Genomic DNA, 71071 nt, shown 5'->3' on the forward strand with positions numbered 1-71071 from the left:
TAACTCAAAAAAATCACAAACATTTGGAACAGACACTCTCTACCCCAGCCAGGCAAGGAGATGAGCAACAAAACAGTATTCTTAAAAATATTTTTTTATCTATCTATGTGTGTGTGCATGTGCCATGGTATGTGTATGGAGGTCAGAGGTCAACAAAGGGTCAGTTCCTTCCCTCTACCACACAACTGCCAGGGACAGAGCTCAGGGCATGAGGCTTGGCAACAAGGGCTTTTGCCCACTGAGATGCCACCCACCCAGAAGTGGATTTTAAAGGCATCCTGATTGAAGCGTTAAGGAAGTCAGCCCCTCTGCCAAAGATGCCCAAGCCTCACCCTTTCCCACGGACTACTGAGATGTTCTTGATGAAATTACTCAGAGATAAGCTGTGGAAATGGGTACAGTGAAAGTTCAGGGTCATTTCTTCTGATTTCTGGTTCACTTTCAAAGTCATGAGCAACCCAGAGGTGGTAAACCAGGCTTGGACAGAAACTCTCTGCACAGCTTCCTGAAACCTGGATGGAAAGGAAATAGTGACGAACGTTACCCCAGACTAGTTTACAAAATCAAATCCTGTCCTGTTTTTTCTTAACTACCTCAGTGTGTGTGTGTGTGTGTGTGTGTGTGTGTGTGTGTGTGTCTGTCTGTCTGTCTGTCTGTCTGTCTGTCTGTCTGTCTTTTACAGACATTTTAAAACCTTCTCATCCAAACTATACTTTTCAAAAGAAAAAGATAGTGAGAAAAAGAGAAAACACCATTAAGAAAATCTAGACAGCAATTAATTTTGCCCCCTGCCTGCTGTGTAACTTTTCAAGCCTCCTCGGTAGACGGGAGTAAGAATAACGGTGATTGATGAGAGCAGAGAAGAGGCCCTCGGAACAGGCCTGCATGCTAATTGTCCTAATTCCCTCAGTACCCCCTCACTTAGAACAGAACAGCAAGGCCAACAGAGGGGATTACACGAGTACGTCTACCATCTACACTGAGCCAGCACCACAGGTCGACATCAGCGGGTTGTAGCTGTTCACAGCTTGGCCAGTTCCCAGGAGTGTCTCCAGTTACCTGTACCAAAGGTCAGAGCACGGAGCAAGGCCAGAGACCGATCTAACCACACTACTTAAGAATAAGTATTTCTACTTGTATTTCCAAAGTGTGGTCAGTGAAGTACCTTCTTCAAACCCTTCCTGGGTCCTTATTATCATAAAATGGGTTTTGAACCCCATCCTAGATTTATTGAGTCACATTACTGAAAATGGCACTAAGAATGTGCACTTGACAAGCTTCTCAGACTATACCTGCTCTCAACAAGGCTGAAAATCACTGAGGTAGGCAACAATTATCACCACTTATGGGAATTCTACCAAGGTAAGTCAAAACAGTCTAGTTGTTCAAAGATTGAATTGAGAAGAAATTTTTCCCCCACACTTCTTCCCAAGTTGGTAAAATAAGTCAAATTTCTTATTTTATTCTGTTATAGAAATCATTTTTTAAAAATGAAAGAAAGAGGGACAGAAAGTAAGAAAGAAAGAAAGAAAGAAAGAAAGAAAGAAAGAAAGAAAGAAAGAAGCCGGGCATGTTGGTATGCACGCCTGTAATCCCAGCACTTGGGAGGCAGAAGCAAGAGAATCTCTGTGAGTTTAAGGCCAGCCTGTCTACAAAGCAAATGTAGGTCAGCCAAAGCTACACAGAAGAATCCTGTCACAAAAAACCAGAGAGAGAGAGAGAGAGAAGGAGGGAGGGAGGGAGGGAGGGAGCAGAGAGAGAAATAGAGGTAAATCACCGACTTTGAGGCCATCCTAGTCTACAGAGCAAGTTCCAGGATAGCCAGAAAAAACAAAAAAAAAAAAAAAAACTTGTCTCTAAAAGAAAAGAAAAGAATGTGTCCTCCAGGACTGGAAAGTCAGCAGATGGCATAAGTCAGGTTTCCAACTATGACAGACAGACAACCCCAATAAACAGTGGCTTCAGATAATAATCACGTGTTTTTGTTTGTGAGAAAGGCAGGCAGAATGAGAGGTTTGTTGTTTGGTTGGGTTTGACCAGCTTATGTGGAGTAAAATGCCCTCGGCTAGCACCTTCACATGTCTAACCTCCCTCAGCCCCTGAGCCTGGCTTCCTTACATAGCAGAGCCCTCTAGAAGATAGAACATATGCATACCACGCACAGATGCATGCATTCATGCATGTACACGCATGTGCATGCTCATATGCATGTACACATGCACACAAATGCACACACATGCACATAGACACACAAACACATACACACCCAATCACACACAAATATACACACACACACAAAAATATCATTTATATGGGGAGATGGTTATTAGAACGATTTTCAGGGTGTGGTCCAGCCAGTCCAGCAATGGCTAGCTATGAACGGAAAGTCCAAGAATCCAGTAGTTTTTCGTGGGCTGGACGTCTCCACTGGCCTTCAGAGTACCCTAGAATCTTGGATAAGTAGTCTCCAATGGCGGTGAAGGAACAGACTTGCCAGCTGCAGTGAAGGCAAGCAGGCAAAGGGAGTAGCTTTCTTCTTCTACATGCTTTATTCCAGCCGCTAGCAGAAAGTGCGATCCACATCAGGCTGTGAGGATGTACTTTGACTCATACTGTATTTGGTCGAGTCAGATAATGCACCCTACATGACTGTGTTCTGCTCTATTACCTGTTCATGTGCACAGCTCAGTGCCTCAATGTCTTCCTAGATAATCTGAAGGTTGGGTGGGGGGACAAAAAGTCACAAACGTCCCCCCACTCTTGATTTTCTCCCCTTTTCACAGCATCTGTGTGTGTGTGTGTGTGTGTGTGTGTGTGTGTGTGTGTGTGTCTTGTTATCTCTGATGGATGTATTTTGCATTTACCCAATAGTATTTAAATTTATCTGATCACATTTTAAATTGGGCTAATTTATTTGATTTACCGAATCTGACTTAATTAAATATCATCTCCACCTGATGTTATTTAACTACAATTAATGCTCTTTTAAACCTATCACCGTCCAAAAGTTAATCAGAATCAATACAACCAGTTTGGGGCAATGCTTCTTAAAAGAGTGTTATCCCTAGGTCAACAAACGACTCCCTTAGGGACTTAGTAGTGTTGGAAAGTCCCAAAAACCCAACCCAACCTACAGAGCAAGAAGACAGAGAAGCCCAACTGGCTGTGTTTTCTTTAAAAGTGTGTGTGTATGTGTGTGTGTGTGTGTGTGTGTGTGTGTGTGTGTGTGTGTGCGCGCGCGCGCAGGTGCCCTCATGTCATGGTGCACATGTGGAGGACAGCAGACAACTTCCAGGGGTCAGGTCTCTTCTTCTACCATGCGCATCTCAGGGATTGAACTAAGATCGTCAGGCTTGGCAGCAGGCACCTTTACCCACTGAGCCATCTTGCCAGTTCTTGGCTGTGTTTTCAAAAGCTGTCTAGATGATGCCCTCAGTGCAAGTCAACATGCAAGAAACACAGAAAAAAAACCAGAGGGAATTGCTTCTAGTCAAATAACCTGCTAACTCCCAAGAGGTGAGGTTTTGGGTTTGTTTGTTTGTTTGTTTGTTTGTCATGAAAATGGACTCTCCTGGAGTTATGGTTTGCAAAGAGAGCCGATGAGCATCCTGGCTGGGACCAAAATTCCACCACTGGCCACGGTGCAGGGTATGCATGGAACTCAGGGGACAGGGATGAGTCACAGTGTGACACTGTCAGCACCCAGTTATTTTTAGAGTTGCAATTTTGCTTCCTACGTGGAAAAAAAAAGTCCAAAAGGTCTAGAATACACTCAGAAGAGTGCAGTATACAGAGGTCTGCAAATCTGAGTTTTCCCCTCACAGTGGGAGTTGCAGAAACAATAGGAGCAAACACTGGGAGATATAGCTCAGTGGCTGAGAGCTTGAACAGGATGCACTAAGTCCTGATTCCAACCCCTGCTGTGCACACATACCCTGCAGCCACTGAACTGAGGGTGCATAAGCAATATTTGGCCAGCAAGATGGCTCAGTGGGTAAAGCATTGCTTTGCAAGCCAGAGACCTGAATTCAAACCCTAGACCCCATGCAAAAGTAAAAGGAAGGCACTGACTCCACACAGTGACATACATACTTATGCGCATGTGCACGCACATGAAAAACACACATTGCTATCATCATCATCAACATCATCATCATCACCATCATCACAGTAAATACTTTTAATTTTTTAATTAACATTTTTGTGGGGTGAGTATTTTGCATGTATATGCATATGTGTACTACATACATGCCTGGTGCCTGAGGAAGGCAGAGAGGGCTTGGATCTTCTAGAACTGGAGTTCCAGGTGGTTATGAGCCACTACGCATGGACTAGGAATCAAGCCCAGGTCTTCTGGAAGAAGAGCCAGTTTTCTTAGCTGCTAAGCCATCTCTCCAGCCTCAATAAATGGGTGTTTGTCTGTTTGTTTGTCTGTCTGTTTGTTTGTTTTAATGAACAGAGTGATGGACTATACCATGGCTCACATCATGGGGAGCATCTATCCCACCTAGATGTGTTCAAGCATTCCAACATGGGCTAGGTGGCTCCCAAGCTTCACCTGACCTGCCTAAGCCAGTTTCTGTGGTCACAGAAACAAGTGTAATATGACTATCATATTAACCTTTGCAATGCCTGTGTGCTAAGGTGCCAGGTCGGTTTTTAATGCATCACTACCTTAACTTTTTTTTTTCTAATCATTTGATACAGGATCTCAGTGTGTAGTCCTGGCTGGCCTCCAACTTGAGGTCCTCCAGGATGCTACAGGTACCACAAAACCTGGCACTGAAAAAACTGCTTGGACTATCCTTGATAAAGCGTGGCAAAGCTGTGGCTTCTGAACAGTACATACGAAGGCCAGATTGAAGGTGCCATTCCTTCTATACAGATGGTTGTGGCTAGGCTCTTTTCCATTTAGTTTTATTGTTGGGTCTGAGTCTGATGTGTACGTGGGTCAGCATCCCACAATCATGCACGTGGAGGTCTGAGGACAGTTTGTTTGCTCCATCCATCCCATCATGGGCACTGGGAATCTAAGCTCCGATTATCAGATCTGCACAGGAAGCACTTATGGCCACTGACCTATCTCACAGAGCCTGCTTTAACTTAGAAGCTCTGTAATTGAAAGATTTCCAGCCATTTCTCAGAGAATCAAATTGGTTGTGAGAGTCCACTGTATTGGATATGTAGAGGAGGTTTTGGTGGGAAAAAAGAGTAAGCAATCCAGGCTTCCTTATAAGTTGTTGGTCAGTGTGGCCCCCAAAACAATGCCATCTCCATCCCTCTGTGCAATGTGTCCGATGTGTTGGTCTTTGGCGACAGTCTTAACTCAAGATCTGGGAGGTGATGAGGGACAATGGCAAGAGCCTCTTTGATGGTACCAGTCGCTAAAGAACAATCGTCTTGATATATCCAAGCCACGGTGTCCAGGCGATTTCAGGAGGAGTTGATTTTACAGTGAGCCCCTTTCCCAGCCCCACCTCACTCAAAATCTGAGACTCAAGACTTTGCAAACACATTTCTAGGAGACCAAGTATCTCTTATTACTGCGGCTCCAGGAGAGCCAGTGTTCATCGCAGTAGGTAGAAGGCTAGCCCAGCCTGCTCAAGATCCCAGGGTCAATCCCCAGCACCACAAAATAAATACAGAAAGCAAAGCCAATGAGAGCCACTGAAAAGGTTAGGAACACTGGCACTGGGGAAACTGAGAGTGATGTGTGTGTACCTGAAGTATGTATCTGTGTCTATCTATACGTGTATGCATGAGTGCATGTGTGTACATGTGTGTATGTGTATATGTGTGTATGTGTTTGTGTGTCTGCATGTGTATGTCTATAGTGTGTCTCTGTGCATGTCTGATATATATGTGTGTATGTCATTGTATATGTGTATCTGTATGTGTGGTATATGTTTGAGTGAGATACATGTGTCTATGTGTATTGTAATATGTATCTGTGTCTATCTATATGTGTATGGGTGTGTGAATGTGTGTTTGCGCATGTCTTTGTGTGTGTGTGTGTATGTGTGTGTGTGTGTGTGTGTGTGTGTGTGTGTGTGTGTGTGTGTGAATTATTTCCCAAATTCTCTGCCCTCTTTTCTCACCACTCAGATTCAAAGTGACTTCACTGGGCTGCCAACTGCTACCTTATCAACTGCAAACTCAAGGAGTATGCCGTCAGGCAGAGTGGGCCAACCTTCATCTGTGTCACTGGCCGTGCTTTTTTAAGTACCCATTCCTAAGCGCATGGAGAGCTCCTGGCCCACTCTGGTGCCTTCAGGCTCAGCCGAGTGCCCAGCTCCATGAAGGGAAAGCTGCATTCATGCATGGTGGCTCCAGGCAAATTCTCCTCGCTCCAGCCTTAAACAAGGACACCCAGAGTTCCACAAAACACCGAAGCTTTCTCCACCGAAGAAAGCTTTAGGCTACCTGACCTTCAGCCAAGGCTCTCAAACTAAGGAAGGCCTTTGGATGCAACACACACTGCTACAACTTGATCTGTGCATCTGTGTGATTATGTGGGGCCCGTGAGAAGGCCAGAGGACAATGTCACAGGTCAGTCCTCAAGTGTTCCTCACCTTGGTTTTTTTTGGGGGGGGGGGGTTGTTGTTGTTTTGTTTTGTTTTGTTGGTTTTTGTTGCTGCTGTTGCTGCTGCTACTGTTGTTGTAATTGTTTTGAAACATGGTCTTATTATATAGCCCTGACTGGACTGAAACTTGCTATGTAGGCCAGGCTGGTCTCCAACTCATAGAGATCGGCTTGGCCTGCCTCTGCTTCATGTGTGTTGGGACTGAAGGCATGCAGCACCATGCCTGCCCTCTCCCTAGGGACTGGAAAAGCCATGTGGAACAACAGGAGGCAAGGGCTGTTCCTTGGGTCCTCTGTGTCCTCGTCAGCCTTGTGGCGTGACCATCTTCCTCTTCTCACTATGAAAACTGAGATAACACCTTCATTATGGTGGAAAGAGTGAAATCAGCACACACGCTGCCAGAAAAAGTAAGGAGAAATATAAAGATATCCCATCATAGAATCTTTTTTAAATACTTCACTGTTTTATGGGTTGAGTGACACCACGGATATTTTTCAGTTGGTTTTTGTTTTGTTTTGTCTTAAGATGTTTCCTGGTGAAACGAGAAAAACCAAAGGGCTTAGGGAGTCAGACAAACTTAGTTTAACTCCTTGCGGGCCCATTTACTGTCTAGGTCTAGAAGATTCTCTTTGTCTCTTACTACATCCCATCAGCTGTGAAGTAGACGGCATGAGAGCAGAGCACAGCGTCATGACATCACGATGACTGACTGCACGGCGCTTATAAGGAGGCTAGGACTCGGCCTGGCCCACTGCGCATGCTCAGTAAATGTAAACAGCCAAAGAGGAGAGTGGTGTCTCCCCACTGGCATGTGAGCCTTCATCTCCGTCCTCCAAAGGGGAGGAATGCCACTTGTCTCCGTTAGGTACTCCACTGATGACTGAGACACAGATCTTGACAGAAGCCACTGAAGGATGTCTTTGACTCGGAATTTGAAGGGATACAGCCCATCTTGGCAAAGAAGGCTCGATGGCAGGAGCAAAGCAGGTGGCCAAGCCAGAAAGCAGGCAGAGCAGGATGCTGGCACTCACCAGGCCTTCAAAACTAAAGATACACCCGGAGCTGCGGCGCCTAGATCCAGCCTTGCTGATGATAAAGATGAAGCAGAATGTGCCCCCCACAGAATTGCAGTGCTACAGGTAAAGTCACTGGGACTCCGCTGGTTAATAAGTTAGAATTATTGATCTCCAAATGGCAAGGACCGGTGATCTAATCAAGCCCTCCTCCACTCCCTCAATGAAGGGTTCTGATGTACTTAGCAGGACTGTGTGGCTTGAGGCCCCTGGTTCTGGTCACACATCACTCCTCAAAGGCCTCTGTCTGAGTCTTCAGATAGAATCTATTCCTATCTGCTTCATGCTGCATAAAAACAGCTAACTTAGCCTTAGGGCGACAGGATTTCTGCCTCTTGACACTTTCTATCTTTTATATGTTTTTTTTCCCCTCCCTTTTAAACTTGCTGTGGTTACTTTATTACACTCTATATAAGGCCAAAAAAAAAAAAAAGAGTTGTTAATTGGAATGCCTAGGATCTCTCCATGCCTAGAATTAAAATAATACACTTGGGTCCAGAGAAGAAATGGGTATTGATTCCACATTAACTGTCAGGGATGTTCCCTCTCCCACAGCCAGAAATCAGCAGAGGGAGCCTCCTGGCTTACCTAAGCAACTCTCGCTGCCTTCCAAAGCACTATGCTAAATCCCTGAAGTGGGGTCATCCCAATGTCACACTCAAGGAAACTAGGAAGGACACGGTCATCTCCCTGACCTCCCACCTCCCCAATCAGTTTAATCCGTTCATTGATTTTCACTCATTCCTCAGCATCTGCAGCCCTGTGTGTTACTCTGATAGACAATCCTCAGATGCAAGGCCAAAGAAGCCAAAGTTTGCCCCAAGTTCCTGAATGCAAATATCTGTTCATTAAAAAGACACAAGGTCCCAGCATGGAGGATGCTTGCTGAGCAAGCCTAGAGATCTGAGTTCAATCCCCAGAACCTACACAAACGTAGAAGGAGAGAACCAACTCCACAAAGTTGTCCTCTAACCTCCTCATGTACTTTGTGAAATACGTGCGCTCTCTCTCTCTCTCTCTCTCTCTCTCTCTCTCTCTCACACACACACACACACACACACACACCACATTTAATACATTTTTAAATACCAGATAAAATTTAAAAATTTAAAGACATAAGGCCTAAAGCCAGAAGAAAGAAGAGAGGACGGGAGGTGGGCTGGGGAGGAAGGGAGGAAGAAATCAGCTCTGCCTTGCTCGGCAGCCAGGTCTCTAGCAGAAAAGGAGAAGCCCTGCCAGCTCTGGGCCCCTCTGTAGGACTCCAGCCCAGCAAACGTTTGCCTGCTCTAATAGGGCATCTCTCACAGAGAGAAAGGAAGTAACAATAACTAGCACCATCCCAGGTGGGGTTTTTTAAGTCTCTTTACAATAGACTATTTATAGATCCAATAGGTACCTCTGTGGCCGCCTACCAGCTCGGTTTGGCATACTCCAGGGCTAGGCCCACAACCACGCTGTGTGGTTGAGCCTTGATGTCCCCCGGGGGCTCTTAGGACTCTTAGCACGCAGCTGGGTGTCTTGGTGGACACTCCTCTGCCCAAGTCACTCCTTCCTGTTCACTCTCAGTCACACTACAGCCAAGGTAAGGTCTTCAAAGCCTGGTGCAAAGCAGTGTCAAAAGTCAGAGTCCTTTTGTAAAACTTTACAAACTTGAGTATTATACATATCTACATATGTGTGTATGCATTCGTGTGTGTGTGTGTGTGTGTGTGTGTGTATTATGTATGTGCTATTTTTATCTTTCTTCTCCAGTCAACACTTCAAGTGTTACCTCAAAGAATCAATTCAAAAAAGCTTGGAAGTTCCTGTCTAGATACCCCAGAATTCTATGATATCAAGGCTTTTAACATACCTCACGGAACAAGCTGTGTGTGTGTGTGTGTGTGTGTGTGTGTGTGTGTGTGTGTGTGTCCTGCGTATGTGTGCACGCATATGTGTGCACATGTGTGTATGTGTGAGTGTGTGCATGTATGCGTGCATGTGTGTGCATGCACGTGTGTATGTGTGTGTGTGTGTGTGTGTGTGTGTGTGTTTCAACAAGGTCTCACTGTGTACTTCAGGCTAGCCTTCATGAGTTCTCCTATGTCAGGCTCTCGGGTACTGGGGTTCTATCATGGCGGCCAAGATGACCTTTAGATCCCAATTGTGTCCTCAAGATGATTCCATCACTGCCTGAACTCCTTGAATTTCACCTGTGGGTCTAAATCAGGCATGAACAAGGCTCACAAACGAAGGCCCCTGCTCAAGAGACGGCTTTGAGGAGTGCGCATGACAGAGTCTGCCCACGGCTGGTGAGGGAAATATCAGCTTGACTTTAGAACCTAACAGATGTGGATGAGACCCCTGGCTCTGCCCGTCCCACTTTTGTGACTTTGGTGACCTAACCCCTCTGTATTGGGGTTCGCTAAAGGAACAGGACCGACAGAGTGAGTGTTATGGAAGGACACTGACCAGCAGAGCTTCATTGACAGGGGCTGGGTCATCAACATGTCCACCTGCAAGGAGAGGGCTAAGACTCCAGGAGCTTCTCAGTGCGCACAACAGCCCCACTCTGGCACCAAAGGCCCGAGAGGTCCGGAGCCTCTGATCTTCAGTTCACATGGCAACCCAAAGACACTGGAATGTGAGGTCAATGAAAGATGGTGCCAGCAAAAATAGCAGGAGAGACAGACATGCTCACCACCAATATACCAGCAGGACAGATAGACATGATAACCATAGAAAATACCAGCAGCAGAGACAACATGCTCACCCCCAGACACAAAGGCAGCTGCTTTGAATTTGGGTAACTATTGGAAAGTTACACCCACTCTGGGGGCAGGTCTTCCCAATTAACCCCTCTCAAATAAGCCCTCACAGGCCTGCCCAGAAGTGTATCTATTGAGTTATTCTAGATCCACGCATGCTAACAAGATCACACACTTTTTTTTAAGATTTATTTATTTATTATATATACAGTACTTTGCCTGCATGTACACCTGCACAACAGAAGAGGGCATCAGATCACATTACAGATGGTTGTGAGCCACATGTGGTTGCTGGGAATTGAACTCAGGACCTTTGGAAGAGCAGTCAGTGCTCTTAACCTCTGAGCCATCTCTCTGGCCCCAAGATCACACACTCTTAGCATCTATTCCCTTTCTTATAAAACGGGAGAATCCATCTATGTCATGGGAGTCATCATGAAGATTGGCGAGGAAGGCTACAAAGTGTCAATCAGTACCCGGGTGTGTGAAAGCTCAGAGAATGGTACCAACTCTTGTGTGAATGGCCACTGATAAGAGCTGGGCTTTGCACGTTTCTATGGCAAAGCCCAACCTACACAAGCAGCATCCCCCTTCCAAGGCCCGCTCTCCTCGGCAGGAGTCAGCAAGAGGAAGCTTCCCTGGCCTTGGTCCTGAGTGCCCTACTACCGAGCTTTCCGTGTTCCTGGCCAGGCCATCATGCTACAGTGAGGCACTGCCTGGGATTCCAGGATGCAGCCTTGTCAAAGAGGAAGGCGCTGCTCCAAAAAAGAGAATAGGCACCAGCTTTTCCTTGTATAGGGTTTCTTGCAAATGTGTGCACATACTCGTGTGTGTGTGTGTGTGTGTGTGTGTGTGTGTGTGTGTGTGTGTGTGTGTACCAGGTTATCTTTCTCAATTACTCTCCATGTTTTTGTTTTTGTTTTTGTTTTTGTTTGGGACAGGGTCTCTCACACTGAACCAGAGCTAATTTAGCTAGCCGGGAAACAAGCACCCAGGATCTTCTTGGCCCTGTCTCTGCCTCCCCAGCTCTGAGATTACAGGCAAGCACACTTGACCTGGAGAATCCAAACTCAGATCCTCGGGCATGCTGAGAAAGCACTTTTCTAACCCTGCCATGTCCCCAACCTCTGGGCTCTCTCTTTACTGTGTTTCACACAACCCAGCCCTACCCAGAATATTAACCAAATTTCCCAGTTGGGTGAATAAAAGGAAGAACACATCAGAGACATGGCGGAAGAAACAGAGCCACTGGCTAATGATATAGGCCTTTGCCTGACTCCGCTATGCCAAGGCGTGCCTGGGGCTCTTCAGTTACCATATGCAAGTACCCCACCAGCCTCTTAGAGACCCCACTATGGCTGTCTCTCCCTGTGGGGCGAGAGGTAAGCATTATTGATGAAGGCTTCACACTGACTCGATTTTCCCTTCCGCATTTTCTTGAGAGCAACAACCTAAAAAAAAAAAAGTGGAGTAATGGTCAGAAATTAGAGGCATTTTTCTGTGCCTGCACTACAGTTTTTTCAGAGAACAAGGCTGTCTCGCTTTCAGACGGATCAAATAGAATTTGAAAATCACCCTGCTTTATGTGGCAAGAGCTTCAAGAATATCAAACATTTCTTGCCATTTGCAAGCAAATGGGTCAGAAGTTTGCTTTTTTTTCCTCTCTCTCCATGATTATCTCTTCCAGAAAAGAGCAGTTTCAAACCACAGAAAATGGACCACGTTACCAAGAAAAATAACCTGCTTTAGGAGGGCAGGCGAGAGCAGGCCTGAGATAGCCGGGAACAGAGGGGGCATGAATTTCTTCCCACACATGGAGGCTCCGAGCACAGGAGAGATACACGTCAAGCAGAAAGCTCTTCCCAGCGCGCAAATATTGGAAAAATAGACCAAGACATCAGCGCATTCTAAACACAGCTGTGTTTGCCCACGCCTCCTGCCTGCTAGGCCATGTTTGATTGAGCCTGGCAACTCAGGGGGGAGGTGAAAGGCCTCTGATTACCCAACCTGTGACTTGCTTCCTCCTGTCATTATTCTGGATGTTGCATATAGTGAACTGACCTCTTATTAAATGTTGCAGCCAACAAACCAGGTTTTAATCATCTTTTGAGTTTCCCTGCTAAATGTGTTTTCAGATGGCTGTAATTTGTATCCATTCCAAGGACCAAGATGCTCGGCCACCTGCTCCGAGGATGGCAGAAACGCTCCGCTAGGGGTGTCGCTGCCCTTCCCAACCCCAGCATAAAACATATGAGCCATAAACCGTCTCCAGGAGGATGTGTTCGTTAGTTCTGGAAAACAGGATGTAGAGTTGCCAAGCAGTTCAGAGGATGATCCTGAGCCTTCAGAGTAACCTGAGATTAGGGACCAGAGAAGTTGTCAGGGAAAAGGAAAGCCCCGGGGTCATCATCAGGATAATGAGCAGGTACCCTGGCTGCACCGGTTATCTTCGCCTGCATCGGGAGACTAGAGGAGAGACTAGAGAGCACTTATGGTACAGTGTCAGCCCATCCCTAGTTAGGGCCCTGAGGGTAAAAGCGGCTGAGCAAGAAGCATCCAATACATAACAACAGAAGCCATTATCTCTGCCTGGCTGGGCTGCGGAGCGCAGGGCCCAGGATTGCCCGGTGTTTGCAGTTTCCATAGCAGCACCGTTTTGTTCTAGCTGGCAAAGTACGCAGAGAGGAGTCCTGAGCCTGTATCTCTCAGCAGGTTTTGCCCTTTTTGAGTCGTGGACTGGGGGTGAAGATGGACGCTCTCCAAGAGATGACGGGAAACTAACAGCTCCTTCGATCAAGCTCAGTGCCTGGCTGAGCACTGCCATCCATCCAAGGCCACCACTCTGAGCCTCTCTACCTCATTTCCCAGAATTCCAGGTGTCCTTAACCTAGGAGAAAACCCAGCACTGGCAGAGAGGCCCCGCTGTGTCCAGTTCTACCTGGGATTTTTTTTTTTCTTTTTCTTTTTAAGCCTTTCCCCTCTCCCGGCTGCCCCGGGAGGCTCCCCTGGGCCCTGGTTGCTGCTGCACATGTGCGAGCAATGGCTGGCAAGTGAACCAACCTCTTGCACTGGTGACCAGAGGGGAGGTCCCCACGAGAACAGAGGACTGCTCAGATCGGATGTTTGCTGGACACTTGACTACATTTGTTTGTTTGTTTGTTTGTTGAGACAAGGTTTCTATGCCCTGACTGTCCTGGAACTCACTCCATAGACCAACTTGACCTGGAACTCAGAGACCTGCCCACCTCTGCCTCCCAAGTGCTGGGATTAAAGTCGTGTGCCACCAGTGCCTGGCTACATACAACTGCGGTTTACTACTAAGAGAAGAAAAGACTTGGTCTCGGCCTTATAGTACAGAATCAGTCTAATTGCCTTACATTTTAGTTCTGGTCCAGATTGGATAGAAATTAAACTAGTTATCTTAGAAGAAAAAGGAGATTTATCTCCGGCATTAAGGATGCCTAGAATTTTCTTTTTCTTTCTTTCTTTCTTTCTTTTTTGTTTGTTTGGTTGGTTGGTTGGTTGGTTTTGGTTTTTGGTTTTTCGAGGCAGGGTTTCTCCGAGTAGCTTTGGCTGTCCTAGACTCACTTTGCAGACCAGCTTGGCCTTGAACTCATAGCAATCTGCCTGCCTCTGCCTCCCTAAGTGCTGGAATTAAAGGCGTGCGCCACCACGCCCGCACCACCACCCAGTTAACACACGTAGATTTTGTGCTGGGAACCTATAGCCAATTCTGTACATTCCTACTGAGCCCAAGCCCTCAGTCCTCCTCTAAGGATCCCCAGCTAGCCAGGCGAGGTGGCACACACTTATAATCCCAGCACTCAGGAGGCAGAGACAGGCCGATCTCTGTGAGTTCGAGGCCAGCCTGGGCTACAAAATGAATCCAGGACAACCAGGGTTACACAGAGAAACCCTGTCTGGCGGGGTGGGGAAGAGCCCTAGCAATGGCTGTCACTTTATGCTGATGAGTAAGTGAGAATTAGAGGGGCCGCTAAGCTTCAAGCGTGTGAAACGCCATCACGCCAGATTAAGGAAGAGATGTCACCCAGAGCCAAACTCAAGCCACAAACTCAAACCTGAGTAACTGCCTTTTTACGTGATCAACATAGATACAGAGGACTCAGTGCAAACTGGCTGCCTCCCTCCGCCCTGTTCTGTTGTAGTCCTGCTTCCGAACATGGGTGAAGCCAGATATAGTCACAGAACTAAAAGCCATTCCGTGTGTGTGTGTGTGTGTGTGTGTGTGTGTGTGTGTGTGTGTATTTAGGCTGATGGCCTTAAATGCTTTTTATTCAGGGGACACAGAGAAAATGAATATATATATATACATAGGTATGTGTATATATCAGCTAGGTTTAAATGTCAACATTTAAAGGGATTGGAAGACAGAGCCGATATGGAAGGAGTTGCAAAAATCCACTTATTGAACCCAGCAAGGTAAACACAGGACAGATGTCTGAAGAATTGATTTTAGCTTTGATCAAAAGTCAGAGTTCATTGATCTTTGTTTTTCCAAACCCCGAGCAGTTGCCAGGCACACTGTGGGTACTCATAATTACATGTTGAATTAATGATGTGGCCCAAGCTCAGCATCAGAGTAAAGCGTCTGACTCCCTCCTGCTGCGTCCTGGTGGGGAGCCCAGCCTGTAAGCACCCTGATGCCGTGGGTTCGCTGTCCTGTCCCTGCAGTGGTGGATGCTAGAAAACAAGGCAGGTCATGCCCTGAGGGGGAAAGAAGCAACTGTTTCTACCTTTTGTTCTGAGCCGAGGTGAGAACTTACTCTTCCTAATTATGAGCTGAAAACAGGACAGTTTCTGTCTGTGCAGTCCCTCAGGAAACAAACCTGTCGCCATCCACACCGGTCCATGTTCACACGCAGCCCTGGGTCTGAGTTGGCACAAAGCACATTTGAGATTGATTCAGTAGAAGAAAATAAAGTACAACAGAAAGCCTCTATCCCCTGCTTGACAGTTTAATATTAAGCATCATGCAAGAACATAATAATTCCCAGGCACTACGCTAAGCATGTTATTAACATCTAATTTATTCTCTATACTTATAAAATGTACGAAGCTCAGAGAGGCAAAGTAACTAACCCAGGACCACACAGCTAGCAGGAGCTGGAGCCAAATCCAAAATGAGGTTTGGCTGACTGAATTCCAGCCGAGCTCTTTCCAGTCGCATTAAGCTGTTCCCTGCAGCCTAAGGCGAGAGACACTGCTCACTGTATAAATGATAAATGAGTCCACAGAAGTGTAGCAACTGCCACTTCCAGACAGGCAGGAGGGGAAATAGTGTTGGGAGCCCTAGCGATCTCTTTGGATGCTTTTTGGGTAGGCAAAACATTTACAGGTTTTAAAAATAAAAAGCCTACAGGGTCCGAATGAAACAACTTACTCTCCTCTGTCCTCAAGCACTTCTCTAGAACAGTAACTGCTTTGTCTGATCTTCAAGTATCTTCCAGCCTTCCTTTATGCAAATACAGCACATATGAGTGTGTTTGTGTGTGCGTGTGGTGTGTGTGTGTATGTGGTGTGTGTGGTGTGTGTGTGGTGTGTGTGGTGTGTATATGTGTGTGTAGTGTGTGTGGTGTGTGGTGTGTGTGTGTGTGTGGTGTGTGTGTGTGTGTGGTGTGTGTGGTGTGTGTGGTGTGTGTGTGGTGTGTGTGATGTGTGTGTAGTGTGTGTGTGTGGTGTGTGTGTGTGCATGTGTGTGGGGTGTGTGTGTGATGTGTGTGTGTGTAGTGTGTGTAATGTGTGTGTGTGGTGTGGTGTGTGTGTGTAGTGTGTGTGTGAGGGGGGTGTGTGTAGTATGTGTGTGTGGTGTATGTGTGCATGTGTGTGGTGTGTGTAGTGTGTGTGTGTGATGTCTGTGTGTGTAGTGTGTGTGTGTAGTGTGTGGTGTGTGTGTGTATGTGTGGGGTGTGTGTGTATGTGGTGTGGGGGGGTGTGGTATGTGTGTGTGTGTGTGTGTGTGTGTGTGTGTGGTGTGTGGTGTGTGTGGTGTTGTGTGTGTGGTGTTGTGTGTATGGTGTGTGTGTGTAGTTATAGTCTTACATAGCTGAGGCTGGCCTTGATGCTCCTGTCTCCACCATCCAAGTGGTAGGATTACAGGCATGTTCCACCACACTCTTCTGAGTGTAATGCACTCTACAATTGTTCTGGTCCTCGTTGTTTTTCCCCATTTGCTCTTTCATGTAACCAAAGCCTGGTCAGTCCTTGCACACCAATGCGCAGAGACCTTCGTTATCTTCCTTCCCGCACTGTGCCACAGCACTGACGCCACCGTTCTGAGACACTGGAGCTTAATCAGCTAAGTAGCAACGAGCAGCGGATCTTTGCCATTAAATTCTATATTACAGTGGATAAGATACTATTGCACGCACACACACACACACACACACACACACACACACACGTCCCGGTATATCTATACAATAAACTTCATACATGGATGACAGGATAAAAAGGTGACTGTGTTTTACTAAAGATGGGTGTTGGTAGTTTACATCCCATAAGACAAGCACAGACAGGCTTGCTAAAGATGGCCATTGGCACTTACCCCCACCCCTGACACTGTTAATGATCGTCTGCTCTACTTGCAGACAGGCAGAATCATCATCTGAGAGGCTCCACCCAGCAACTGATGGAAACAGATGCAGAGACCCACAGGCAAGCATTAGGCAGAACATTAGGGGAATCCTATGGAAAGGGCATAGGAAGGATGGTAGGAGCCAGAGGGGTCAAGGACACCACAAGAAAACCTACAGAATCAACCAACCTGGCCCCATCGAGGCTCATAAACACTGAACCACCAGCCTGGAAGCCTACATGGGCCTGACCAGGCCCTCTGCACAAACGCTACAGTTGCGTAGCTTGGTCTTCATGTGGGGCTCCTAACAGCGGGAGCAGGTGCAGCCTCTGACTCTGTTGCCTGCCTCTGGGACGCTTTGCTCCCACTGGGCTGCCTCCTCTAGGAGAAGATGGGCCTAGTCTTTTTGCACCTTGGTATGCCAAGGCTGGTTGATATCCCTTTTTTGGTCTTCCTTTTTCTGAAGAGAAATGGAGGAAGAGTGGATTAATTTTATTAATTAATGAAAAACAGAGGTACCAGCAGGCATTTTGCTAGCAGTATAGAATAGGGCCTGCTTCTCAGAGCCCTTACTAGCAAGTGTATGTCAAGGCTTTGAGTTCATACCTAAGCTAAACTGCTTGCCAACCCATTTGACTGCCACGTGTACACATAGTACACACAAAAATAAATAAATAAAATGAAAATTAATAAGAAGCATACACTCTAATTAGGAAGGACCTACAATCCACACACCAAATGTAGAAGGATTAAAATTGAGGCCAGGTGGTGGTGCCACATGCCTTTAATCCCGGTGCTCGGAAGGCAGAGGCGGGTGGGTCTCTGTGAGTTCAAGGCCAGCCTAGTCTACAGAGTAAGTTTTAGGGCAGACAAGGCTACACATAGAAAGCCAATCTCAAAAAACCAAAAAAAGAAAGAAAGAAAGGGAGGAGGGAGGGAGGGAAGGAGAAAGGGAAGAAGGAAGGAAGGAAAAGAAAGAAAGTCAAAATGGAGAACCAACACTTTTTTTTAAAGGATTTTCGAGACAGGGTTTCTCTGTGTAGCCTTGGCTGTCCTGGACTCGCTTTGTAGACCAGGCTGGCCTCGAACTCACAGAGATTCACCTGCCTCTGCCTCCCCGAGTGCTGGGATTAAAAGCATGCCCCACCATGCCCGGCTGAGAACCAACATAAACGTTCATTCAGTTGCATGAAAATGAAAACAACACTAACTTGTCAAGATTGATTCACCCCTTTTTTTGTTCTTTAATTCTACATTATTGTTAACACTTTTCTTTGAGGAAGGTGATGAAACAGGTCACCTTAGAAACCGCCCTGGTTGCAGGAGAGCTGACTGTGCTCCAGGATGGAGCCGCGGGGATTTTCACATTAGTCAGGATTTGCAACTCCCAATTACAAGGAGAAGGCCAGAGAAGAATGTAGTAGCAAAAGCAGCTTTATCCTGGGGCGCTGATGGAACTTCAGGGCAGAAATATTCCCTTCCTCTGCAAAGTGTGAGTGGAAGTCATTTTTTATTACTGTGAGAACACTCAAAGGGAAATAAAATGTCTTTTGTTTGTTTTTCTTTTTTCTTTCTTTCCTTTCTTTGTTTTTTTTGTTGTTGTTGTTGTTTGTTTTTGTTTTTTGTTTTGTTTTGTTTTGGGTTTTTTTTTAGGTTTTGTTGTTGTTGTTTGTTTGTTTTTTGGAGACAGGGTTTCTCTGTGTTATTTTGGTGTCTTGGACTCACTTTGTAGACCAGGATAACGTCAAACTCACATCAGTCCACCTGCCTCCGCCACCATGCCCGGCTGGGAAATAAAACTTTTGAAAGTAAAGGGAAAGTTCACAGAGTCCTGAAGATTATGTGTACCTTTGAGTCAACCTCACAGAAAGCCCAGTTTACCTACAGACATCCAGGGACACGGGCCCACAACTGCCTTAGACCGTCTGAGAGAGTTTGAGGAAATCTGTGACTTGAAATCTAGGACTGGCCTGGAGTGGTGGTGCACACCTTTAATCCCAGCATCCTAGAAGTGATCCGGGAGGCTGGGGGTGGGGGTAGTGTTTGAGATGGACCTGAAGGACCTTGAGAAAGTGGAGTGGAAAGCTGGTGAGACTGTTCCAGAAAGGAAACCATTTGTGCGGAGGCAGGACTGCCCTGCTGCGCTGTGGGATAGATTAAGCTTTGTCGCAGGTGGAAGCAGTCTTGGCGGGCTTTACCCTTGGAGCACACCATGAATACCTTGTGAGAGACTGTTTGGAGCCTTCCTGGGCTTGGAATTCAGGAAGCCTACCTAGGAACCCCACCGTGGCTATTGTTTTCCTAATTGACCCTCGAAGGGAGGAGGAGACCGCCCTTTGCATATGACTGGGAAGGTGGGGGAGAGAAAAACAAGAGGTAGAAGGAGAGAAGAAGAAGGCGCGGAGAGAGAGGAAGGGACCGGATCAGCTCGTGGGACTGAGACACCTAAGGACCCGTCCTGCCGAACGGATTCCAGGAGGTTTTAATCTTCTGTCCCTTTAACCTTTTTTTCCTTCTTGTATATGCTAGTTGGGTTGTATAATAAAGTTTAATTGTTAATAAACTAAGCCAACACTGCGCCTCCCGGTGGTTTTATGGAGCCTGCCTTCTGTTCCTGTCTGCTCTTCTGACCCTGGTGCCCAATCAACCTAACCCTAAAACTTGTCCCAGTGGACTGTGTCAATTCAAGTCCATTGCAATTGATGTTTCCTTTCTGAGTTTAGAATTTATTCTGGATAGAAAACAAGCTCTGTTTGTCTTTAAGAGGAAAGTCTTCCGGCCAGGGGCTGGTGAGGTCATGCAGTGGTGGAGTGCTTCCCTCGCATGCACAAAGGGTCTGGGTTCGATACCCAGTACTGAAGAGGGAAAAAACACAGGGGGAAAGAAAAGACCTTAGCTGATATCGATTGGGCAGAAAATTTCCATCAGCTCCCCTCAGAAGTCATTCGTCTTGGGTGAAGATGAGAAGAAAAAGATGGAAGGGAAGGGGAATATATCTTTTAGTGTTGTCTAGTCCTATACAACAATATTACCACCAAGTTAGGAGCCTAAAAGAATGTGCCCCATCCATCTCAGCTTCCGTGGGCCTGGGTGTTGTTTCACCACACTGTCTCGGGGGGGGGGGGGGGGGGGAGTCTCAAGGCTACCTAGTGTGGGATGTAGTGTGTGCACACACCTCCAGTCCTAGCACTTTAGAGGCTGGGGCCTGAGGATGGAGAATTCAAGGCCAGCCTGTGCTACATCTTGAGGCCCTTTCTCTGAAAACAAAAATAATAAGAGTTGAACTGAGCCTTTGCCTTCATCCCAATCTGAGAAAGGCTTCACACTCAGTGTCAGGCAGACGGTAGGCAGAACACGGTTCCTGGTGGTCACGGGACAACGGGGCATCTCCCCAGTTCAGGGCCCCTGTATTCCATTGCTTTCACTCCTTTCCTCCCCCACCTCCAGGCTTAAATCCAGACTAGAACCAGGGCTGCCAGGATGACTCAGCAAGTCTATCAGTCAGGGGAACTCTAAAGGAACAGAGCTGATAGAATATTAATGTATATAATGAATATATATTCATTCTCTCAGATCTGCTTTATATACATACATATATGTATACATATATGTGTGCGTATAAAGGGGATTTAGTAAGTGGTTTCTGTGCTGTGGTCCAGCTAGTCCAACAATGGCCATCTCTCAACGCAAAGGCCAAGAATCCAGTTCAGTTCATGAGACTGGATGTCACAGCGGTCTTCAGAATACATTAGGATCCTCAAGAAGTAGTGTCTACCACCAGTGAAGAGAGAGTAGGGGCAAGCTGCAAAGGGCAAAGGGCAAAAGCTGCTCTCCTCCATGTCGGTTCTGCAGGCTGCCAAGGGAAGGTGTGGCCCAGACTTCCCACCAAAACTCCTCACAGCTGTGCCCAGCAGCTTGGGTTTTAGTTCATTCCACATGTAGTCAAGTCGACAAGCAAGAACAGGCAGCACAGCTGTAAAGGTGCTTGCTGCCAAGCCTCAGGACCTAAGTTCAGTTCCTGTAACCTGCACGATGGGACCCAAGCAAGTGACTGCTGTGAGCTATCCTCTGACCTCCGTGTGAATGCCATGAGATACGCATGCACACACACATTGCTTTTTTTTTCCTTCATCCATGCATCTGCTGGTGTGACACTTAAACTGGTTCTATCTCTAAGCTCTTGTGATCAGAGCAGCAAGAAACAGATCTGAGTATCTCCACGGTGGGGTAACTGAGCCATTCGGTTTAGACACAGGCATGACACCGTTGACCACATGTAGTTCAATTTTTGGTCTCTAAGAATCTGCACAATGACTTCCACAGCGGCTCCACCAGTTCGCGTCCCTGATCGTTGTCTATTACAGCTCTGGCTGAGGAGAGCTCTGCTCCTTTCTAAGGTTTGTGCGAAGCCTAAGAGGAAAATGAAGGCAGAACTGCTATGTGAAAAGGAGCCAGAGCTCAAAGGCTCAGGGGAAGAAAATCTCAGACTGGTTTTTTTTTTTGTTGTTTTTGTTTGTTTTAAGATTTTCTTTATGTATTATTATTTACAATGTTTTGCCTGCATGTACACCTGCAAGCCAGAAGAGGGCACCAGATCTCATTATCGATGGTTGTGAGCCACCACGTGGTTGCTGGGAATTGAACTCAGGACCCTTAGGAAGAGCAGGCAGTGTTCTTAACCTCTGAGCCATCTCTCCAGCCCCACACTGTTCTTATCCCAAATACTAATAAAGGAAAAAAATGAGAAACCTCTTCAGAAAAGATCTCCAAGTGGTCATGCTGCGGAGATGAATGTGGCCGTGCAGCATGCCCTCCAGAAGAAACCCTGAGGAATGCAGCCTGGCCCCCGGAGCTGTGTGCTGCCCTTCATCGCTGCCTCTTTGCTTTCACAAATATTTTCAGGGGTTAGTGGGGAGACGAGGTGAGGCAGGTGACATCCATCACCTAGGTTTCACCAGGCTACCTGGCCTGCTGTGAGTGGCTGAGGCGGTCTGCTTATTTTGCTGCCCTCTCCTTTTCTCCACCGCTGACTTTGAAAAACACAAAGCCAAGTTGAAGAGCCCAGTGAGGCAAGGGTCTGCAGCCGGCCCAGAGACGCCTCTAGCCAGTCTCCAAAGCGAATCCAGGACAGCCAAGAACTAGCTAGCAAAGACTCGGGGGCACCTTGATTTCAAAGCCCACACAGGGTGGAAAGAGAGCGTCAACTCCAAAGATGACCCTTGACCTCCACACAGGCGCGCGCGCGCGCGCACAGACACACACACACACACACACACACACACACACACACACAAACACACAAACACACACAGCAGAAAGAAAGCCTATTTGAGAGGAGGTAGGGAACCAATAAGAGATGGAATCAGACAAGGGAAGAAGACAGTGAGTGAGGGAAATGGAATTTAAAAAAAAGTGTGTGCGTGTGTGTGTGTGTGTGTGTGTGTGTGTGTGTGTGTGAAAACATCTATGCTCACTTTTTTTTCTTTTCTTTCTTTCTTTTTTTTTTTTTTTTTTTTTTTTTTTTTTTTTGGTTTTTCAAGACAGGGTTTCTCTGCGTAGCCTTGGTTTTCCTAGACTCCCTTTGTAGACCACGCTGGCCTCTGCCTCCCAAGTGCTGGGATTAAAGGCGTGTGCCACCACATCCAGCAATGCTCACTTTTAAAAAAAAAACATTTAACTAAGCTCTTCAGCTGAATATCCAATTCTATTGCTCGTGATTCTGCCTTCCACCAAACACCAGAACATGAAACGACTCTGCCCAGGGAGTTTGCCTTCCAGTGGCATCCCAGTCCCTTCGCTCATCTGAGACATCACCAGAGTGACCTTTCCCATCCATACTCTTCCCAACATGCTATTCAGAATTGCTTACGCACTTTCTAAGCAGACTGAAGCATCCTCCAGAGATAACGTCCTGTGTTCCTGAGCCCTTCTCGGCTTCCTGAGAATATGCCTTCGCCCTGAGTCCAAGGCCACGCCCCACTTCTGATTCCTGATCTTGCTCCAGTTTGCATAGACTACCACAACAGAAGCCCACTGCCTGGGACCAGGTGAGCAAAGGTGAGCAAAGGTGCTTGCCCACAAGTCTGACAACCTGAGTTCCATCCCCAGAACCAACATGGGAGAAGGGGAAAACTGGCTCCAGCGAGGTGTCCTCTGACCGCCATATGTGCCCCACGGCATGTGTGCATACACTCACAGACACAGACACAGAACTCGGCGGGCAGAGGCAGGCGGATCTCTGAGTTTAATACCAACCTGGTCTACAAAGTGAGTCCAGGATAGCCAGGGCTACACAGAAAAACCTTGTCTCTAAAAAACAACAACAACAACAACAATAATAATAATAATAATTCAAAACCAACACACTGAGTAGTTAAAAAATAACAGAAATACCTCCCACAGCTCTAGAACCTTGAAGTCCAAGATCAGAAAGCCAGCTCCCTCGCTTGTGTACAGCCCCGTCATCATCCTCATATGAAAAAGAAAGCGTGTTTGCGTCTGTCTTAGTCCGTGTTCTATTGCAGAGAAGAGACGTCGTGACTACAGCAACTCTCATAAGAAATAAAATAAATAAAAAACCATTTCATTGGGGCTGGCTCACAGTTTCAGAGGTTTAGTCCATTGTCAAGTCAGGAAACACGGCAGCGTGCAAACAGGCAAGGTGGGGGGGGGGGGGGGGAAGTAGCTGGGAGTCCTAAAACTGGATCTGTGGGCAGTAGGAAAGGGAGAGCCACCATGCCTGCCTTGGTTTCTTGAAATCTCAGAGCCTACCCTCAGTGGCACACTTCCTCCAAAAAGGCCACGGGATTCCCAACAAGGCCACACCTCCAAATCCTTTTAACTCGCGCCACTCCCTGATGACTAAGCATTCGAATATATGCGCCTATGAGTTCATTCTTGCTCAAATCACCACATTGCACGCCCTGGCCCCGATAGGCTTATAGCCATATCCTAATGCAAAACTGAACTCAGTCCAGCTTCAAAAGTCCCCATAGTCTGTAATAGTCTCAACACTGTTTCAAGATCCAAACTCTCTTCTGAGATTCATGGCATTGCCTTTCCTGTACCCCCTGAAATCAAAATTTTAAAAAGTAGATCACTGACAAACTGTAAAACCTAAACTTCTGACCCCAGAGGCTTCTCCCAGTTCTTGGAACTGCTAACCTCAAGAGTTCCACCCTAATTCCCAGAATAGTTACATACGAATTTACAGATATCAGATGTCCTCAAAAGAAGCTCCCCCAGGCCAGATGTCCTAAGATCCATATAGATTCCAGTGATAAGCAACCCCACCTGCTTTGTGGTTTTTGCCTTTAAAACTAGCCTGTAACAGCTACTTGGGGTCCTTCACCTCCCGAGTGCTGAGGGACCCTGACACATGAACAATTGGGACTTCTGGTGTGTCAGTAATAAATTTTACCTATACCTCTCAGCTGGTGTGACTTGAGTGGTTTCTCGCGGCTACCCCCTTCCCGAATTGGACTCCCAAGGTCCAACATTTTGGGCCAGGGTCCAACAATCACATACTTCCAACCTAGGGTTTCTCCGTGTATCCTTGTCGGTGCTGGAACTCTGTAGACCAGGCTGGCCTCAGACTCACAGCGATCCGCCTGCCTCTGCCTCCCTGAGTGCTGGGATTACAGATGTGCCCACGCCTTTAATCCCAGTACTCAGGAGGCGGAGGCAGGTGGATCGCTGTGAGTTCCAGGCCAGCCTGGTCTACAAAGTGAGTCCAGGGGAGCCAGGGCTACACAGAGAAACCACGTATCGAAAAACAAAAACAAAAACAAAAAACAGGCGTGCACCACCACCGCACTCAGCCTGACCCTGTGTTTAAATACTGTCGAATTGGCAGCTAGAGCTTCAACGTACAGATTTTGAGAGACAGTTCAACCCCTAACAATGACGAGCCTTCCCCCAATACAGTGACATCATCAGGCAGCAAAACACCAGGAGCCCAGGGCCCCTTCTTGTCTGCCTGTTTCCTGTCAGGCCCGCTATCACTGGGGGCTTTCATCCTGAGCACATTCCCAGCGCCTGCATATGCATGCGTGTCTGTGTGTGGCACAAGCTCCAAGGCCTTGTAACAGAGATGATGAATCCCCACAGAAGAAAAATGACAGTCAGAATGAGAAGAAGGAGGCCAATTTGTCACTTAATGCAGAGCCTGGCTGTGCTGCAGCAGGGGCCTCACACTGGGATTGATTACAAACAAGATGACATTTCCCTGTGGGCCGCCTCACACGTTATTATAAATAAATACCACTCGCTTTAGCATCTGCATGGCCGCCGCCACTATCGAGGACACATTCTTCTCTCTCTCTCTCTGGTGCCTTAGGTTCACAGTAAATATTCCAGGGACCACAAGTGGCCTTCTGCAACCGGTGAGAGGAGCACTGCTTCTCACGACGCAGTTTCAGAAAGTGGGGCTGTCACGCAGTTCCATGAGGACGGGCAGCATACACAGAGTTGGACTGACCCTACGGACTCATCTCCATTCCAAGGAGGATTAGCCTTAAACTGCGGTGGGGGTTTGTTCCAAAGGCCCCGGGCAGCTGGACACGGGCCTGGAAACGTGTGAACCTCGAGTCAGGAGGAACTCTGGTTCCACAGGGAGACCTTGCCTAAGAAAGAAAGAAAGAAAGAAAGAAAGGGAGAAAGGAAGGAAGAAAGGAAGGAAGGAAGCCATTGGCACACGCTTTTAATCCCATTACTTAGGGAGGCAGATCTCTGTGAGTTTGAGGCCAGCCTGGTCTACAGAGTGAGTCTAGGACAGCCAAGGCTACACAGAGAAACCCTGTCTCAATAAAAACGAGAGAGAGACAGAGAGAGGGAGGGAAGGAGGGAGGGAGGGAGGGAGGGAGATCGATCCAGCCTATAGCCCCTCAACAGCTGTTAGAGGTTTGTTTGGGGTTTTTTTGTTTTTGTTTTTGTTAATTTCTCATCAGCCCAAGAGAATCTCTTGTTTTCTGGGAGTGTTTCCCGAAAAAAATTCGCAGTGGGATTATCAAGATGGAAATAAATCTGTTAAATTTTTGAATATCTCTCTGCCCTTGGTCTGACTGCTCCAAATCTGTCATCTTACGGGTTTCAAATAAATAAGTTATTTTAACCAATGAAATATAGAGCAACTGTTTTCTATTTATTTCTTTATGCTTTGCTTCGGTGCAAGGGTGAATTTGATCTGCCTGCGGAATTTTTTTTTCATTTCAGTTTCTATCCACTCATTTTCTATCTTCCCCCCCACCTCCTCTAGACCCTTTCCTATCTTCTCCATCTTTCCTCCTACATAAACCTGGGAGGGTTTGGCATCTGTCTGTTTCGGACGTGACGTGAGTGCCCCCTGCTGTCAAGGATGGTGAACAGCTCCGCAGCCACGCAGATTCAGACCGATCCAGCAGATGGAGGGAAAAAAAACTACATCCCTGGGCAAACACTGGAAGGATTGTTAAAATGAATAATTTATTAAATCGCGATTGTTTATTGACAGCCCTTTCATTATTTACTTTTCAGTTATTACACATACACGTGGAGTACCTCGATGTCAGCCCTTGGCCCACTCCAAGCCGTTTTCCCAGGCAGGGATGTAGCCAGCGCCTTGTTTCTCCCTACCCAAGACATTTTCGATCTCTTTTGTCAGGTCGGGGTCAAACTACAGTTGTTCCATGATGACTTTATCAATTCTCAGTTGATAGACTCTAAATGAAAAACTGCCCGCTGCTGCCTCACTGCCACTTAAGAGGGGGGTTATCTGTGTAATGTTCTGTCAATCGGGCAGGGTCTGCGACAGACGCAGGGAGTCAAGTGAAATAGAGGAAAAGATGTTTTTAATGCTTTTATTCGTCTTTGTCCCCCACATCAAAGGCTAGCTGACAGCCATCCTGGGCTGTCCCTATCAAATCAAAAAGACAAGAGAAGGAATGCACTCATGCACGGATGTGGGCACACTCGATTTCGAAGGGAGTCAGCAATGTGTGCCTTAGTAATTATATTAGTCAGTACCCTCCACCTAGAGGTGTCAAGGTCAAAAGCACCAGGCTCCAGTAGGAAGGGCACATCCCAAGAAGAAATCTCTAAGCCCAGATTTAAAGGCAGATGCTAGTCTGTACCAGGAAGCCCTTGTTTGTTTGTTTGTTTTTGTTATTTCGAGGCAGGGTTTCTCTGTGTAGCCTTGGCTGTCCTAGACTCACTTTGCAGACCAGCTTGGCCTTGAACTCACAGCAATCTGTCTGCCTCTGCCTCTTGAGTGCTGGGATTAAAGGCGTGGGCCACCACCATCAGGCCTGAAGCCCTTACTTTTAAAGGGCAAGCTGCTTTGTTTTGTTTTCATACAATATAGTCTAATCCTACTTTTCCTCTCTCCCAACACCTCCCACATCCCCCTCATTTTTACCATGCAGATAGGTGTGTGTGTGTGTGTGTGTGTGTGTGTGTATGTGTGTGTGTGTGTGTAATGCCTCCAAAATAAGTAATCAATAAATAAACCTCAAGGCAAAAAAACAAAGCAGAGACTAATACATTTCATTCTAAAACTCCAAATTTTAAAGCAGACAAATAAGAGCCGGCAAGGTGGTTCAGCAGGTAAAGCTGTCTGCCCCACGTGCCCCAAGATTCCATAAAGAAAGACACAAACCAGCTTCTCTGACTTTTACACTCAAACCCACATCCCATCACACACTGTTTGTTTTTTATTGGGAGACAAGGTTTCTCTGTGTAGCCTTGGCTGTCCTGGACTCACTTTGTAGACCAGGCTGGCCTCGAACTCACAGTGATCCACCTGTCTCTGCCTCCTAAGTGCTGGGATTACAGGTGTGCGGCCACCACATCTGGCTGCTCCATCACACACTATTGATAAATAATTTCTTAAAAGAAAAAGGAAAGCCCATTTGGTAATGATTAGTACAAAAGCTACACACAAATATAAGAAAGTCAGGCTGTGTGTGGTAGCTCATGTCTTAATCCTTGTACTCAGGAGTCAGAGGCAGGAAGCTTGCTGTGAGTTCAACACTAGCCTGGTCTGCAGAAAGCATGTCCAGGACAGCCAGGGCTACACAGAGAAACCCTGTCTCAAAAAACCAAAACAGAAAAAAAGAAAAGAAACTCTGTCTCTGTCTCTGTCTCTGTCTCTCTCTCTCTCTCTCTCTCTCTCTCTCTCTCTCTCTCTGCTTTCTTGCTCTCATGAAATAACTCGATTAATTCATTTTCAAATAACTCATTAGAAATCTACATCAGGATGAGAAAATTATGTTTTTAAAAAATTAACAGTAAAAAAAATTATCAGAAATGTCATCAAATGATATTCCCTCCCTCAAATTGAATATGACTTTCAAGTAAGGTTTACACTTTGACCTCTTTCCCTCACAGCTCTGAGTATTTGAAGGCTGTGTCCAGAAAGCACAGGGAAGATGCAGACCAGGGTCAGGGCCAGGGCCAAGCTTTCCAATGAGAACACGTGTCCAGCCTGCAGTCCACCTGCTACAGGTACCCATGATGGCTAGGGCCCAATGTCACAATGCTAAAAAGGTTAGACGTCCTTCACTTATACCTAATAGTCCAGAAAGTCTGTAAGAGAAAATAATTTTAGTTGCCAAGAGCCCTAACCTTAAGTGAGTCTGAGGTTCTGACTTGAGTTGTGGCTTCTCCAGATGTGCGACTTGATCATGTCACACATGAAGCTTCACCTTCTTTGTTAGTAAACTAAAGTGGTGTTTCTTCCTTCATAACACTAATTGTGAGTCTACTCGCTCATGCATAGAAACACCAGCATCAGGCTGGAGAGATGGCTCAGAGGTTAAGAGCACTGTCTGCTCTTCCAGAGGTCCTGAGTTCAATTCCTAGCAACCATCTATAATGAGATCTAATGCCCTCTTCTGGCATGCAGGTGTACATGCAGGCAAAACATTGTATACACAATAAATAAATAAATCTTAAAAAGAGAGAGGAGGAGCCGGGCAGTGATGGTGCACGCCTTTAATCCCAGCACTTGGGAGGCAGAGGCAGGCACATCGCTGTGAGTTCGAGGCCAGCCTGGTCTACAAAGCAAGTCCAGGATAGTCAAGGCTACACAGAGAAACGCTGTCTTGAAAAACCAAAGAGAGAGAGAGAGAGAGAGAGAGAGAGAGGAGAAAAGAAATCCTAACACTAAAGAGGACAGAGAAAACAGTCATTGCTTCCTAGGCCGTTGATTTCTCTTGGATTGATTGACCATTTGCTTTCCGATGTCTGCACTGAACAGGTTCATGAGAGACCCAGGCAGGCATGCCTTCACTGATTACTGACCCCCCACCCCGACCCCACCTCCACCCCACCCCCAACTACAGGAGCTGGAATGGAACCCAGAGCTTCTCTCATTCTAGGCAAACACTCGACCTCTGAGCCACAACCCCACCCCACCCCCAACTACAGGAGCTGGAATGGAACCCAGAGCTTCTCTCATTCTAGGCAAACACTCGACCTCTGAGCCACAAACCCGGCCCGGCATTCAGTGATTTTTTTTTTCTTTTTAATGAGATAGCTTCCGTTAGGGAATTCTTCACCAATATTGGTTTCTATCTGCTCAAACTAGTAAGACAAGAAATGGAGTAAAGAAACTAAGTTAGAGATCACTATAACAAAACTGTTCTAATCTTAGCTTCGCACTACAATTGAAACATTTGCTTTGTCTTCCATTAAGCTCCAACGATGACAGACAATTAGCCAGGTAACAACAGGCAGCTAGTCTTTTCACGGTCCGTGCAATGATGAAGAAATGTGTGCACAAAACTATGAGAGCAGCAAAGAGGAAGCCTGACCTGCTTGGTTGAAAGGGAAGACGGGAAGAGAGGCGGCCTTCCTGAGAGACGCGGTTGAACCTTAAAGCTTCCTCTTCCGTCAGCCCATCCCTCCTCTCAACTTGTAAGAAATCTGGGCACAAATGTGCCCAAACCTGAAGAAGGGTTGTAATGCAGACCCTCAAACACACACACACACACACACACACACACACACACACACACACACACACACATTTCAAAGACCACACTATCCCATGTCTAAGAATCAAAGTCACCTGCAAGAAAAGTAAATGATCAAAACAATCAGCTTTCAGACAGTTTGTGTTTCTTCAATGTGATGCAGAATTAAAGAAGAGGGACAGGGCAGAGGTGGGAGGAGGAGGGCCAGGGGGTGGGGCATAGATGAAGAAAGAAGAGCAGGTGAGGAGACCAAACTACCCCCCCCCCCGCGCGCGCCACGTAGAAACTCCAAGTGTTCCTTTATACAGAGACTCTCTCTTCCCTTAGCACATGCGTCCACCCTGATCAGAATTTACTGGGGGAAAATCGCCATGACCCCAAGCATGACCCTCTCATGACGTCCATCAGAGCGATGGAGGACGTTCACGCTGGTAAGTGCTTCGAATTCTCCTGAGCGATGACGCTAAGTGCAAGAAGCTGCTATTATGTCCCCCTCCCTCCTTCCTGGGGTCCTACGGAGGGGTCTCAGGAGACTCCTGGGTGTTGGGAAGGGCTAAGAGTGATGTGGGGTCAAGGGAAATGGCGGGCAAATGTTGCTGCACCCGTCTACAAAATACCCATGTCATCTTCTCAAAACTACATTTCACTCACTCGACAGCAAAATAATTTTTGATGAGCTTGGACCGAGCGCAGTAATACGATTGTCTGGCAGGAGCTGGCTTCCCTCCGCACCCTCTGTAGGGATCTATTAAGGAAGCAGGAAATGGAAAAAGAAGCACCACGCGTGATGGATGTCACTTAACATTACTTTTTATGAAGTTCTTCTAGAAAGGCCCTAGGTCTAGGCAGACATGAACAAGGTGTGCACATAAATGAACCATCCCCTGCGTTCCAGCGTTATTTGCCTCAGCCCTTTTTGTGAACTTGCTGGGACGTGGTGAGGTTGCAAGAGAGACTCTAGCCGGGGTATAATATGAACTTGTCACGGTGCCGATATGTGGAACGAACAAAAAAAGATTTGTAGCTTTTGTCTGCAAGATCTGATGGATTAGGGTGTTAGATTCTTCACTGTCGGTAGGGGAAAATGAATACTCCAATCCCTGTGACTCTTTTATGGCTGCTTTTGTTCTGATCTGGGAAGTCGGCAAGGCTCAGACCCTCCACAGGCCAGTAATGGCGATGCGAAGAGCCACATTCGGCCACGCTTATGATAAACACACTGATCCACGTGTCACCAGGGAGAGTGTTTAGTAACGAAACACAAACTTCCAAGCAAGTAGTAACAGCGCCTGTGCATCACAGGGTCTTTTTTTTGTCCAGAAGCTTCTTCAAGCGTTTTTAACACACTTGTATAAAGGGTCCCTCACCAGTCGCTGGGAAGCAGTTGCCTGCAGGGCAGAAGAAAGACAACTGCTCCTGCTCCGCCAGAAAACAAATATGCTTTCAGGAAAAGGGATGCTGCAGGCTGGTGACATGGCTCCGTGGGTAAAGGCACCTGCTGCCGAGCCTGACAATCGGAAATATGTCCTCCGAGTTGTCTTCTGACATAGGCCCACACACATATAATACATATACATAAATTAATATAATTTTTAATTAAAGACACACATTTTGCAAGTGTGGCTATAAAATCTTCTAACTTTTCCCTCTTTGTGGTCATGGGATAGGAGGACTTAAGCCAGTGGACAGAGAGCACAGGGCTGTTGTCCTAAGGAACAAGAGGGACACTGAAGACACTGTCCATGGTGTTCTTCACCCTTCCCAAAGACAAGACCCAAAACACGAGGGTTAAATTAAGTGTCCCAGCTAGTCAGAAGGGGGTGCACATGCCAGAGTCGGGGCTCGGTGGCAGAGGCCACATTCTCTGGGGCGTGTAAGATGCAATGCATTAACTATGCAGGCCAGAGATCCATCTTCAGCCCAACGGCTAGAAGCAGAGTCTCCTCCAAATTGGATGCTCAGCCCATGCCTTGGGGCCTAGCCCACCAACAAAAACAAGTCTGGAAGTTCTCCACCAGACCAGCTTTGTGACTGAGACATACAGCAGAGTTCAGACTACGTAAGGGAGTTTTAGGCCAATGTGGGCTACACAGGCTCCAATTTGAAAAGGCGAACAAATTCTAAAATAATAATAAATCTCCTCATGACTTCCAATAGCTTCATTAGAGCCTCTTCTTCTTCTTTTTCTTCTTCTTCTTCTTCTTCTTCTTCTTCTTCTTCTTCTTCTTCTTCTTCTTTTCCAGTTCTACAACTTTATTTGACATTCAGCAGGTTAGCTCTCGTTCCCTTTGACCGAGTGTAGATTCTTGAATGTGGTAACAGGCACTTACGTTATCAATGTGTAGAGCTTGCCGGGTGAATCCTCATCTTCATTACATTTTTTGGATAAAAGCACTCAGATGTGACATGGAACACTCCTTATTTGTTTGGCCCAGTTTTATTGAGCCTGGTATCTATGCACACATCTGGAGTTCCCATCGCCTTCAGGCAAATTTCTGAATTTCTTTGAGTGCCCTAGGAGCATGCTTCTGGAAGTCCACGGATGCTCTTCTGAATGAAGATGGTGTATTCCCGAGTCACCACCTCCTGATGGCAGAATGACCCTTTTGTTTTGTTTTGTTTTGTTTTGTTTTGTTTTGTTGCCACTTTTCTTTGTGGGAGGCATTCTTCCGGGCCCAAGCTGGAAAAGCCTAAATTTTTTTTTTTCAAGACAGTCTTTCTCTGTAGATTGGCCTCAAACTCAAAATCCTCTCTCAGCCTCCTGAGATCCAAAATTAGTCATATGCCGCCACCCCCTCACCCCCATTATCAAACCTGTCCACTCTCCCACTTTCAATATTTTTGTCTCAATGTTCCTCACTCTACTAAAAAAATAACATCCAAAGTCCTCTGCCCTCAAAAGCAAGATCTAACTTAGCCCTGACTTTTCCACTAAGTGCTTTGTCTACAATCTTGTTAAGCTCTGACATGACCTCATGCCAGCACATTAATATACGGGCTTATTCTCCTCACTCTGTCCTGATGGCAATAATTATTACAGAGCCTAGCCAAGACTCATTTCCTTATCAGTCTTTCCAATAACTCCCACCCGCAAGAAGGGCAGTTTTATCCTTCTTTCCGGCAGAGATTCTGAAGCCAAGAACTCCAGTAATTCTCACCTGACAAAGAGTTTATTGCATTTTTTTCTGAGTATGCTGCAAGACATTTATTAGCAGACTATGAGGTATTTATAATGGTAATTAAAACTAAGCTGTCGACAATGTAGCAGACGCAGAGCCAGAGATAGTGCTGTTACTTTTTATTGTGTGTTTGCTTTTCCTGTAATCTAATATAAAACCCCTCCCTATGGTAGAAAGGCATTGATCTTAAGGCTGATGTTAAACAAATCCGTTTGTCTCCCCCAAGGAAGACTCAGTACATACCCAAAGTCACCAGTAAAAGATTTTTCCAAGGCAGCCATGCATAGTCCCAGAATGGCTGTGCACTGCTGATAGAAATAAATGTAACTTGTCTTTAAGAAAATAAGAAAGAGGCTGGAGAGATGGCTCAGAGGTTAAGAGCACTGTCTGTTCTTCCAAAGGTCCTGAGTTCAATTCCCAGCAACCAACCACATGGTGGCTCATAACCATCTATAATGAGATCTGTGCCCTCTTCTGGTATGCATACATGTGGGTAGAACACCTTTAATCCCAGCACTCATGAGGCAGAGGCAGGAAGATTGCTGTGAGTTCGAGGCCAACCTGGTCTACAAAGTGAGTCCAGGACAGCCAAGATAACATAGAGAAACCCTGTCTCAAAAAACCAAACAAAAAAACAAGAAAGAAACAGGCAATTTTTATATGGCAATAATTAAAAATAGCCACACCCTTTGGCCTAAGAATGCCACCAGTCTTTGCCCTAGAGAACTAATCAGGCCCCACAGTGGCAGCTCACTCCAGCGGGTTAGCACCTGCAAAGCAGAGGCAGGATGGTGGGCACAGGTTCGGGGCCAGCCTAGTCTATATAGTGACCTCAGGCAGCCAGGGCTACAAAGGGTGACCCTGTCCCCCCACCCAAAAAAATGCAGGCCAACCTCAACTCAACTACAGAGAGAGTTCCAGTATAGCCATGGCTACATGGAGAAACCCTGTCTTAACAAACAAACAAACAAACGTCCAGGTATAGCTGTGCACACCTATAAGCACACTACTTAGGAAGTGGAGGCCAGAAAAATCAATCAAGGTCATTCTTGACAACAGAGCTAATTTGAGGCCAGCACAGGCTACCTGTCTCCAAAAACCTGGATGTGTGTGTATATATATATATATATATATATATATATATATATATATATATATATATAAAACAAATAAGCACATGTAATGTATAATATACAAATAAGCACACAAATAAATAATAAAACGTGAAAAGAAGACAATAAGTTTAGATCTCGGTGTGATGACCCAGGCCTACAATCTTAGTACTATGAGGCTGAGGGGGGCAGAATCTAAAGTTCAGGGCCATCCTAGGCATCCCAGTGAGACCAGAGAGGGACAGGAGAGGAAGAGGGGGTGGCAGAGAAAGGGAGAGAAGGAGGGAAGGATAGCAGGCAGGCAGTAAAGGCAACTCAGTCTCACTAAAGATGGAGGCACTCCTGAGCGCTCTAAAGTCAAAACACCTACTGACCCCCAATTCTGCAGGGCGTGTGTGTGCACATGCGCAAGCATGCATTTGACTGCACACTTGCACACGTGCAGCTACAAGGCAGATCTCAAGGTTACTGGAGCTTGTCCTCGCTACACAATCCCCCGTAATAGGCACAGTTCACCTAGAGACCTCTCCCTCGCGTGTACAGCCTGCAGCCAGGCTCTTCTGGTGATACTGGAGTTGGGATTTGATTTAAGTTGGTTGTGAGTCTCTCCTGTCTGCTTCTAGAATAAAGACAGCAGCCTCATCATCTACGAAACTTGTATTGTTTCCTCATCAAAACCCTGCAAACGGAGAATTTTCTCTCCCTGAGGGGGTCATTCTTCGGGCTTCTTTCTCCTTTGCCATCCAATGAGAAGACACACACGTAGCTTTCCTGATGGAAAATGCCAATTCAGTGGAGAAAAAGAAATGGAATCCCAAAAGCTTCCTTTCTCCTTGAGGGGTTCCTTTGGAGTAGCGATGAGAGGGCCAGATGTGAGAAATCTCTGGAAACAGACTCCAATGCAGCATCTTCCTGCAGCTCCCTCAGAGGCTGAGGGGACCTGGAGGGCAACGCCCCTTTCAGCATCACTCACACACGTGCCTGTATTCCCAGGCAGGGACAGAAAGGCTGCCACCAACTTTACTCCTCTTTGCTCTAATGGGTTTTGAAGGGTTTCTTTTTCCCAAGGAAATAACGAATGCCTCTTTGCAAACTGTCGGGGAAAACATTCTATCTGGAAGTAATTGAAAATATGTTTTTGCAGCCGCTTCTGAACCATTTTCCAAACAGCTCTCCTTTCTAATTAACTCAGGATGCTCAGCTCCGTGATTCACCAGGTAGACAGTGACATCTAGTGTGTGCAGACGGAGCTGGAAAACAGCCTCAGACACAGGTTTAAAGGAACTACTAAAATGACACCCCCATCCCAGAGCAGCTGTCCAGGGGATTGCAAATTAGGTCTCATATAGGTTCATGAGCACCTGAAATCACCAAAGGACTGTTTTCACTTTAGACTCTTAGAAAAATATGGATGTGTGAAGATATTTTAGTTCAACATTCCTTACACCCCAGCACGTGGAAGAGAGAGATGGGAGGATCAGGGGTTCAAGGCCAGCCTCGACTACCCAAGGGAATTCAAAGCCACCCTGAGCTACATGAGACCCTGCTGCAAAACACAAACAAACAGAAAGCCAAAAAGCAGTTTGTCTGGGGGTGAAATGAGGTCATGAGAGATGGAATTATGGCTTTCTCCTGTGCTCAGAAAGGAATTTTCACTTAACAGAGAAAACAAAAGGGATTACGAATAATCAGCTGCCCCTGAGCATCCTGGGAACTCCTGAGCTTTGCAGGTAAACAGAGAAAACCTAGAGTGGAGGGCTGGAAGTGTAGCTCAGTTGGTAGCGTGTTTGCCTAGCACGCACAAAGCCTTGCATTAGAACTCAGGTATCATACGACCCAACCGTGATCCTACAGGCCTGGAGTTGGAACACTCGGGGAATAGAAACAGGAGGGTCAGAAGTTCAAGGTCAGCTTTGGCTACCTGAGAAGCACATCTTTAAAAGAAAGAAAGAAAGAAAGAAAGAAAGAAAGAAAGAAAGAAAGAAAGAAAGAAAGAAAGACCCAGTCTGGAACTGACAGGTAATTTCTTCCCTGGCAATGCTTTCCTAGCACCAAAGTTCTGTGCAGGGAAGGCGTGAATGTTCTTACCCAGCAGTGGACCCCACATGCTACGAGAGTGGCTGCCAGGCGGGTGTGCCCACTGGTGCATAACTTTAGGCAGTGCTGGCCAGGGAAGCTCAGTCGTACAGCAGGCAGCAGGTGATGCCCAGACATAACTAGTCAATGGGCTGCGAACCAGTTGACTGCTCAGCCCTGAACAGAACATTGCCATCATCTCACCCAGGACTCAGGGAACACTGTGCATAAGGGAGTGGACAGTACGTGAGAGCCAGGGATGCTGGGAAAGGCTGTCTTCAGACATGTGTGGCCATTACACTCATTAACTCCCAGCAAACCTGGTCATCTGGACAACACTTGCATAAGACTGAGCCCAGCATGACATCATCGAGTATACAGGAAGCACACCGGCCTTGCCCCTGTACTTCTGTAGTTTCTGGTCCCTGGGAGAGGGGCCGCCATCTTTCTCTCGGGGTGTAGCCAGTAATCCAGTACCTAAGCCCACAGCGCACAAATGCAAGCAACCATAATTAAACCTAACACTTGGTAGAATTACATCTTAAAGCTTTATCTTCTTCTTCTGTGTATGTGAGTGTGTGAGTGAGCCTTGTGTAGAGGAACGCCCAAGAAGGCCACAGGGAGGTGCTAGATCTCTTGGAGGTGGAGTTACAGGTGGTGTGAGGTGGTGACCTGGGTGCTGAGAAACAGAAGGACACTGTCACTGCCAACTTACAGAACACAAATGACCAACAATGGGACACGTGTACTATGGTGAGTCATGGCAACCCCTTGCTTCCTACTATAAACATAGGAAGGACACGGAGGAGGCGATCTTAAAAAGAAAAAAAAAAAAAGATTGGGAACTTTCTGCATGAGGTGGATCAAATCACACACCAAAGCCTGGCAGGGTGGTGGACTTCTAAGCCCAGCACTGGTTTGGTTTTTTGTTTTTTGTTTTTTTTGTTTGTTTGTTTTGTTTTTTTTTGAGACAGGGTTTCTCTGTGTAGCCTTGGCTGTCCTGGACTCACTTTGTAGACCAGGCTGGCCTCGAACTCACAGCGTTCTGCCTGCCTCTGCCTCCCAGGTGCTGGGATTAAAGGCGTGCGCCACCACGCCCGGCTTGGTTTTTTGTTTATTGTTTTCATCAATTTGACACACGATAGAGTCATCTAGGAAGAAGGAGCTTCAGTTGAGAAACTCTGTGGAGTAGGCAAATCTGTAGAGCATTTTCTTGATTGATGATTGAAGTGGGAAGGCCCAGCCCTCTGTGTGCAATGCGACTCCTGGGAAGATCGCCCTGGGTAGTATAAGAAAGCAGGCCCAACAAGCATGGGGAACAGGCCAGTAAGCAAGAGTCCTCCACAGCCTCCACGTTCCTGTCCTGAGCTCCCTCAGTGGTAGACTGTGGTTTTGTTGTTTAAGCCACATAAATCCTTTCCTCCCCAAGTTACTTTTGGTCAGAATGTTTGGTCACAACAATAGAAAGCAAGCTAGGACAGGCAGGAATCCCAGGCCATCCTGAGCTATATAATGAGACCTTGTCCCAGAAATGAGAACAAGCCAGGCATGGAGGTTTAAGCCAAGCCCTTACCAGGCTGAAACAGGATGATTTCCATGTGAGTTTAAGGCTAACCTGGGCTACAATGGCAAGTCTGTTTCACGATGATGATGATGATGATGATGATGATGATGACGATGATGATGATGACGACGACAATAACGATGATGTTTTGGGGGGGGTTGTTTTGCCTTGTTTTGTTTTGTTTATGAGACAGGGTTTCTCTATGATAGCCTTGGCTGTCTTGGATTTACTTTGTAGACCAGGCTGGCCTCGAACTCGCAGAGATCTGCCTGCCTCTACATCCCAGGTGCTGGAATTAAAAGTGTGTGCCACCACCGCCCAGCTAATGATGATGATTTTTAAAAGGCATGTGTGAATAGAAAACAAAAAGGAATACACACACACACACACACACACACACACACACACACACACACACGCCATAGATGGCAAAAAGATCTGAGGATTGCCCTGCTTTTCCAGAGCACAAATAAGTCCACACCAACTCCAGTGTTAGTTAACTAGAGAGTAGGAGCAGATACCGATGGAGAGGAGTTCTTTCTGTCTGCTTTGGGGTTTGGTTTTTTGAGACAAGGACTCGGTGTATAGCTCAGGATAGCCTAGAGCTCACTATACAGCCCTGGACAGCCTGGAACTTGTAGCAATCCTCCTGCTTCAGCCTCCCTAGTATTAGAATTACAGGCATGGAGCCACCATGGCCCGCTCAGACCATAAGATCAACAGTGTCATCTTACCTGGTCCCTCAAACGCCTACAGAGGATCCTCTGTGGGACCCTCGGTGCCTGTGTCACAGCTGTGCAGATGCATGCCATTACCTCAGGCCCCTAAAGGAACATGAAGGCAGAAAAGAAGAGAGGAGAGCAGTCGCCATGGTAACTGAAAGAGCTAGGCAGCTGTGTGGCTGGACCGGACTGGACGGATGGCCACTAAGGCCATGGCAGAGTCCTCGCCCACCCCTGAGTGAGCCCTTCAGACTGAAGAAGAAGGTATTCCACTACTGGAAAACATAAGCCTTTCCTCGTGGTGAAAAATCTATGACCTTACCTGTTCTCCTTCCGGGGGGCAGGGGGTGGGGAACGTTCTAAGCAGACACACCAATTGCTTGCCTGCTGAATTCAGGACTCCTCACTTAACCCCCCACCCACCCCTACCCCCGTTCAGGATAGTGTAGTGACTTCCTGGTGAAAAGCTAAGTTAGAAATCTCACAGAGAGGCCACTGAGATGTTCCATCAGGGAACACTTCATGCTGCACAAGCCTGGTGATCTTAGCTGGAACCCTGGCACCTCTGTAAAACCGAAAGGAGAAAATCAATGTTCTCACACATATAAAATAAATATAAACGAAGAAAATTGGCACCAAGAAAATTGGTGACAATTAAACACCACTGGCAGCAATGTAAGCTAGTCTAGCCACTATGGAGATTGGTAAGGAGGACCCAGTTACCCACAGTATATACATCACAGAGGTGTTTGCACACCTGTGTGTATGGTTAGTCATTTGTATGCAAAACGCAGACTTGTCCCTTCATGCTTTCATTTTGTTAATAGGCAAACCTAAGCATTGATGGCCAAGCAGAATGGCACGTCTGGTCATCCTTGATAGGAGTATAAGCCAATTGGGTTAGACGGGCTTTGGAAAAGGTGAACTATTCCACTAAAGCATAATGTTGAAAATATAATGCTTTAGCCAGGCATGGTGGCGCACGCTTGTAATCCCAACACTTGGGAGCCAGAGGCAGACAGATCTTTGTGAGTTCGAGGCCAGCCTAGCTTACAAAGTGAGTACAGGACAACCAGGGTTACACAGAGAAACCCTGTCTTGAAAAACCAAAAAGGGAAAGAGAGAGAGGGGGAGGGAAAGAGGGAAGGAGGGAGGAAGGGAGGGAGGAAGGAAGAAAGAAAGAAAGAAAGAAAGAAAGAAAGAAAGAAAAAAGGAAGGGGAAAAAGAAAGAAACAAAGAAGGAAAAATATGATACTTTACCCAGTAGATTGTCACTGGGTCTATCAACCACACTCCAGAGGAGTTGGCCAGCACAAAATAAATGCAACAATTTTTTTTTAGATTTTCTGTTTTGTATGGTATTTTCCTGTCTTACTGATTTTTCTTTGTTTTTTTATTTGTTTGTTTGTTTTTCTGAGACATGGTTTCTCTGTGTTGTCTTGGCTATCATGAACTGGCTTTCAAGACCAGGCTGGCCTCGAACTCACAGGGATCTGCCTGCCTCTGCCACCCAAATACTGGGATTAAAGGCATGCGCCACCATTCCCGGCTTTAATTTTTGTTCTGCAGAGTTGTTGGTTTTTTGTTGTTGTTTTGTTTTGTTTTTGCTTTGAAAGAGAGAGAAAAGGCATAAAGTCAGATGGGTACAGAAGTAAGGAGGATCTAAGAGGAGTGAGGAGAGAAGAAACAGGACCAAAATATATTGTTTAAACATTTTTAAGGCCAGGCAGTAGTGGCGCACACTTTTAATCCCGTCATTTGGGAGCCAGAGGCAGGCAGATCTCTGAGCTCAAGGCCAGCCTGCTCTACAGAGCAAGTTCTAGGATGGCCAGGACTACAACAAGGAAACAGTCTCAAAAAAAAAGTTTTTTATTTAAAAGAAGAAAGGATAGGCTAGAAGAGAAGAGTTCTGTGACATAAGCTTTTTAAGTTTCCTAGTAAATCCACTTCTGTTCCCATGAAGGCCAGCGTGAGATTTGCAGGTCATGTGAGACAATGCCTTCTTTCTTACAGGGCATGTGATCCGAGCAAAAAAAACAAAAAAACAAAAAACTAGACCTGATCATATTCAAAACTTCAGGAATCATGAAAGGTCGTTAAACGTATACTAGAGAAAGCCAGGAATGGACTTAGTTCTGGGGAGTGAGAGCGACACTGACCAATTAGAAGCCACTGCTGTCACTAACCATAACACACTGCATCGGTCAGGATCATACCAGACAGACAGAAGCTGGACTGAGAGAGATTTATTGCAAGGACTTAACTTATGTAACTGTGGACCAGCTAAGCGAGTCCAAAATCCATAGGGCAGATGGCAGCATGGAAGCAGCTGACGTCATGGAAACACCAGTTCTGCTTTTAAAGCAGATTCAGTCAGTCTCATCCAGAAGATCAGCGGCCGTCCATTTCCCTCCCCGCAAATCCACGGATTGTATAAACCCTTCAAACTGACACCTGAGTTAGTGCTGGGATGAGGAAATAAAAGAGTATGGGCTAGCCAAGTTGGCCACCAAGAAATTATTAACATCTACTAATATTGTTTAGTGCCAACAAGCAGGTGGCAAAAATGAAAACTGACTTCCTTTGACCTAGTTTAGTTAGCAAAGCACAGCAAAAAAACAGCTGCCCAGCAAGAAGAGAGGGCAGGGGGGCAGGGGAGTCAGGGTCGGGGTCAGGGTTGGAGAAGTGTTGTGCAGCTTGGGTCAGGAGCCCACCTGTGCAGGTCACTTCCTCCGTGACTTCTTATGTCTCGATTGCATCATGGGAAGATGTGAAAGACAACGGGACCCATCTCACAACGGCTGTGAATCTTACATGGTAACATGCACAGAACACTACCAGAAATACAGCAAGTGTGTAAGTGGTAACAATCATCTCTGGTACTACCTGACATGACGGTGGATACACTTAATCCTGAAGTGGAACTGTGTGCCCGGCATAAGGAACAGAAAGTACAAAGGCACAGAGGCATGGATCTGCCTGTGATGCCTGCCAAGCAGCCAGGGCAGCCAGAACACAGCACTGGTGAGAAAGATCCAGGTTTGACTAGTCGCTTCTGGTCAGTCTGCAAGACACTGCTGAATGCTGTGGGGGGGAAAAAAACACAGCTTTAATCTGCAGCAAGAAGAGGCAGTAAGGCTTTTCTTATACAAAAAGAAAAAAAGGTGGGGGGAGGGCAGGCATGGTGGCACACACCTTTAATCCCGGCACTAGGGAGGCAGAGGCAGGCGGATCTCTATGAGTTAGAGGCCAGCCTGGTCTGCAATGAGAGTCCAGGACAGCCAAGGCTACACAGAGAAACCCTGTCTTGGGGGCACCAAAAAAAAAAAAAAAACCAAAGAACAAATCACAATCAAATCCTCAAATACCTGGAGTCCCAGACTTCAACAACCTAGGAGCATAAATGAGGTGAACGTTACTTTAATTTTAATGCTCTGCCTATGAGTCTGCCATCCCTCGTACAGGCAGTCATCCCTAACATCTGTGGAGGATTGGTCCTGGGCCCTCCCAGGATTTTGCCATACCCAAGCCCCTGATAATGAATAGCGGCTCTCTGCATGACACTCAGGCAGGAGACGCTAGCATGGCAAACAAGAAGCCCTGGTTTCCTTCCTGGGTGCCATATAAAGTGGGCGGCCCATGCCTGTTGTTATCTCAGAACCTGGGATGTAGAGGATGAAGTAAGTCTCATGGCTACACAGCGAGGCTGAGGCCACAGAGGACACTATGTCAATAAAATAATAAGACAACCCCACCCCCAGATTTCACTAGAGGAGCTATTGATGGCTAGCTGATGGCTTCTGGGGAAGTCAAGATGATTTTCTTTAGGGGTGCAGCCTCTGGTAGTTCGACCACACTCAAGTGGATGGCCCCACACCACTTGGGTATACGGGTAGCAGAGACCTGGACTCTATGAGGGGTTTTTTGTTTTGTTTTATTTTGTTGTGTTTTTTTAAGAGGACCTTGAGAGTTCATTTTTCTAAGATTTATCTTTATTTTATGTGTGTGGGCATGTCTGTGTACCACATGTGAACCTGGTGCTCCTGAAAGCCAGAATAATGTACCAGATCCCTCAGAACTGGAGTTACAGACACTTGTGAGCACCCATGTGCGTGCTAGGAATTGAATCAAGGTCAAGAGCAGCCAGTGCTCTTAACCACTGAGCCATCCCTCAACCTGTATTCCTTAAATTGTTTTTAATACAGAGCACCATGTAAATGCTAAATGAGTTGTTATGTGCTATTCTTTCAGAAATAATAAGGAAAAGAGTCTGTGTAGATTTAATACCAATACTTGGTCAGATATTTCCACGTTGATTGTTGAACCCACAGATGTAGAGGGAAATTATTACTGAGGGAAATTATTATATCCAAGTATTCCCTAGAGGCATCGACATTAGTTTTCCAATCATAGTAGCAATTTTCTGATACTGTTAAGGGTGAGGAAGGACCCCCAGACGTAGCCCTGGATGCAACATCTGATGCCACCTCAGTCTTCCAGGCAGGACCACGAAGGCTGGCCTGGATCAAAACCACCTGCTTCCAAATAAGTAAACTCATGCAGACTCGGTGAATCAAAGATAACTGGTTGTCCCCCAAAATCCATTCTCTCTCCCTGACATGACAGTGTTATAACTGGGCAGGCAGCAAGCAGCCCACAGACTGCATTCTCAGCCCTGTTGTAGACAGATGGAGCCGGGTGACTTCTCAGCAATGTATAAGTGATAAAGGCCTCTTCCAGGCCAGGGCCTTCCATCTTTCCTCAAACAGTAATACTGATTTTATATATATATACTGGGTCTCATGTGTTGTAGGTTGGCTTCAAATTCTCTGTATACCTGAGGATGACCTCAAATTCCTCATCCTCCTGCCTCCACCTAATCTAATCCTGGAATTGCAGACATGCCATGCACCACCAATACTAGGCAGGGAAATACAAATGACCTCTTCTCAGAAGAACCTAGGTCTGGCTGCTGCTTAGTAACAACTCCCAACGCCTGAGACCCCTAAGGTACCTGAGACAGCTATGGCTGCTGTAAGGCGGCCAGGCTGGGAAGTAGGGAGGAGATAGGACTCAGAAAGGAGATTCCAGCTGAGGTGGGGCCAGCGGAAATACAGGCCAGTTCAAACCAGCTGTGGAGGCACATACCCGTATCATGCCAGCATTCAGGAAGCTGAGGAGGAGGATCAGGAATGAGCCAGCCTGAGCTACATAGCCAGACCCCGTCACACACACACACACACACACACACACACACACACACACACACAGGAAGAAAGGGGTAGGAGGAGGAAAAAAAGAAGGCATTAAGATGGCTCGTCGCCTGGGTGATGGCACTAGCTGCCAAGCTTGACAACCTGAGTTTGATCCCCAGCATCATGTAGATGCTGGTAGATACAGGTAGAAGGAAAGAACAGTCGCCCACAAATTGCCTTCTGGCTCCCACATGTATACTATGGCAAGTGTACACACACACACACACACACACACACACACACACACACACACACACACACCATAAACAAACATGTCCCAGTTTGCTTCTCTGTTACCATAATAAAATATTCTGAAACACAAAGAAACAAAAAAATAAATATATAAAATAATATAAAAATAAGACCCCTACTATTTAAAAAAAAAAAAACATTCTGGCCAATACGAACTTTGGAAGGAGAGAGTTTATTTGGCTTACATGGGAGGGAAGTCAGGGCAAAAACTGCAGCAGCATCAGGGCGACACAGGGACCAGGATCTATCTACTGGCTTGCTGTCAAGGCCTGCTCACACACACAGGGACCTCCTACATGAAGCAATCAAATCTAGGTAATGCCCCTGTGGCGCCTGCGCCATCGAGGTACCGAGTCAAGGGTGAGGGACTATGGACTTAACACATAATAAAACAGCAGGTCCTTGTGCTAAGAATGCGACAGTGGCCTTTATTCAGCGTCCAAAGAGCCTTTTTATAGGCAGCAAAGCAGACCTGCCACTCTCAGGTGAAATCCCTCAAGAGGTGATTGCACACACGAGGGAAAGTCCCAAGGAAGGGAGGGGTGCGTTCTCAGAGCTGTAAACATGACCAGCTGACCAACATAAGCACAGACACGGAAGCTGCTAAAAACAGGACATGCAACAGCAAGACAGACAGGCAGCCCAGTTGGACCTGGTTCCCACATGCCCCCACATATTTGCTTACAGAGCAAAGACACCTTTCCAACTGAGGTTCTTTCTCTCTTTTCAAATGACTCTAGCCTGTGTCAAATTGACCAGAAAGAAAAAAAGAAAAAAGAAAAAAAAAGCAAATAAACAAACAAAACAAAAATCTAACCAGCATAAAATCTAATTTAAAAAAATAAAATTTAAGTTTAAAAACAGAAAAACATCAGCCATCTTGGCTAGCCAACAGTAGTGTATTACTTGCTGATTCCCTATAAAGACAGGGCTCCCTGCTCACCTCTTTCTCACTCTTGACTAATGCTCTCACAGAAGATATATCTAGACGTTTACTCTTGCTTTTATTCTTAATTTAAAACCTGCAAAAGTCAACACCACCCAGCAGCAACACAGTGTTTATAGCACCGGGATAACGCTAAGACACTCAGATGTGGCTCTCACTACAGTGCTCTGTTTGTAATCTAGCTCAAAGGCTCAGCTTCCCCACTCCCCACCCCTACTCCCCACCCCCACCCCATCACACACACCCCAGGCACATTCATAACCAGCTGGAGCTCACAGATAGAACCATCAGCCCAGGAGGAGAACTAGGGCCCTGAGCACTGAAAAGACTTTGAAGGCAGAGCTCACCTTGACCTGTGCCTAGCAGAGGAAAGAAACCTCCATTTTCTTTATGAACTTGACTAGAAAGAAACCACTCTACATCCATGTCCCTCTAAGACTGAATTGGAGTGACTTGTCACAATACAAACAAAGAATTTTATTCTCATTCAGAAGGGCGAATAGACTAGACATTGGAAGCAGTTGAAGAGAGGCAACAGGACAGGAGCCTACTATTCCTCTGAAGGACTCCACCCAGCAGGGGATCGGAGCAGAAGCTGAGACACACACACACACACACACACACACACACACACACATACAAGGTTTCTCTGTGTAGCCCTGGCTGTCCTGGACCAGGTTGGCCTTGAACTCACAGAGATCCACTGCCGCTGCCTCTTATGTGCTGGGATTAAAAGCATGCACCACCACTGCCTAGAAATTAAAAAAAAAAAATTTAATAAATTATTTTTTGAAGCAGAAAGAGAGGAGGAATCCGGATGTCCTACGGGAGGGAACCATGTGACAGAAACACGAAGGGCACTCTGGGAATGGACAGTACTACGGGGTTATATAAGACTGTCCTGTCTGGCAGCGCAAATATCACATCTTCCTTAGCAAAAAGCCCTGATTTACACAATACCCTTTTGAAAACCGAGTAGAATGTTAAAGAGGATCAAAGAGACCTAGAGTTCAGCCCTGTTGATCCCGGCTGTCCTCAGTTTCTGTTTTGTTTGTATCCTGTGATTTCAAGCACAGAGCTATACAGTCAAAAAGATTGATTGCATGTCCCCAAAATTCCTCCACAATGGATGTATCCATGCAGGATTAGAAACATTGTAAAACCTTGTTACACACACATTCACACTCATACACCATGGGGGCTGGGTTGCACTTAGGTGGGGTCTTGAAGACATTGCAAGGGAAGAGCCATCTGGGAGCCAGGGAAAGGATCCTCACCAGAAACAGAATCATCTGGAAGCTTGATCTTATATTTTAGACTCCAGGTTGTAAAAAAAAAATTGTTTGCTATTTAAGCCACGCAGTCTATGGCACTTGGTTATGGCGGAACCCAAAGAGACTTACAAGCAATGTGTCATTGTTTGTCATCGAAGTTAAGACGGCATCATTTGCAACACACCCCATTATTTTACCCGTCACAGAGCACTGAAATTAAATAATATGTTGTTAAGGGCTGGGGCCACAGCTCCGTGGGTGGAGCACCTGCCTAACCTGGAGCTGAGCTCCATCCCCAGCATGTTATGAAGGGACATGGTGGCTCAAGCCTATAATCTCAGCACTCAATGACGTAGACACGGAAGAAGCCGAAGTTCAGGGTCATGCTCAATACGTGGTAAATTCAAGGACAGTGTAGCTGTCCTGGAAAGAAAAAGAAAGAAAGAAAAGAATTTGAAGATGGCATCAGAAGTTGGGAAGATCTCCCATGCTCATGGACGAGTAGAATTAACATAGTGAAAACGGCCATCTTACCAAAAGCAGTCTACAGATTCAACGCACTTCTCATCAAAATGCCAACACAATTCTTTACAGACCTTGAAAGGACAATTCTCAACTTCATATATAAAAGTTAAAAACTCAGAATGTCTAAAGCAATTCTGTATAATAAAAGGACTTCTGGAAGTATCACCACCCCTGATTTCAATCTGTACTACAGAGCAATAGTAATTTTTTTTAAAAATGCATGGTACTGGCATAAAAACAGACAGGTTGAGCAACTGAATCAAATTGAAGACCCAGAAATAAAACAATACATCTATGGACGCTTGATTTTTTATAAAGAAACCAAAACTATACAATGGAAAAAACAAAGCATCTTCAACAAATGGTGCTGGTCTAACTGGATGTCTGCATGTAGAGGAATACAAATAGAGCCATATCTGTCACCCTGCACAGAACTCAAGTCCAAGTGGATCAAAGATCTCAACATAAAATCAGATAGATACACAGGCTGGGAGGGGTGGTGCACACCTTTAATCCCAGCACTTGGAAGGCAGAGGCAGGTGGAGCACTGTGAGTTCGAGGCCAGCCTGGTCTACAACCTTAGTCCAGGACAGTCAAGGCTACACAGAGAAACCCTGTCTCAAAAAAACAAAAAACAAACAAAAAAAGGAAAAAGAAAAAGAAATAGCAACAAAAGTTATTTTATGGTTGGGGGTCACCACAACATGAGGAACTGTATTAAGGGGTCAGAGCATTAGGAAGGTTGAGAACCGCTGCTCTGGAGGAGCCTGAGTTCAAGGAAAACCTTCAAGTACACAATGAGTTCCACCTCACACTGGATTACACAGAAAGACCCCACTTAAGAGGCAGCTCTTCAGTTGAGGGCCCTTCTCCGCTGGCACCTCCAGTTTGTACCAAGCTTGTAAAACCTAATCTGCCCCAGTGTCCCTAGGAAATAGTAATTCCCCTAGAGGAGAAGTCTCCAAGACTCTCTGGCCCCGCCCAAAAGCACAGCAGAGAACTCCACTCACATCTTATTGTTAGTGCCTCTCAAAGGAAGAGGAAAGATGGGCATGTTGTCTCAGGCCTTTAGTCCCAGTACTCAAAATGAGGCAGAGGAAGGCAGACCTCTATGAATTGGAGGCTAGCCTGGTCTACATAATGTGTTCCAGGACAACCAGAGCTACATACATCTCCAAGAGGAGGAAGAAGAGGAAGAGGAGGAAGAGGAGGAGGAGGAGGAAGAGGAGGAGGAGGAGAATAATTCAGAGGCAGGCTGGATCTTTGTAGTTCAAGGCCAGCCTGGTCTACAGATCAAGTCCAGAACAGCGAGGGCTACACAGAGAGACCCTGTCTCAAACAAACAAGAGAGAGCAAGAGTGGGGGTGGGGGGGGGAAGGGAGGGAGTTCCATGTTGAAGACGTCATAATGAAACCCATTCTTCTTTTTTTTTTAAGCTTTATTTATTATATATATAATGTTTGCCTGCATGTACACCTGCACACCAGAAGAGAACACCAGATCTCATTATAGATGGTTGTGAGCCACCATGTGGTGGCTGGGAATTGAACTCAGGACCCTTGGACAAGCAGACAGTGCTCTTAACCGCTGAGCCATTTCTCCAGCCCGAAACCCATTATTTAGCGTACTATATTTTTTAATTTTAATAATAAAAAGAATTTTTATTTTTTAATAATAAAACAGCCCTTCTCCAACATTTTAGAAACGATAAATACTATCTCAATGTTGTAAAGCCAGTGTTGGACTCTGACTCATAAGCTTAGTGAACCCTAGTCCTGTACACGCAAAAGAGAAGTCAGCATGGAAGAAACCCCAGTGAGGAGCCTTCATCTTCCTGCATTCTTCATGCTGCCTTTCCTAGTCAGTGCTGGCCTCCTCTCGAGACTGGAGGGCTATTATACGTCATTCTACACCTGGATACACAGAGAAGGAACAACTCTTAAGATCCTTGCTCACAGTTGGGTCCATACAGCTGGGTCCAGGAGAGAACACATGGCAAGAATAGGCACAAAGATGCAAGCTCAAGGCCAGGAGGCCCTGTCCTCCAGGATGAGATCACTGTGCTTCTGCTTTCCCAGAGCTGAGTCAACAACTCCCCCTCACAGGTAAGGGGTAGCAGAAAGCAATAGAGGCCCAGACTGTTTTGCTGCTCACTGAGCCTAAAAATGAAAACCAGACACGGTGTCTCTCGCATGAGGCTGAGGGAAGAGAGTCCCTCTGGGTTTACGGTTAGCCTAGGTAGTCTTGAACTAGCCCTGTATCAAAGAGAAACAGAAAGAAATGACAGTGGGGAGGAAGAGGCAGAGAGAGAAAGGGAGAGGGAGGGGGAAGGAAGGAGAGGGGGAGAGGGAGGGAGAGAGACAGAGACACAGAGAGAGACAGAGACACAGACAGAGAGAGACAGAGAGAGAGAACCCAGTGGCATGAAGATAGAAATGGCTCAGTGGTTAAGAGCACTCGCTGCTCCTGCAGGGGACTCAGCTTTGATTCCCCAATACCCATATAGCAACTCACAATTGTCTGTACCTGCTGAGGGGATCTGAGACCCTTTTCTGGCCTCCTCAGACCCTAGTCACACACATGGTACACAAACATGCATGTAGGCAAAACATTCACATACATAAAATAAAAGTTTTCTTTAAATTAAAAAGCAATTCTTTTTAGGCCACATCTTGTAATCCTAGCACTCGGGAGGCAGAGGCAGGAGGATCTCTGTGAGTTCAAGGGTAGCCTGTTCTACAAAGTGAGTCCAGGACAGCCAGGGCTATTACACAGAGAAACCCTGTCTCAAAAGAAAAAAAAAAATAACTCTTTTTCAAATAAAACTAATATGGAGAAATAGCTCAGCAATGCCACTCTTGCAGAGGACCCAGGTTCAGTCCCCAACAGTCACATGAGGTGGCCCACAGCTGTCTAAAACTCTAACACACGCACACACACACACACACACACACACACACACACACACACACTGTACTTAGCATCTAGTTTCAGGGGATCTGACACCTTCTAGACTGTTCTGACACCTGCACTCACATACATTTACACATATGATAATTTGAAAATAAATAAGTAAATTGGGGAATTAGCACAACAGTTTAGGACAGCGTTTCCACAAAGTTGTCAGGGACCGGGACTCCAGCTCACAGACTTTTCTAGGTGGTTGTCCTCACCCTCAAGGCCCAAGGCGGGTGATGAGCCCAGCTACTGCCTCTCTATTTATCTTCTCTCAGAGAGCTCTCTATACTAGTCACATATTTACCAAGAATGCCTTCTTGTATTTGGGTGACGCGTCTAAGCCGATGAGCAGGAACCAAATGAGATGTGGACAGCCCCAGACTCTCTCGGCCGCAATCCGTCACACCAAACTATGGAAGAAGCAGCAAAGCGAAACGCCTTATGTGGATGCCTCCCCGCCAACTGTGTGAGTCACACGGTGACTCACTCCCGCCCCCGAGCCTGTCAGTGCAACTGACTTTCTAAGCATCGCAGAACTGAGAGATTGCTAAAATAGTCACAACTCTCCAATGATGTGTTCCTGCATGCAAAGCATCTAGTTAGCATTTAGCACGTTGTCTTAAGTGTCCAAATTACACGTTTCACACAAAAATTACCGTCTCTGTCAAACCCTAAAGGTAAATGCTCTTAAACACCAACCATAACTTCAGAAAGAGTATTTCTGGCTCGTAGTGGGGCAGAGGATTCTTCATGTTTTCTCATTCTTTCCCGGGGATGATTCCTTCCTGTGTACACAGTGGTTCCTTACACAGAGGAAAGCGGTGACAGCAGGAAGCCGGCCTTCTAACTGCACACCCACCACTAAGGGAGTCACTTAGCCACAACCCACGGTAACTGGGGAAAGAGGTAACTAGGAGAGCTAACTGCTGCCTGTCTGTCTGTTCATCTGTCTGTCATCTCTCTTTAGTTCCTGGGACAAGGCTTTATTCTGTGGTCTGGGCTGGCTACTCCACAGCAAATCCCTCTGCCTTGGACCCATAAGTGCCCCAATGACGATACACACAAGAACTCTCAGCCTGGAGATGGTTCTTTGCCTCACCCCCCAAAAGGGGGGGGAGGGAGGGTTTCATATTTTAGTTGTAATTGTTGTTGCTTAGGGGTGGAGTTCCTTTTTTGAGCAGGATATCATGTACACTATGCCGGCCTGAAACTCAGAGCAATCCTCCCTCCTCAGCTCCCAGGAAAGCTGGAAACACTGGCGTGTGCCATCACACCCAGCTTTCGAAATAACTTTTCACCCTGCCTCTACTCCACTTCCTTTCAGGCCACGGCCTTCGGGTAAAATAACAGTACAAAAATTACATCGTGACCTTTTTATAACATTTCCAAACTATGCTTTGTAGTTTGCACAGAACCCAAAAATAAACGTAACCCACAAACAGTTTTAAGAATAGCCGTCAAGTTCCGATCTGCTGTTGCAATTATAAGTGAGTCAGAGGTAGGAGGAAATTCAACAACTGAGGCTCTTTAAGGAAGATGGAATGCTTTTCTTCCCAGAAACCCCATGGAGGAATCCCGCCCCCCCTCGCCACACACACACCCTGCACTTGTGACCTGGCCATCTCCTGGGGAATTCTCTGCAGCTGAAAATGAGCCCAGAAGACTGGGAACAGCTGGCACCCCAGGTGCTGATGGCCTGTGCAGTCCCCAGCAGCACCCAGCCCTCTACCCGCTCACGAGGGGCTCCCAGAGGGAGGGCTGGTCCGAGGCAAACATCCTGAGGCCCTGGCTTCCATTTCCATGGGGACTGTGTGCATCACCGCAACACACAATCATGATGCTTTGTCTACAGAAAGGATGTTTTCAGAAAAACAATTGTTCTTGTTTTTTTGGGTTCCCCCCCTCTTTGATGCTCCTAACCAATAGCCAAAAGGTCGACAGCCGATTTAAGCATATCAACCTTGCTGGGGAAATATATAAAGACACCCATATAAAAAAATAATAATAGGGGCTGAGGCTCAGTGGGTAAGAGCAGTACTGCCTGGCTGGCTGGCACACATGCAGGCAAAACATTGTATACATAATAAAGTAAATAAATCTTTAAAAAAAAAATAAGAGCCCATGCTGCACCTCCAGGCGACCCAGGTTTGGCTGCCAGCACCCACAGTGGGGATCTCACAACTGCCACTAACTCCAGCTCCACAGGACCCAAACCTCTGGACTCCATGAGCACTGGTATACTCATATTTAAAATAAAGAAATACATCTTTAAAAGAAATAGTAACTCCTCATACAAAGCCAGGCCTTGTTCATTTCCTGAAACCTTACAGACATAAGATATGCTTAGATGAGACAAAGGCTCAATTTTCTTTTCTCAGGAAAAAAAAAAAAAAGACATTGTCATATAATCAAGTATGCACCTGACTCTAATCCTAACCTGTGAGCTCAAGGCATCTGGAGAGGACAGTCTTTTAGCTGTGAATGTTTGAATAGCACCCCATAGCAGACAACACAGCCCACACTTCCCCTTTTGCCTGTTTCTACCCTGGAATCGTGTGTGTGGTGAGAGACAGCATCTCCTTCCACACTTCAAGCATCCTTTTCTAGAACCTTCCATGTTCTAGGCAGAGGAAGAGAAAGCCATGAGTGAGCAAGCTTGGACTTCTTCCCATCCCAAAGGGTACGGAGCCACAGACACCATGACACTGCAGTACCTCTGTGTGGTGAAGGAAGGAAGGGCATGCTAATTGTGCCCATTAAAAAAAAGGGTGTCTCGAGGCTGGGCACGCCTTTAATCCCAGCACTCAGGAGGCAGAGGCAGGTGGATCGCTGTGAGTTCAAGGCTAGCATGGTCTACAAAGTGAGTCCAGGAAAGCCACAGAGAAACCCTGTCTTGAAAAACAAAAAAAAAAAAGTAGTAGTAGTTAATAATAATAATAATAATAATAATAATAATAATAATAATAATAAAGAGAAAGAAAAAGAAAAAGAAAGGGTGTCTTCTGTACCAGTGGACCAAGGGAGACCACCCCACCTGCACCCCACCTCGAGGCTGATCACATTTAATCCATGCACTGAAAAACACACTTACTAGTTAGGGATGTAGGTCAATTGGTAGAGAGCTTACCTAGTGGGTACAAAGGCCTGGGTTTGACCCCAAGCATTGTATAAAAGCAGACAAGTTGGTGTGCAACTGTAATCTCATACTAGAGGAAGTGGAGGCAGAAGGATCAAAAGCTCAGGCAGGCAGGAGGGATGGCCCAGCAGTTAAGAGACCTTGCTGTTCTTCCCAGCACCCAGGCCAGGCTTACAACCTGTCACTCTAGCAGATTCAGTGCCCTCTTCTTGCTGCCACTGGCACCTGCACACATGTGTCATGAGCTCACTAAGACATGCACATGTACATGCATAAATAAATAAAGATACTAAAAAGAAACTTCAGCCGGTTGGTGATAGCACACACCTTTAATCCCAGCACTCCAGAGGCAGAGACAAGCAGATCTCCATGAGTTCAAGACCAGCCTGGTCTACAGAGCAAGTTCCAGGGCAGCCAGGGCTACACAAAGAAACCCAGTTTCGAAAAAACAAAAAGCAGGGGGGTGGGGGGACATGGTGGCACACTCCTTGAATCCCAGCAAGTGAGAGGCAGAGTCAAGCAGATCTCTGTGAGTTCAAGGCCAACTTAATCTACAAAGCAAGTCCGGGACAGGCAGGGCTTTGTTACACACAGAGAAACCTTGTCTCAAAAATCAAAAACAGGCCAGGCATGGTGGTGCAGGCCTTTAATCCCAGCACTCTGGAGGCAGAGGCAGGCAGATCTCTGTGAGTTTGAGGCCAGCCTGGTCTAAAAAGAGGATCCAGGACAGCCAAGGCTACACAGAGAAACATTTTCTCAAAAAAAACAAAAAACAAAAAATAAATCAATCAATCAAAAACAAACAAAGGAGGGAGCAACACAGATTTTCCTGTGTATCCCTGGCTGCCTTTGAACTGTCTATGAGGATCAGGCTGACCTTGAACTCACAGAGCTCCACCTGCCTCTGCCTCTGCCTCCTGAGTGCTGGGATTAAAGGGGTGCGCCACCAAGGTCCAGCTAGGTTTAGTAACTGTAGTTTTAGTTATGCTATGTGGGGTGGGTGCAGATCTGCAGGTGACTGCAGTATCTTCAGTGGTCAGAAGAGGGCATCAGATCTCCAAGAACTACAGCTATAGGCTTGTGAGCTGTGCTGAACATGGGTGCTGAAAATTAAACTAGGGCCCCCTTCAAAAATAGTACACACTTTTAACCACCGAGGCTCCCTTCCAGCCCCTCGTGCGTGTTAATTAATCTCTTTCTGACCTAAGCCTTTGACCACTTTCTAATGACTCTTTATGTGGTCATTTCTAAAGCTAGTTAATTTCCCACCCACCAAGGTCTGAGTTCTTGACGACCAATGGAGTTTCCACCGTAAATTAACTCAGCTTCTCTTGTAGGTTTGAATGCCAAAAAGAAAGCAGCTGGTGTGCCAGAGCCATCTGTTCACAGAGAAAGCAGCAGCACTCCACAGTGAGGGTGCCCTCACGGCTCCCACAATTCCACACAAAAGGAAGCAAATGTCAGCCCACCTCCCTCCCTCCTGTTCTCTCTCTAAGAAAGAGGACTTGACCCCAACTCTCTTCCCCCATGAAAGACACAAACTTCTGCTTTTTTAAGACAGGGTCTCTAGTGGTCCCTGCTGATGAAGGACTCTGTGTGCAGGCAGGGGTGACCTTGAATTTCTCATCCTCCTCTGCTTCTCCGGGCCAAGGGCTGGGATTCGAACCCAGGTTTTCGTGCATGCTAGGCAAGGGCTCTAACAACTGAGCTGAATCTTCAGCGCCCGAAAGAGACAAGGATTGTTTTTTGTTTGGTTGGTTGGTTGGTTTGGTTTTTCTGAGACAGGATTTCTCTGCGTAGCCCTGGCTGTCCTGGACTCACTTTGTGGACCAGGTTTGCCTCGAACTCACAGCGATCCGCCAGCCTCTGCCTCCCGAGTGCTGGGATTAAAGGCATCGCCACCACCGCCCTCGAGACAAAGATTTTTAAAGGAGGGAGCTCAGAATCTCAGAGCTGGCCCCTCAGAGCTTAACAGATATGTATAAAATTAGAACCGTCCACCGAGTGGAGTCTAGCTAGCTTCCAGCTTCCGGGAAAGCGCAGAGGAGGAGGAGGAGCAGGCAGAAGAAACGGAAGGACGCAGCGCCTTCCAGCCAAAGTCCTGGTGACACTGTGGGAAACAAAGCAAACAAAAATTCTTAGCGCAGCCTGTGCTGAGCTAAGAGACAGTTATGAATAACCTGACCCTTGTATCTGCAGATCCCAGAGCACCTCCTGCCCGAGCAGCCAATGTAGTAAGGCCAAAGTCACACACGGACCTGAAAGCTCCGGGGTGGACAGTACCGCCTGACCTCCGGTCGATAGTCAACGCCGTCAGCGTGCAGTCAAGCAACAGGGAGTGACTGACTTGACAACGCAGGGGGTGAGATTTATACCTCAATATTGTTCTAACGATATTTCACCAGCTCCGACGACAGCCCTGTGTGATTAGAAATGGATCCTGCTTGGTGTACTAGCTCACTCCCAGAATCCTTAGATGTATGGGAAATGGGGTGTCAGGAGAGCAGGCATCCCTAGAGAGGGGTGTTATGGAACTTGAGCTAGGAGAGAGATTAGTGCTACCATGTTATTGAACAAAATGCTCTGAGGCTCACAAGACAATGCCAGCCTGCCTGCCTGCCTGCCTGCCTGCCTGGGAGCTTGTAACCTACAAAAAAAGCATAACTAGCAAGAAGAAACTTGACCCTGAGAACAGCCATCCTGTCTGAAGAAAGCAAGTGTGTACTTTTTTTTTTTTTTTTTTTTTGGTTTTTCAAGACAGAATTTCTCTCTGTTTCCCTGGGTGTCCTGGACTCACTTTGTAGACCAGGCTGGCCTCGAACTCACAGAGATCTGTCTGTCTCTGCTTTCCAAATTCTGGGATTACAGGTTAAGGATGTACTTTTTTATTGTGGTACAAAAGCTCAGACTGGCTGGGGCCTCACCAGGATCATGGTCTGCACTGGCAGAAGGGCCTGCCCATCCTCAGGTTTTGTTTGTTTTGGGGTTTTTTGTTTGTTTGTTTTTGTTTATTTGGTTTTGTTTTTGTTTTTTCGAGACAGGGTTTCTCTGTGTAGCCTTGAGCGTCCTGGACTCACTTTGTAGACCAGACTGGCTTCGAACTCACAGCAATCCACCTGCCTCTGCCTCCCAAGTGCTGGGATTAAAGGCGTGCACCACCATGACCAGCTCCATCCTCAGGTTTTGAAAACCTCTCACTCTAGCTAACCAACAATATTCTGGAGAAATCGTTGAAAGTGCCACTTTTAGGGCAGAGGCAGGACATGCACAAAGCCCTGAGTGACCTTTCCATCATTAGTCACGCTGGAGTGGCGCACACATGGAACCGCAGCTTTCGAGGGGCAGAATAGACGTTAGGAGATCTGAGGTCATCGTCATCCTCAGCGCTAGAGAAGCCTGAGGCTGATCTTGCCTATATAAGGCCCTGTATCAAAAGAGAAAGAGAGGCCAGGCTGTGGTGGCGCATGCCTTTAATCCCAGCACTTGGGAGGCAGAGGCAGGCTGATCTCTGTGAGTTCGAGGCCAGCCTGGTCTACAAAGGGAGTCCAGGACAGTTAAGGCTACACATAGAAACTCTGTTTGGAAAAAAAAAATGAAAAAAAGGTGGGGGGGGGAGTAAGGAAGGAAGGAGGAGAGGAGAGAGAAAGGGAAATGTTATTTTAAAAAGAAAATACTCTTTTTTAAAAAAGTATTTCTGGAAAATGGCCACAGATATGGAATTTCATTACTATCTATGAAACACATGAAATGTTCCATCTTTTCCTTGAAGACGGCTCAAGGTAAATTAACTGTGCTGACCCCAGATTCGTCCACGGCAGGCTGCCTATGGTGGCTTTGGGCTAGCACTTGAAGGGAAATTTGGCTTGGCTGTTGCTTTGATTTCCTCTTGTTCCGCTTTCCTGAAGTGGGGCAGGGTGTTGGAAACTGAACCGGGCCTTGTACGAGCTGAGCACCCACTGTAATGCTGAGCTCCACTTGAAACCCAAGCTTAGCATTTCCCCTCTGGTTCCCAGCAGGCTCAGCGGAAGCCCTGGGCTGTGCGTAAATCTACAAAGCAGGAATCCACCAGGGCTCTACCTCCCCTCTTTCTGTTTAACCCCCAGTGTGCTCAGCTGTGGTCCTCAGAGCAACCAAACATCAGGCATCTTCCTTCCATGTCTCCCGTAAGCTCTTAAGCCGTTCAGTGAGCTCTTATCAAAGCCACGGGGGTAATAAACTCCATCCCTGCTCTGGAGTTCCCCCCTCGCAGCCGCCCCCCCCATACTAGGAATGGTTAGGCTCCGGGATAGGCTTCGTGCCACCTCCTCATTCTGAGCCTATAATGTGACCATCTGGATGACACAAATAAGCGCTTCCTTTATCCAGGTGCTGTCCCTGTCCTGAGTTCCCCTTCCCTCTTGGCTAGCTGCCCGGATCTTGGCTGAGGTTGTTACAGGGCCTTTCCCGGGACTACACACTCAAGGGTACATAAGGCCACTGGGCAAGCGGCCTATGACCTTGTACTGCTGGTTCTCCATTGCATCAATGGATTTCTCGGCCCTCTATCCTTCCTCCAGCCCAGGACCGAACACTCTGAAGAGAAGGAAATGTTAGGGCTCTCCAGAGGAGCCAACCAATAGGAGACGCAGGGCAATCTCCAAAGAGATTTACTAGGGGCCATCAGCTCTCACAACCATGGAGAGTTAAGACACCTGCAACCAGCCGGGCGGTGGTGGAGCCCGCCTTTAATCCCAGCGCTTGGGAAGCAGAGGCAGGAGGATCACTGTGAGTTCCAGGCCAGCCTGGTCTACAAAGCCGAGTCCAGGACAGCCAAGGCTACACAGAGAAGCCCTGTCTCGAAAAAGTGCAAACAAGAAAAAGAAAAAGAAAAAAAGAAGCTCCCTTTACATCCATCCTCAGACCTCACAGAAGTGGGATCTGAGGAAGCGAGCACAGTTAAGACAGGGTTTCTCTGTGTAGCCTTGGCTGTCCTGACAATACTTTTTAACTTATTGTGCTTGTGTATGTGAATATGAGAGTGCCATAGAGCAAGCATGGTGGTCAGTCCCGAACTGCGGGGATGCATGCACAGCCTTGTTCTCTCCAGCAAGCACAGGCCTACCACTATCCCATCGGTGCGGCCTGGGCTCAGGCATCTGCAAGCATGCTGCAGTGAGCACCGCATGCACTGTGCGTGCGACGCTGAATGGGCAGGTGTGCATGCCCGTGGGCCTTTCTATTTGCTTTTTTGAGGTAGAGGGTGGGGAAGTGTTGAGATGCTAAAGTCATAGTGGCCTGGACAGCCCATCACACCTAACTTGCTTTCTCAAAGATGTCACCAAGTCACTCTCCGTAAATGACTGCAACCAGGAACTCTTCCAGCACCAAATGTGAGACTACATTTTTATTTTATGGGGGGAAGGGGTGGATTTGGCAATGAATTCCCTTATTGTGAAGGAATCACCAAGGTCAGCCCTTTGCTCATAAGCAGGAAGAACCCAGCCTCCTGCAACCTCATGCCCTAAAGGCAAGGTGTCGAATGTCTTCCTGCCAACAAGGCTCTGTCTGTGGGAACATGGAAATCTCTATGCGTCTCCCATGCATATTATCATGTGTGCTTTCCTGCTACATAATGACTCTTTAAGAAAGCCACCGGGAAGACAATGTTATATAACTGAGAAGTGGCAGCCTCGAGTGAGTGTCTGGCCATGAGTCCAGAAGGTCACCTCAGCCACCTTTGCGTGTTACATAGGAGTTATTTTGAAATACCCCAGTGATCTTTCCAACTGAACTTAGTTCTTCTTAGACATCAATTTTTTTTGTTAAGTGTCAAATAGTATTAACTAATGCACTTTGATCCAAATGCGCAATGAGACTGTTCACTGAAAACTCATCCTAGTCATTTGTATTGACACATAATTTTTATTTCACATCTAATTTTTTTCTTGAGACCATTTTTTTTTTTTTTGGTGTTTTGAGATAGGATATCTCTGTGTAGCCTTGGCTGTCCTAGACTCGCTTTGTAGACCAGGCTGGCCTCGAACTCACAGTGATCCACCTGCCTCTGCCTCCCGAGTGCTGGGATTAAGGGCGTTCGCCACCACGACTGGCAAGGCCATATTTTCAATTAGTATACTTCAAATAAAGAAAGGTGTGGGTTTTTTTCCTATAAACCAACTGGAATATAAATAAGTAATAAATTTTAAATGGGCCTTTAATTCCAGGACTCCGGAGGCAGGAGCAGGATCTCTGTGAGTTCCAAGGCAGCGTGGTCTACAAAGGGATATTACATGTTTGTTCTAAGATTTTTTTTTTTTTTGAGACAGAGTTTCTCTGTGTAGCTGTGGCTATCCTGGACTTACTTTGTAGACCAGGCTGGCCTCGAACTCACAGAGATCCTCCTGCCTCCGCCTCCCTGAGTGTATAGGTGTTTGCCTGCAAATATGTCTGTGCAGCGCCCTTGTATGCAGTGCCTAAAGAGGCCAGAAGAGGACATCAGATCCCCCCCTGGAACTGCAGTTACAGAAGGCTGTGAGCTGCCAGGTGTGCGCTAGGCATCCATCCTGGGTCCTCTGCAGGGGTAGCAAGTGCTCTAACCACTGACCCATCTTTCTAGCCCCCACTTTACATTTTTTTTTTTTTTTTTTAGTTTGGGGACTAAGAGCCTATGTTGTTCCAGGCCCCACTATAGATACAGATTCACTTGTGTGAATCCACTGAGGAAGAAAGCACTTTGCAGATGTCGTGGAAACTCCAAAGCTCCATTAGCTGAAGGATGGACAGGATGGAGGCCCTAGCCCTGCTGCTGACGCCACCGTGTTTCCAAGGACACAGCAGCAGTCTGAGAAGCCTGACTCAGCAGCGCCATGTGTGCTGATGCCAAACAGCAGTTACCACACAGCTTCAGCCAGGCGAGCCAGCCCTTCCCGGTTGCCCTAGAGACGGCAGCAACTCCCCACCATCAGCCTTGCTTATCACAGCTCAGCTCCACAGTCATCAGTCAGCTGTCAAGCCCTGCATTTTTAATTTTAAAAAAATCATTGCATCTGTTACTGATAGACCTCCATATTGAATGGTGAAGAATAATTCCTTCTCCAGCAAACACTAATCACAAACAATATCCTAATATGTCACTTAGCTTTTTTGGGAGGGAGGGGGTTTTTTGGTTTTGGTTTTTTTCAAGATAGGTCTCTCTGTGTTTGCTTGGCTGTCCTAGAATCACTTTGTAGACCAGGCTGGCCTCAAACTCACAGCAATCCGCCTGCCTCTGCCTCCTGAGTAGCTGGGATTACATACCTACTCCAGGCCTAGTTTTTGTTTTTGTTTTTTTCTGGCTGCTTTTTTGTTTTGTTTTTCTTTCTTTTTTTTTTTTTTTTTTAGGATTTATTTATTTCTTTATTAAGTATACAGTGTTTTGCCTGCATTTTACACCAGAATAGGGCACCAGATCTCATTATAGATGGTTGTGAGCCACCATTTGGGTGCTGGGAATTGAACTCAGGACCTCTGGAAGATCAACCAGTGCTCTTAACCTCTGAGCCATCTCTCCAGCCCCTAGTTTTTATTTTTAAAAGATTTGTTTCAACTTTCATCTTCTCTCAAAACAATGACTGCTAGCTGGCAAATAATAAAATTTTGTTTCCAGAATTTAAAAAACCCAGTCAGATAGTGGTTCAAAAGTCATTATGGGTAGCCTGGCGTGGTGGTACACAGCTTTAATCCCAGCACTCAGGAGGCAGGGGCTGGTAGATCTCTGAGTTCCAGGCCAGCCTGGTCTACAGAGGGAGTTCTAGGACAGGCAAGACTACACAGAGAGATCCTGTCTCAACAATACCTCCTCCAAAAAAGAGTTCAAGTCCAGCCAAGGATACACACCAAGTTTGAATCCAGCCTGGATTACACAAGACACTGTCTCAAAGCAAAACACAAAAACCAAAAATATCAATATGAAACCCTTGCCCAGTGCCATTAACCTGTAATCAGTATACACAGGAAGCTGAGGCGGGGGAACCACACATTCGAAGGTATATGTCTGTGCTATAACACAAGCACTTTTCTCAGAAATAAAAATCAATCAATCAATCAAATAAAAAATTTTAGGCTGGGTGTGGTGGCACATATATTTAATCCCAGCACTGGGGAGAAAGAGGCAGGTGGATCTCTATGAGTTTGAGGTCAGCTTGGTCTACCAAGGGAGTTCCAGGACAGCCAAGGCTACACAAAGAAACCCTGTCTCAAATAACCAAAAAAAAATTTTTTTTAGTAAAAGAAACTTACTGAGCCAGGTGTGGTGGCGCACATCTGTAATCCTAGCACTTGGGAGGCAGAGACAGGTGGATTGCTGTGAGTTTGAAGCCAGCCTGGTCTGCAAAGGGAGTCTAGGACAGCCAAGGCTACACAGAGAAACCCTGCCTCAAAAAAAAAAAAAAGAATGAAAGAAAAGAAAAGGAAGAGAAAAGAAGAAAGAGAAAGGAAGGAAGGAAGGAAGGAAGGAAGGAAGGAAGAACTTCTGATCTCTGAGTATGGTGGCTGGCGGCATCCACCTGTGATCCCACCACTCAGGAGGTTGAGGTGGCAAGTGTTTAAAGCCACCTGACCACTGAGTAAGAACATGTCAGGTACAGGGAGGTTAAGTGACAATGGGCCATGCCGCTGATCCCACATGTGCCTCAACTGGCCTGTTTGTGGACAGCACAGCCTACACAGCCTTGAGTGACAGTCTGCAGGTGGATTTCTACCTCCTGATACAGTGGAGAAAATAGTTCTCCATGCTGCACCAATAACCAAGCACCACACAAGGAAAAAGGAGGTGAGTCGATCTGCGATCTCTAAACCGTATTTGACACTCATGATAGTGCCGGGGAAATAAAAAAAAAAATCATCCCAAAAAGGGAAGTCAGAACTGGAAATTGCCCAATCCCATAGTTTGTCTCAAGTAAGTGAGAGGTCCGCTGAGTGGGCTCTTGAGATTTTGGTCAGCAGAGCCTGTGAACACTCACTCGTTACATTTAGCAAGCAGGAGTTGGAACCTGGCACCATGGGGAGGGTCAGGCTGTGTGTCCCCAGCTTACAGAAAGGCACTTTCTCTGTTGCCACACTGACTACAGCTTCCTGTGCAGAAAGGTCATAGCCCAAAGTGCTCGTTAGAGCAGTGCAGAATCTTATTGCTAGTCGAGGTTATTTCCTCATAATCTCTCCCTAGCGGTCCGGCGGACTATAGCCTAGAATATTTGAGCACAGTAATTTGCAAGATTTATGAGAAACACTTTTTCAGAAATGTGCTCTCAATTTTCACTGGGCAAACTCCTCTTTCCCGGGGAAGTGCTGGAGCATATGGGACAGGCAAACGTCTTAATGGGCGCCATGAAAGTAACATCTTTCTTTCCTGCCCAAGTGGGTGGCTTGCACTTAGGGCTCTTCCAATCCCATTTTTCACTACAGCAGATGCAAAGGACAGACCCGGCTGTCCACACTCGGGAAGGGCTGCATCGGTGCGCAGCCTTGAGTCACACTGCTTCTGGTACATCCATCCTTGGGGAAACAAGCTCTAATTGAATCTCTCTCCTCCAGGTGTTAATCTCCTACCTGTCTTTTATATTATATACACTGGACTTGTGCCTTTCTCAGACCTAATACAATAAGAGAAAAATAGCCAAAGGCAGTTTCTCTAGGCTTGAGAAGGAAAAGATGATGACGGAAACAAAACAGTAAGGAAAAGTAATAGGAGAGCAGGGTGGACGTGGACGGCACCCACTCGCTCCTCACAATTGTGATGATTACATCCTTTATTTACGGTTCTGCCTTTCTTGACGTGAGAGAACTAAACAGTCGTCTTGGAACGCAGCGGTCGCTCTGAGGATCCAATACAAGCAACACAATCTGTTCCTTCAGCCACATCCGCTTACTAAGCAGCTGCCTCGTTTTACTGAAGCCCTGCATGCCTTGTGTGTTCTGCTTTTGTTTCTTGAGGCAGGGTGTCATGGAGCTCAGGCTCATCTCCAGCTTACCTCGTAGCCAAAAATCACCTGGAACTCCTATCGTCCTGCCTCTACCCAGAAGTGCATGCTCCACCTCGCCCCATTCTCAACAACTTTGACTAAACAATCCTTAAATATGGATGACTAGATGGCCTTCTATTGCTCCCCCCTCCCTCGTCTTTCAAGATAGGTTTTCTCTATTACACAGTGCCCTGGCTGTCCTGGACACACCACACACACACACACACACACACACACACACACACACACACACACACACACAGAAGGCCCAGGCTAAAGCATCTCACGACCAAGGCTTCTTTGGCTACACAGAGCATTCGAGGCAAGACTACTTAGTGAGACTCTGTCTCAACTTAAAACAAAATAAAACAAAACAAGAGGGCTGGGGGAGGCAAAGTGTAATAGTACACACCTTTATCCTCAGCATTTAGGAGGCAGAGACAGGCAGATCCATGTGAGTTCAAGGCCAACCTGGTCTACGTATTGGGTTCCAGACCAGCGGGGTCATCTAGTGAGATCCTGTCTCAAAAAACAAAAGATGGCCAGGTTGAGACCTTGCCTAGCATAAATATGCTCCTAGATTTAGTCCCCTGCACTGCAAAAGCTAAAAGCACATTCACTGGTGGCACACATCTGTAATCCCAGCAATTGGGCCATTCAGGAGTTCAAAGCCAATCTCGGCTTCACAGTGAGGCCAGCTTAGGCTATGTAGGACCTGGTCTCAAAAAAACCAAAACAAGTGCCAGGCGGGGTGGCTCACGCCTTTAATCCCAGCACTCAGGAGGCAAAGGCAGGCAGATCTCTGTGAGTTTGAGGCCAGCCTGGTCTACAAAGCGAATCTAGAACAGCCAAGGCTACACCGAGAAACCCTGTCTCAGAAAAAAACAAAACAAAACAACAACAACAAAACAAAATAGCCTCATCCTTTTCTATCTCTTTTCTCTTCTTGGTTGCAGAATATTAGCTGCCCCACTCCCCCCACAGCATGCTCCTGCCACTTTGTGCCCAAAGCAACACGGCTCTTGAGAAAAAGTACCTGCCTAGCAAGCTCCAGGCCTTGAGTTTGATCCCAGTGACAGACAGAGAGGTTTTCTGACATAGTTGTGAGCGCTCTCTGAAGACTCCAGCTAAGCACACTTCATGAGGCAAATGTGTCACAGCCGCCACCAGTGCACCCGAGTATCAGAGACCAGAGGCTCCACAGGAAGTGCCAGGCGAGAGCCTAACCCAGCGGATTTGCCTATTGGTTCTGACACTCACCAAATGTAAGTTTCCCTGTCCACTTACTCGCACAATCTCTATCGCTCAGGGACGTTATGAAAATTAATCCAAAGTAAGATGTAAATCAGGCAGCAGATGTGACACAGATGCTCAGTAGATGTGAACTCCCTTCTTGTCAGTGTTCACCCGGTAGGACTTGCTAAGTGGCCCAGCACACAAGCTGTAATCCTAACACTTGAGAGGAAGAAGAGGTAGGATTTCCACTGTTGGAGGCAGCCAGGCTACTTAAAGAGTTCCAGGAGCGAGCCAGGCGGTCATGGCGCAAACTTTTAATCCCAGCACTCGGGAGGCAGAGGCAGGTGGATCTCTGTGAGTTCAAGGCCAGCCTGGTCTACACAGAGAAACCTAGTCTCAAAAAAACAAAAAAGAGTTCCAAGACAGCCTGGGCTCAAAGTAAGGCTCAAAGAGGGATGGTGGGGTGGGGTGGGGTGGGGTGGGGTGGGGTGGCGTGGGAGCTGGAGAGCTGGCTGCGGTGGAGGGCGCTTGCTGTTCTTCCAGAGAACCTGAGGTCTGAGTTGAGTTCCCAGTGCCCATGTCAGACAGTCTGCCACTGCCTACAATCCCAGATCTCACACCCTCTCTGGCCTCTGTGGACACCTGCACATAGGCAGCAGACACACATACGCACATAAAAATAGAAATAAATCTTTTTTTTCCCCAAAGGAAAAGCTCTGGTTCATCCTTAAAGCTATGAAGTACTAAGCCACCAAGCCAGCACTGAGATACTCTGAGTTGGTGGGTAGACCAGGCTGTCCGTGCTGGGAATTGAACTCAGGACCCCTGGAAGAACAGCCAGTACTCTCAACCTCTGAGCCATCTCTCCAGCCCCCTTAAGTAGGGCTTTAAGTAGTACTTACACGTCTCTTTAGATTGTCTGTTAGCTGTCTAAAGAAAAACTTTTTTAAAAATCCCTTGCTCGGAAGGTGGTGCATGCCTTTAATCCCAGCACTTGGGAGGCAGAGGTTGGAGGATCTCTGTGAACTCAAGGCCAGCCTGGTCCACAGAGGAGTTCCAGGACAGCCAGAGCTAAACAGAGAAACCCTGTCTGGAAAAAGAAAAAAAGAAAAAAGAAAAACTTATAAAAAAATTAAAAAGTAAATGTAAAATGTCCCTGAGATTCCACTCATTGTTAATTAGCTATTTCCTATATTCATTTCTTCTGATATTAAAGAGGGACACGCTTTTCCTTCAGCTTAAAAAAATGGCTTCCAGGGGGCTAAAGAGATGGCTCAGAGGTTAAGGGCACTGGCTGCTCTTCCAAAGGTCCTGAGTTCAATTCCCAGCACCCACATGGTGGCTCACAACCATCTATAATGAGATCTGGTGCCCTCTTCTGGTGTGAAGGTGTTACATACAGGCAGAACTCTGTGTACATAAATAAATCTTTTTAAATTCCAGTTCAACAAGCCTATCTTAGCTAAGAGGATGGAAACTGATACTTATTTTTCTTTCCTTGCTACCTGCCAAGATGGTAGTAGAGCTGGGAGGGTAACTACGTGGGCTGGGCAGACTCCACTGGTGATCCTGGGCAGCTAACAGGGTGTGTGTGTGTGTGTGTGTGTGTGTGTGTGTGTGTGTGTGTGTGTGTGTGTGTTCCCCTGGAGTTGGAGTTTCAAGTGGTTGCAAGCAGCTGTGAGCCACCTGACATGGGAAGTGAATTCTACAGGAGCAGCATGTTCGGGGGCTGGGCCACCCCTCCAGCCATGCGAGGCCAAGCAGGGTCCCCACCACCACCACCTGACCTTTCCTCTACAGCCTCCTCCTGTTTTCTAAGAGACTGAAACTGGTCCTGATTAAAGACGTAAACGTGAAATGTGAGATGTTATCAGACGTGTTCTAAGGCACAGTTCATTTCCACTTGTTTCCTGTGTGTGTCTAAGTCTACGCCACCAGATGAAGTCTAAGGCTACTTTTCATCTGGACTGACTTCCTGCCAGGTCACTGAACCCTGTAGGCAGCAGGCAGCTGGGAGACAGCCTTCCAACCTGGAAGCCGCTCTGCTGCCTGGGAGATACAAGTGGGAAAGAATTGGTGCTTGCTGAATACCAAGACCTTGTGCTAAGCACTGGACTATTCAGTTTAATTCTCCTGGCATGGTAGGCTCTCTCTGCCTGGCTTTCCAGAGGAAGGAATGAACATTGTTTTGTGTCAGTCCTCCAAGGCTCAGAGAGCCAGTGTGTCAGCTCCTCAGGCCCTTTCACGCCTGCGTAAGAACTTGGCATCTCTTCATGACATCTCTTCAACTCTCCCAATTAAAGAAAACTTGGTTTTTCTTGTGTGGCAAGCTCTGTCCTCCTCAAGTTTGGGGGAACATTAAAGAAAACTTAACTCTAGCTCTCCAGGATTCTCCCATAGCAAATCATACTGTGGTTGACTTAGAACCCAGTGCCTGATTTAACCACTTACACTAGCCAGGCAAGGAGACACAAGCACACGCTTTTGATCCCAGCACTCAGGAGGTAGAGGCAGGGGGATCTCTGTGAGTTTGAGGCCAGCCTAGTCTACATAGTGAGTTCCAGGACAGCCAGGGCTACATCGTGAGACACTGTCTTAAAAACAAAAAACAAAAAACAAATTAGCCGGGGCAGTGGCAGCGCATGCCTTTAATCCCAGCACTCTGGAGGCAGAGGCAGGTGGATCTCTGTGAGTTTGAGGCCAGCCTGGTCTACAAAGCGAGTCTAGAACAGCAAAGACTACACAGAGATAGACCCTGTCTCTAAAAAGACCAAAAAACAAACAAACAAACAAAAAACCCCAAATTCACTAGCTAACTAAAATAAAATAAATAACCACTTACATGCAAATTTGCTAAGGAAATGTTATTGTGACTTTCCTCACACACTGACAAATAGCATGTCCCTTTGACACATTTAGAAGACTCCTCGGAAACACCTGAGGTGAACTGACACCCTTCCTGGACCCTAGGGGTGGAGTGGGTTGAACAAGAACAAAAGCTGCTGGACAGCTCGTGCCACTGCAGAGGAGCTATGAGCATCAGGCAAGCAGGCTGGATCTGTTAGGGGGTTTTGGTGGTGGTGGCTTTTTGTTTTTTGTTGTTGTTGTTGATGTTTTGGGGTTTTTTTGTTTGTTTGTTTTGTTTTGTTTTGTTTTGGGTAGTTTTTCCAAGACAGGGTTTCTCTCTGTGCAGCCCTGACTGTCCTGGACAAATTGTGTAGACCAGGCTAGCCTCGAACTCTCAGAGATCTGCCTGCCTATGCCTCCGGAATACTGGGATTACAGGCATAGGCCACCATGCCAGGCTCTGTTGGCTTTTTTTTTTTAATTGAATGTTTTATTTTCAGATAACTGTAACTTTACAGGCAGCTTCAAGACTATTACAAAAAAAGAAAAAAGAAAGAGAAAAGAAAAACTACAGAGTGATCACAAGTACCTTTTGCCCAGTTTCCACAGTGTTAATTTCTTACAAAACGATCCCACAGGGAACAGAGCAAAGCAGGCTAGAGAAGTTTCTAGTGGATTGTTTTATTTATTTAGGGGTTTTGGGGGGGTTGTTTTCTTGTTTGTTTTGTTTTCCTTTTTGTTTTTGGTTTTGGTTTTGGTTTTTCAAGACAGGGTTTCTCTGTGTAGCCTTGGCTGTCCTGGACACTCTTTGTAGACCAGGCTGGCCTCGAACTCACAGAGATCCTCATGCCTCTGCCTCCCTGGGTGCTGATATTAAAGGAGTGGGCCACCACGCCCAGCTGTTGGAGGGCCTCGTTATCCAGAGCCCATCTTCTCTTCCAGAAAATCATTTGAATCTACCACAGAGGCTGCAGCTAATTCTTATGTACAGGAGGAGAGGAGGGGCTTTAGAAAGAACATCAGTGAACAGACTAGATCACTAAAGGATTAGGGAAAGGCCAGGCATGCCAGCACCTATCTTTAATTGAAACATTTGGGAGGCAGAGACAGGTGGATCTCTCTGCCTTCAAGGTCAACTTGGTCTACATAATGGCCAGGCATAGTGACACAAGCCTTGAATCCTAGCACTTGGGAGGCAGAGGCAGGCAGATCGCTATGAGTTCAAGGCCAGCCTGGTCTACAAAGCGACTCTACGACAGCCAAGGCTACACAGAGAAACCCTCTCTTGAAAAAGAAAAAAAAAAAAAGCGTAATGAGTTCCAGGCCAGGCAAAGCTACAGAAAAGATTCTTCTCAAGCAAAACCAACAAAAAAGATTAGACAAAGCAGGGTGGAGAGACGGTTCAGAAGTTAAGAACACCGTCTGTTCTTCCAATAGTCCTGAATTCAATTCCCAGAAACCACAATGGTGGCTCATAACCATCTATAATGAGATCTGGTGCCCTCTTCTGGCATGCAGGCACACACATGTGGGCAGAATACTGTATCAATGATATAAAATTAAATTAAAATTTTAAAAAAGATTAGACAAAGGACTGAGAGAAGGGAGGAAAATAAATAAAAGGTTTGGGGAAAGATTGGGAGAAGGAAAAACCAAAAACCAAAAACAGTCATAATTTCAGCTCCCAATTTTCCCCCAGAACAGCCAACTGAGTAAGCTGCTCTGAACATGTTTGTACCTGCTTCTCCAATACACAGGGTCTCATTATGTAGCTCCAGCTAGCTGTTCAGGAATTTGATATGGGCCTTGGAGGCCTCAAACTCACAGGCATGACTAAAGGCATAGCAACTGTGCCTTCCCACACCCGTGCTGAGGTGGAACTCAGCCACATACAGCCTCCTGCAGCTTGAAATGGTTCCAGGGCCTTACTAAATGATGGCCAAAAAAAAAAAAAAAAAAAAAAAAAAAAGCAACCCCAAAGCCGGCTATAGCAGTGCAGCCCTTTTAATCCCAGCACTCCTCAGGCAGAGGCAGGTGGATCTCTGCGAGTTCCAGGCCAGCCTGGTCTACAAAGTGAGTCCAAGACAGCCAAAGCTACACAGAGAAACCCTGTCTCAGAAAATAAAAAAGTATTCATTTCTCAGAGCATTCTTCCCCAATATTTAATTATAAATATTACAAACGCATGGGATAGAAAAATAATTATAGATAGCTGCCACTCAGCCTAGTCTCTCCACTCTGGAGGCTACCGACAGAATGATTTATGACATTTTAATATATTTGCACCTTTAATCCCAGCACTCAGGAGGGAGAGGCGGGTGGATCTCTGAGTTTGAGGCCAGCCTGCTCTACAAAGGGAGTCCAGGACAACCAAGGCTACACAGAGAAACCCTGTCTTGAAAAACAAAACTATACACACACACACACACACACACACACACATGTATTTGCAGGATGTCCTCCATCATATACAGACAAGTACTGTTCTGCTCCCCTCTGTTGTCCCCCCCACCCTCCCACACACACACTCCTAGTAATTAATTAGTCTTTCTACGGTCATGTTTGTGTGGCTCTGTGTGTTCCACCGAGGTCCAGTAGGGTTGTTTATAGTGGCATGCGTGGGTTTGTTGCTGGAGCATAGGTGGGTACCTTACCAGGATACTCCTCTGAAGAAAACATCTTCCTGTCCCCTATCAACAACTAATTGCCTATCAATCCCCAAGGAATGGGGACCCCAAAACCACTGCTCCTTTCGTGACAGGGTGTTGATCGGTCCTGTCTTCTGCAAATAATCTGTGAGTGCTCAAGCAGAACACCAATATCATCAAAGGAGCGTTCATGGGGCCCCTCGACTTTCTTTCTTTCTTTCTTTCTTTCTTTTTTTTTTTTTTGTTCCTTTTGGGTTTTTTTTTTTTTTGTTTGTTTGTTTGTTTTGTCTGTACAAGGTTTCTCTGTACAACCCTGGCTGTCCTGAAACTCCAGAGATCGGCCTGCCTCTGCCTCCAGTGCTGGGATCAAAGGCGTGCGCCACCATGCCTGGCTCCTTTTACTTTCTATCCATCTTCTACAATGTGCCCTGAGCATTGGAGGGGATGATACAGATGTCCTAATTAGGACCGGGCATTCAAAAGCCACTTACTCTCTGTACTTTTGACTAATTCTGAGTCTGTGCAGTCACCACTGACTACTGCAAAAAAGAACCTTCTTTAACCAAAGCTGACAGCAGCAGTAACGGGCAGGAACATAGTTATTTAGGAGGCAATTTGAGAGGCATGTCATGTCCACTTCTCAAAACAACACAAGTAGCTTTCCTACTAGGGTCTATGGCCTCTCCTACCTTGGGCTTTTGAACAGGTTCAAAGTAAGAGAAGTGAATTCCCTCCTACAGAGCAAGCCTCAAATCTAATGGGAAAGTGTTGGTTACCCCTGTTACCCCTGTAACAGACTTGACACCATTGCACCAATGGCTTGTTGCCTGGTCATTTAGTACTGTTGTACACAGGGTCCACAGCAGAGTAAGGCTGTTGCTGACGTGCCCCGCCCCCCACGCCAGCTCCAGCAGCCTGCAGAATAGTCTGTGAGGGCTACCAGGGAGGAAGCTTCCAGTCCAGTTGGATTTCTCCATGTTCTGTGACCAATGTATGTGATGACGTCAGGGTCTTAGCATTTATTTCTGGTAGGCAACCAATAGCAGTGGCAATTGCCAGTGGTTTTTATAGCTTCGTGAGCTTCCCGGGCCAACAATGTGTACAGTCATCACAGCTGGCCATGGGAATTCTAATAACCTATGGCTTGCACTCAAACTACTTTTAAATTTTCTTTAATTAGCTCATCAAGTATCTACTTTCTTTATGGCTATTTCATTCATTACTAGCTTTAGTTGGCCCTCCCTGCACTATGCTTTCACTTTCTTTCTTTCTTTCTTTCTTTTTTTTCTTTTTTCTTTTTTTTTTTTTTTTTTTTTTTTTTTTTGGTATTTCAATATAGGGTTTCTCTGTGTAGCCATGGTTGTGGTTCTCTTGGACTCACTTTTAGACCAGGCTGGCCTCAACTCACAGAG

At 46.5% G+C, this 71071-nt stretch overlaps 1 long non-coding RNA gene across 1 annotated transcript; it reads right to left on the reverse strand.

Moving 5' to 3' along the window:
* Positions 1–40650: 40650 nt before the first annotated feature.
* On the reverse strand, positions 40651–50588 carry LOC311590051. Its single transcript, XR_014776741.1, has 4 exons — positions 50515–50588; positions 50120–50225; positions 41492–41689; positions 40651–41045 (listed from the first exon to the last, which is right to left on the reverse strand). It is a non-coding gene; the product is annotated as an uncharacterized lncRNA (long non-coding RNA).
* Between the last annotated feature and the right edge of the window lie 20483 nt (positions 50589–71071).

This window comes from Acomys minous (assembly GCF_964271855.1).
Source record: "Acomys minous genome assembly, chromosome: 19".
Classification (NCBI taxonomy): Eukaryota; Metazoa; Chordata; class Mammalia; order Rodentia; family Muridae; genus Acomys; species Acomys minous.